The 72,089-nt window shown below is 41.3% G+C and overlaps 1 long non-coding RNA gene across 1 annotated transcript; it reads right to left on the bottom strand.

Moving 5' to 3' along the window:
* Nucleotides 1-12,325: 12,325 nt before the first annotated feature.
* On the bottom strand, nucleotides 12,326-41,255 carry LOC110291989 (uncharacterized). Its single transcript, XR_002377629.1, has 4 exons — nucleotides 41,082-41,255; nucleotides 38,064-38,095; nucleotides 36,970-37,168; nucleotides 12,326-12,489 (listed from the first exon to the last, which is right to left on the bottom strand). It is a non-coding gene; the product is annotated as an uncharacterized LOC110291989 (long non-coding RNA).
* Between the last annotated feature and the right edge of the window lie 30,834 nt (nucleotides 41,256-72,089).

Raw genomic sequence — 72,089 nt, forward strand, 5'->3', positions numbered from 1 at the left:
GTCTAGTCCCTGATTTTAGAGGGATTGCTTCAAGCTTCTCACCATTTACTTTGATGTTGGCTACTGGTTTGCTGTAGATTGCTTTTATCATGTTTAGGTATGGGCCTTGAATTCCTGATCTTTCCAAGACTTTTATCATGAATGGGTGTTGGATCTTGTCAAATGCTTTTTCCGCATCTAACGAGATGACCATGTGGTTTTTGTCTTTGAGTTTGTTTATATACTGGATTACGATGATGTATTTCCGTATATTGAACCATCCCTGCATCCCTGGGATGAAACCTACTTGGTCAGGATGGATGATTGTTTTGATGTGTTCTTGGATTCGGTTAGCAAGAACTTTATTGAGGATTTTTGCGTCAATATTCATAAGGGATATTGGTCTGAAGTTTTCTATCTTTGTTGGGTCTTTTTGTGGTTTAGGTATCAGAGTAATTGTGGCTTCATAGAATGAGTTGGGTAGAGTACCTTCTGTTTCTATTTTGTGGAATAGTTTGTGAAGAACTGGGATTAGATCTTCTTTGAAGGTCTGATAGAACTCTGCACTAAACCCATCTGGTCGTGGGCTTTTTTTAGTTGGGAGACTATTAATGACTGCTTCTATTTCTTTGGGGGATATAGGGGTGTTTAGATCATTAACCTGATCTTGATTCACCTTTGGTACCTGGTATCTGTCTAGGAACTTCTCCATTTCATCCAGGTTCTCCAGTTTTGTTGATTATAGCCTTTGGTAGAAGGATCTGATGGTGTTTTGGATGTCTTCAGGATCTGTTGTTATGTCTCCTTTTTCATTTCTGATTTTGTTAATTAGGATGCTTTCCCTGTGCCCTCTAGTGAGTCTGGCTAAGGGTTTATCTATCTTGTTGATTTTCTTAAAGAACCAGCTCCTTGATTGGTTGATTCTTTGAATAGTTCTTCTTGTTTCCACTTGGTTGATTTCGGCCCTGAGTTTGATTATTTCCTGCTGTCTACTCCTCTTGGGTGAATTTGTTTCCTTTTGTTCTAGTGCTTTTAGGTGTGTTGTCAAGCTGCTAATGTATGCTCTCTCTAGTTTCCTTTTGGAGGCACTCAGAGCTATGAGTTTTCCTCTTAGAAATGCTTTCATTGCGTCCCATAAGTTTGGGTATGTTGTGGCTTCATTTTCATTGAACTCTAAAAAGTCCTTAATTTCTTTCTTTATTCCTTCCTTGACCAAGGTATCATTGAGAAGAGTGTTGTTCAGTTTCCACGTGAAGGTTGGCTTTCTATTATTTATTTTGTTATTGAAGATCAGCCTTAGTCCATGGTGATCTGATAGGATGCATGGGACAATTTCAATATTTTTGTATCTGTTGAGGCCTGTTTTGTGACCAATTATGTGGTCAATTTTGGAGAAGGTACCATGAGGTGCTGAGAAGAAGGTATATCCTTTTGTTTTAGGATAGAATGTTCTGTAGATATCTGCCAGATCCATTTGATTCATAACTTCTGTTAGTTTCACTGTGTCCCTGTTTAGTTTCTGTTTCCATGATCTGTCCATTGGTGAAAGTGGTGTGTTGAAGTCTCCCACTATTATTGTATGAGGTGCAATGTGTGCTTTGAGATTTACTAAAGTTTCTTTAATGAATGTGGCTGCCTTTGCATTTGGAGCATAGATATTCAGGATTGATAGTTCCTCTTGGACGATTTTACCTTTGATGAGTATGAAGTGTCCCTCCCTGTCTTTTTTAATAACTTTGGGTTGGAAGTCAATCTTATCAGATATTAGAATGGCTACTCCAGCTTGTTTCTTCCTACCATTTGCTTGGAAAATTGTTTTCCTGCCTTTTATTCTGAGGTAGTGTCTATCTTTTTCTCTGAGATGAGTTTCCTGTAAGCAGCAAAATGTTGGGTCTTGTTTGTGTAGCCAGTTTGTTAGTCTATGTCTTTTTATTGAGGAGTTGAGTCCATTGATATTAAGAGATATTAAGGAAAAGTAATTGTTGTTTCCTGTTATTTTTGTTGTTAAAGTTGGCATTCTGTTCTTGTGGCTGTCTTCTTTTAGGTTTGTTGAGGGATTACCTTCTTGTTGTTTCTAGGGCGTGGTTCCTGTCCTTGTATTGGTTTTTTTCTCTTATTATCCTTTGAAGGGCTGGATTCATGGAGAGATAATGTGTGAATTTGGTTTTGTCGTGGAATACTTTGGTTTCTCCATCTATGTTAATTGAGAATTTGGCTGGGTATAGTAGCCTGGGCTGGAATTTGTGTTCTTTTAGTGTCTGTGTAACATCTGTCCAGGATCTTCTGGCTTTCATAGTCTCTGGTGAAAAATCTGGTGTAATTCTGATAGGCTTGCCTTTATATGTTACTTGGCCTTTTTCTCTTACTGCTTTTAGTATTCTATCTTTATTTAGAGCATTTGTTGTTCTGATTATTATGTGTCGGGAGGTATTTCTTTTCTGGTCCAGTCTATTTGGAGTTCTGTAGGCTTCTTGTATGTTCATGGGCATCTCTTTCTTTAGATTTGGGAAGTTTTCTTCTATAATTTTGTTGAAGATGTTTGCTGGTCCTTTGAGTTGAAAATCTTCATTCTCATCCACTCCTATTATCCGTAGGTTTGGTCTTCTCATTGTGTCCTGTATTTCTTGGATGTTTTGAGTTAGGATCTTTTTGCATTTTATATTTTCCTTGATTGTTGTGCCGATGTTCTCTATGGAATCTTCTGCACCTGAGATTCTCTCTTCCATCTCTTGTATTCTGTTGCTGATGCTCGTATCTATGGTTCCAGATTTCTTTCCTAGGGTTTCTATCTCCAGTGTTGCCTCATTTTGGGTTTTCTTTATTGTGTCTACTTCCCTTTTTAGGTCTAGTATGGTTTTGTTCATTTCCATCATCTGTTTGGATGTGTTTTCCTGTTTTTCTTTAAGGACTTCTACCTGTTTGATTGTGTTATCCTGTTTTCTTTAAGGATTTGTAACTCTTTAGCAGTGTTCTCCTGCAATTCTTTAAGGGATTTTTATGCTTCCTCTTTAATGTCTTCTACCTGTTTACCAGTGTTCCTTTGTATTTCTTTAAGTGTGTTATTAAAGTCTTTCTTGATGTCCTCTACCATCATCATCAGATATTCTTTTAGATCCGTGTCTAGCTTTTCTGGTGTTTTGGGGTGCCCTGGACTGGGCGAAGTGGGAGTGCTGGGTTCTGATGATGGTGAGTGGTCTTGGTTTCTGTTAGTAAGATTATTATGTTTACCTTTCGCCATCTGGTAATCTCTCGGGTTAGTTGTTGTCCTTGTCACTGTTTAAAGATTGGAGCAGAAGCTGTGTTCCACTCACCAGAGGTCTTAAGATCCTGTGGCAGGTGTTGTGGGTAGCGGGTGAGTGTCAGCCGACCCTGCGGCGCCCTAGCTACCCTGGTGCTGTTCTGACCGGAACAGGCTTGTGGCCCTACTCAGGCCGGATTTCTGCCTCCCCAACCAAAGCAGTCTCAGGTCCCGCGTGATTGGACTGGAGCAGAAGCTGTGTTCTACTCACCAGAAGTCTCAAAATCCTGTGGCGGGGGTCGTGGGTAGCTGGAGGGTGTCAGCCGACCCTGAGCTCTAGCTACCCCGCTGCTGTTCAGGCCGGAAGAGGCCTGTTGCCCTACTCAGGCCGGTTTTCTGTTTCCCTAACTAATGCAGTCTCAGGTCCCGCGCACAATTCCTCAGGGTTGTTTTGATTTGCATTTCCCTGATGATTAAGGATGCTGAACATTTTTTCAGGTGCTTCTCAGCCATTCGGTATTCTTCAGGTGAGAATTCTTTGTTTAGCTCTAAGCCCCATTTTTTTAATGGGGTTATTTGATTTTTTGGAGACCACCTTCTTAAGTTATTTATATATATTGGATGTTAGTCCCCTGTCTGATTTAGGATAGGTAAAGATCCTTTCCCAATCTGTTGGTGGCCTTTTTGTCTTATTGACGGTGTCTTTTGCCTTACAGAAGCTTTGCAATTTTATGAGGTCCCATTTGTTGATTCTCAATCTTACAGCACAAGCCATTGCTGTTCTATTCAGGAATTTTTCCCCTGTGCCCATATCTTCGAGGCTTTTCCACACTTTTTCCTCTATAAGTTTTACTGTCTCTGGTTTTATGTGGAGTTCCTTGATCCACTTAGATTTGACCTTAGTACAAGGAGATAGGAATGGATCAATTCGCATTCTTGTACATGATAACCGCCAGTTGTGCCAGCACCATATTTTGAAGATGCTGTCTTTTTTCCACTGGATGGTTTTTGCTCCCTTGTCAAAGATCAAGTGACCATATGTGTGTGGGTTCATTTCTGGGTCTTCAATTCTAATCCATTGGTCTACTTAGTCTGTCGCTATACCAGTACCATGCAGTTTTTATCACAATTGCTCTGTAGTACAGGTTTAGATCAGGCATGGTGACTCCACCACAGTTTCTTTTATCCTTGAGAAGAGTTTTTGCTATCCTAGGTTTTTGTTTTTCCAGATGAATTTGCAGATTGCCCTTTCTAATTCGTTGAAGAATTGAGTTGGAATTTTGATGGGGATTGCATTGAATCTGTAGATTGCTTTTGGCAAGATAGCCATTTTTACAATGTTGATCCTGCCAATCCATGAGCATGGGAGATCTTTCCATTTTCTGAGATCTTCTTTAATTTCTTTCTTCAGAGACTTGAAGTTCTTATCATACAGATCTTTCACTTCCTTAGTTATAGTCACACCAAGATATTTTATATTATTTGTGACTATTGAGAAGGGTGTTGTTTCCATAATTTCTTTCTCAGCCTGTTTATCCTTTGTGTAGAGAAGGGCCATTGACTTGTTTGAGTTAATTTTATATCCAGCTACTTCACCGAAGCTGTTTATCAGGTTTAGGAGTTCTCTGGTGGAATTTTTAGGGTCACTCATATATACTATCATATCATCTGCAAAAAGTGATATTTTGACTTCTGCCTTTCCAATTTGTAACCCCTTGATCTACTTTTGTTTTCAAATTGCTCTGGCTAGGACTTCAAGTACAATGTTGAATAGGTAGGGAGAAAGTGGGCAGCCTTGTCTAGTCCCTGATTTTAGTGGGATTCCTTCAAGCTTCTCACCATTTACTTTGATGTTGTTGAAGGAGCCCAAGTCTTAATAGCATACTAAAAAATACGTTAAAAAATGAGCAGTGGGCCTAATAGCTTTCTCAAAAGAAAATATGTAAATAACAAACAGATCTATAAAGAAGATACCCAACATCATTAATAGTCATGAAAATGCAAATCAAAACCAAAATGAGCAGCCACCTTATTTCAATAATCATGACTATGGGCCAAGAGACAAAAGATAACAATCATTGGTGGCTATGCAGAGAAAATACACTTTTGGAGGGAGTGTAAAGTAGTATGATCATTATGAGAAATGCTATACAGGATCCTCAAACAGTTAAAAATATAGGCACTGAATGATCTACAAACAACACTATTGGGCATTTACACAAAGGAATTGAACTCAGCATATTGAAGAGATGTCTGTCTCTCTTGTGCACTGGAACAATATGTAAGAGTTTGTCAGATGATTGACTAATGGCTAAAGTATATGGGGTGTGATACTAGATGGAATATTGAACCCTAAGAAAGAATGAAATCCTGTTATTTGTGATGACACGAATGGAGAGCATTGTGTAAATGGAATCAGACATGCACAAAGTGACATGAACTGTAGGTCTGGCATGGTCATGGAAGGGGTGGTGTGACATTGTTCCTACCCTAGGAGCAGAGCCAGCAGGGTATGGGTCTTCTTCAGTGCTGACAGTTGCTGTAGGTGTAAGGCTTGTTTGTATAATAATGTATATACTTTATGTTCTGTTCCTCCTTCTGGGAATGTTCTCCCTGCCAAGGTTAATGACTCCATGATAATTAGAAACAGCAGGATTCCAGGAAGCAAGAATGTGTCTGGTGTTCCTCAGCAAAATGTCCTGACCTTCAGGAAAGCCCTTAAGGCTGTGGGAAAGAATTCTGTAAATATGAGTTCAAGACTATATTAATCAATGTAAGATAAGGATTTAGTATGAATTGTGTGAGGGCCTTCATGAATCTGAAATGTCAGAGGCAGCTGCACTAATGACCTAACTTTGTTAGAAAGGTATTAAGGAAGGAGATAATGAGATTTAAGGAGTGGTGATCTCAGAGTAAGATCCCACCAGGCTAAGCTTATTATTTGTGTTTGCAGTTGAACAAGGAATAGTTTAGACTTTTAATCTAGAATGAACTAAAATCCAGAAATAGAGGGCACACTGTGATCCAGATCTTGAGACTGGAAGACATAGGCTTTTGATCCAGATCTTGAAGAATGGTGGCCATGAAAAGCTTAGGCTCAGGCATGGAGGTATACACCTTTAATACCAGGAGACAAAGGCATGCAGATCTCTGAGTTCAAGGCTAATCTGGGACAGAGCAAGTTATAGGTAAAAAAAAAAATCTTAGGTCTAGGCATGGTAGTACATGTCTTTGATTCCAGCATTTAGGAGACAGAACCATCTAGATGTCTGAGTATAAGGTATGTCTATAGAGCAAGTTCCAGAATATCCAAGTTTAGTCAGGGAAGGAGTTGGAAAACAGAAAGCTAGTGATAATGTATAGAATAACGAGGCCATGTTCCAGCTCCAGCAAGAAGCAGAACTCAGCAGCTTCAGCCATGTAGCTCTGTCTTTAGAGTCAAGGGTCTAAAGTCATAAAATTCTGATTCATGGGATAATCAAAAGGGAACATGGGGTAAATGATTGAGTTAAAATACAATTCCTAAGAAGGTAGCTTATCCTAAATAAAAGGCTGGGCTTTGGTCTGTAAGAGAGAGCCATCTTGAGCAGCTCACAGAGCTGTCAGCTTGCATCCATCTGACTCCCAAACACTCCTTCCTCAGGACCCTCTCCCAAGGGGGCTGAGGCTGGTCCTTGGCAATGAACCTCATAACTTCACCCAGATGTAGAGACTGAAATAGTTGTTGTCATAGACATTTATAGATGATAGGTAATGGTTGAGGGGAGGGGATCAGTGGCTACTTCATTGGATAAATATGAAGTTTGGTGTGCTATTTGTACAGTTGTGTGATTATAGATCACAATGGTCTAGAGCAAAGCATTTTGGCTTGTGTTTTGTAAACATTCTGGAACTATGACAGTCTGGAAGGTCCAGGGTCCCAGCTCAGGAGCTCCTGTGCATCTGCCTCTGAACTCTGTCTCAGCTTCTGCACAAATGGCATGGGAACTCCAAACTGGAAAGTCAGTAAAGAATAGATATGTTTCATTTTACTGCATCTGAAGGCATAAATATGAAAATACTACTGTCTAGTTAGTGTATGTGACCTGTAGCTAGCTCTGAAAAAGAAAGAAAGAAAGAAAGAGAGAGAGAGAGAGAGAGAGAGAGAGAGAGAGAGAAAGAAAGAAAGAAAGAAAGAAAGAAAGAAAGAAAGAAAGAAAGAAAGAGAGGTGCTTTTATTGTTTTCCTGGATGACAAAAAAAATTAAAAAAAAATAAATAAAATAAATCAAACAGAAGCCTTTGGGTGTAGAAAGATGGCTTAGTCAGCAAAGCAGTTGCCACACAAGCATGAAGCCTTGAGTTTAGATCACCAAGAGACATATAAACAACAAAAAACAACCAAACAAAAAAACACACAACAAAACAGGCATTTGGTACATGTTTGTAAGTCCACCTCTGGAAAGGCAGAGCCAGGACTGTGTGTGATTCCGGCCAGCCTAGCCTAGATGATGAGGATTAAACTCAGGTCTGCAAGCTTGGGCAGCAAGCTCTTTAGCATCTGAGCTGTCTCCCCAGGCTCCAAGTTCCCCTATGGTGATAGAAGAGAATGTATTAGCCAAATTCACAGAAATGTACACTAAAATATTTTAGAATATATACCTAAATATCTACTACCTTTCAATGTTTAAACATTAAAAATAAACCACTAAATCAATCTTGGTCCTAAAAACCCACCCAGTATATCATGGACTTACACTTGGGTTTTCTGCTAAACACAAAAGTCTTGATGGAAGTTATTCATATGGCTTTAACCAGCGCTGCACAGAAGGATTTGGAAGCTCAGTCCACTGATGATCGATTCCATAGAATCAGTAATAGAGGGGAGGAGTATTATTAAGACAGTTAGAAAACGCACACAGTACAAGAAAGAGACAGAAACTAGACTAGAGAGTCCAAAGTGAAGGGTCCATAACTTCCAGGGAGAATCCGTTCAAAGAGCAACTGTCAATCCATCACTCAGCACCGACATGATTCACCAGAAGAAACTTGAAATGTCTGCAGCTCAAGTTGGGACGCGACAGCGAAGCGAAACTGCGTACACTTAACATCAATTATCACCTCCCTGTGTATCTACCTTGTCACTGGAAGGGAAAAGATTATACGCAAAGGAGGGAGGCGGTTCTCCTGTGAAGATACTAAGAAGGAGTCGCGGAAAAGCTCCGGCTGACCTACACCTCCCAGGAGTGCCAGCCATCGGGAGCTTTTGTTTTGAGCAGCTTTGGCACAGTGGGATCCTCAGGGAGAGTTCCACACACCAGCTGGCCTCTTTCTTCACGGAGTGTTTGATGTGCAAAGGTTGCGCCTGGAGACAGCATATTATGTTGCCCCCTCAGGAACATTTTCCAGCCTCATTTGCCGACAGGTGTAAGCTTGCCGGGAAGAATCTATTCAGCGCCCAGCGCTTGGTGCTAGTCTCCCACACCGCAGATAAAACACGAAAAGGGATTCTTCTTGGAAACCAGTCAATAAATTATTTGTTGAGAGGATAAGTGGATGGAGGAAGGAATCAATGGGAGCAGAGCATGAATAAATGAACTAAGCTTAGTTTGTGCGCTGGGGCCTGGGGAGGAATGATGATTAACCTGTGTAGAACAGCATCTCGGAAGGGCGCTAACCCCTCAATCAAGAGTGTGGGTTTGCTGCTGACATGGCTCATTAAAGTCTGTTACCAGTTCCCAAGGCTGTAGCTAGTGTTGGAAACTCTTCTGGTCCTTCCCTCTCTGCTTTTCTCTTCATCTTTCTCTGTGACGAGTGAGATTCCTCATTCAGTTTCCAGCGAGAAGATTTATTCCTTGAGGAGCCTGTGTAGCCTTTTCTTTCTGGGTTTCGTCTTATTTTGTGTATGTGTATGTGTATGTGTATGTGTATGTGTATGTGTATGTGTATGTGTATGTGTATGTGTATGTGTATGTGTATGTGTATGTGTATGGGGGAGGGGTACATGCGGCCGTCTTCCCGAGGGTCTGTATATGTATGCGCTTGCTTGTGGAAGCCTGGGGTTGATGTTAAGTGTCTCCCTCAGTTGCTTTCCACCTTACTGTTTGAGAGACGGTAGGTATCTCAAGGAACCCGGAGAGGTGAGGAAAGGAGGGGAGGGGAGGAGAGGGGAGGGGAGGGAGAGAGAGTGAGAGAGAGAGAGAGAGAGAGAGAAGAGAAAGAGAAAAAAGAGGAAGAGAAGAGAAGAGGAGGAGAAGAGAAGAGGAAGAGAAGAAGAGAGGAAGAGGAGAGGAAGAGGAGAGGAAGAGGAGAGGGAGAGGAAGAGGAGAGGAAGAGGAGAGGAAGAGGAGAGGAAGAGGAGAGGAAGAGGAGAGGAAGAAGAAGAGGAAGAGGAAGAGGAAGAGGAAAGGAGAGAAGAGGAGAGGAGAGGAGAGGAGAGGAGAGGAGAGGAGAGGAGAGGAGAGGAGAGGAGAGGAGAGGAGAGGAGAGGAGAGGAGAGGAGAGGAGAGGAGAGGAGAGGAGAGGAGAGGAGAGGAGAGAAGAGAAGAGAAGAGAAGAGAAGAGAAGAGAAGAGAAGAGAAGAGAAGAGAAGAGAAGAGAAGAGAAGAGAAGAGAAGAGAAGAGAAGAAAAGAAGGAAAGGGAAAGGGAAAGGACAAAGAACAAATGGGGAAGTAGAGAGAAGGAGAAAGGAAAGATGAGAGAAAGGGTGGACAGAGAAGGTTCTTATAAGAAACAAAGCCATATCCTAGGTGACAGTCACCAAGTTCTTATTTTGATATATGACCATAGAATTTTAATCCTTTAGGCAAAATTATGACCATTTCTCCACATATTCTGACATCATCTATGACTGTAAGAAAGTGTGAGGGAAGGATTTCACTGGCAAACACACATCTCTCAAATGGATCAAGAGAGGAGTGTCCCTTTCCTGTTAAGTGAAGCAGAAATTCCTGGGGAAAAAAGTTGGGGGTAGGCAGACACTTGGCAACCCAGAGAAAGGAAAGCTCCCAAGAGTGGAGCTGGTCTTCTATGAAATGAAAGAGCTTAAACTGTTCAAAAAAGTGGGGAAAAATAGACCCCATGCCTCCAATTTAAACAGAACCCAGTGCAGCTTAAAAAACTCAAGTCCATTGCCCAGTACTTCTGGAATCAAAGGTTGAATGATGAAGGCTATCCCAGAACCCTGGCAATTCCTTAGCTGATGGCAGCTGAACACTAATCTTCTACTGCAGACTTGTGTGGATGTGTGCCCTTTTTTTTTTGTAAGTATCAGTCATATTGGGTTAGGGCTCACTTTATTCAGGTCTGGCTCATGTCTAATCAGCTTCATAGCCAAGGACCCTAATCTCAAATCAACCCACAAATCAATTACTTCTGCAAGTGAATCTAGGAATACAATGTAGGCTACTATATTCACAGGCCAATAAATCAAACAATGTAGCTGAGACTGAAAACGTAAAAGACAAAGCTGTCCAAGATGCCTTGATAAGTCACTATGAAGGAAATTTGAGTAGATTATTTTGTTTCTCTGATGGTTTAATAAAACATTCTGACCAAAAGCAACTTGGGGAGGAAGTGGTTTATTTGGCTTGAAAGTTACTGCCTATCATTGGCAGAGGCAAAAGAGAAACCCAAGAATAGAAACTGCACCCACAGAGAAATTCTGTTGATGAGTTTCCACCCCCAGCTTGCTCTACAATCTTTCTTATACATCACAGGCCCACCTAACTCGAGCTGGCACTGTCCATAGTGGTCTGGGCCCTCCTATATCAATTAGCTATCATGGAAATGTCTTCAAAGGTGTCTACTAGCCAATGTGATGGAAGCAATTGAGAAACTGTCTTGAGTTTTTTGATGTTATGACAATACATATACTAAACTTTTAGTTAAAGGAGTTATCATGGAAATTTCCACATCCAAACAGCTAAATGAATACATTGACCAAGGTTACAGACTTTTAAGGAAGAGATCATCTCAGTCTCATGAGGAAGAGTGGCCAAAGTGATAAAGAAGGGTGAGGGAGAAGGAAGGAGAGATCACAACACATTTTTCTACTGGATAGAGTACTCTGAGGCCAAGACAAACACATTTGTAAGAAAGGAAATATGCAGAACAGCAGCCCTCATGAGCACAGGGCAAAGTTTAAAAAACATGCTAGCAAACAAAATCAATACTACATAAAAGGATAGAATATTCTGTCCAAATCATGATAGATAATTCACTACACAGATACTGTCTGATTCTACTGCTGTGATAAACACTATAAGGGAAGCAACTTGGGAAGAAGAGAGTTTACTTGGCTTAAAGTTTACCATCCATCATTGTGGGTAGTTAGGGCAGGAACTCAAGAAGGAACAGAGGCAGGAACTAAAGCAGAGACCATGGAAGAACACTACTAACTAGCTTGTTTCCCTTAACTTGACTAGTTTTCTTTCTTGTACAGTCTTGGCTCACCTTCCTGGGATGGTGTATTAGTCAAAGCTTATAGAATGACTCTCTATATGTGGAGAGAAGTCCAGCTAATTCAACAATGGCTGGCTATGAACAAAAAGTTCAAGAGCCCCGTTTCTGCTCAGTCCATGAGACTAAGGCTAGATGTCTCAGCTGGTCTTCAGTAGACACTGGAATCCTAAAGAAATAGGATATAGTGCCAATGAAAGAAAGGACTTGCTAGCAAGGCAAGGGCAAGCAGGCAAAGTTCAAAGGCTTATGTTACATCTTCCATGTCCTTACATAGGCTTCTGAAGGTGTGGCCCAGATTAAAGGTACATCTCCCCACCTCACGAAGTACCTCTTCCTATGTCAGAATTAAGTAAAACCTTTTACTGGTATGGCCTCAATTTTTTTTTATCTAATTAATTCCAAATAGTCATGTTGACAACCAAAAATAGCCATCACAGATGATGCCACTCACAGTGATCTGTGTCATCCTATATCAATTATTAATAAAAAAAAAGTCCCACCAACATGTCCATAAGCCAAAATAATGGATGCAGTTCTTCAACTGAGGTTTCCTCCTCCCAGATAACTCCAGCTTGCGTCAAATAGACAAAACTATCCATCACAGACAGTAATTTGGAAACATATAATTCTCATCTCAGAAGTGATCTGTTGCAATTTAAAATTTATTTATGTTAAGCCTGTACATAAGAAATAACATCTGTGGGGCTAAACAGATGGCTCAGTGGTTAAGTGATCTTACTGCTCCTCTAGATGACCTGAGTTCGGTTCCAATACCCACCTGAGGTAGGTAGCTCATAACGCCTGTGACTCCAGCTGGCCTTTGAGGGCACCTGCAGACACATGGAATACATTTATACAGACATATACACATAAATACAAATAAAATAAATCTATAAAAGTACATTATTGATTAAATACAATTCTATAATTTTAACAAGAAAACAAGACATTAAAGAAAAACATAATAGAATAAGTAGAAAAAAAAAACCCAAAGAAACACATGCCGTTGTTATGAAGTTAAAAAGGAGGTAAGGAGAGAGAAGTGGGGGTGGTGGATAAAGGTCTCAGTTCCAAGCACTCACAAATTATAGAATTGAAACTAGATTATACTGCAGACAGCATTATAAAAATACAACTACATACACTGCAGACAGCATCACAAATACACAGTTTCATACACTGCAGACGTCACAAATACACAGCCACATGCACTGCAAACAGAATCACAAATGATGTAGCTACATGCACTGTAGGCAGCAGCATAAATGCACAGCTACATACACTGTATCATATATACTGTTAGATAGCATTACAAATGATGCAGTTGCATCCACTCTAGAGAACATCACATGGCTAGTAGAAGAGCCAATTTGAGAATTTCTTATCAGTTTAAATACTAAAACTGTAACTATTTCTTGGATAAGTAATAAATAAAACCACAGAAGAGAGGCGAGCTCTCTAGGGTCTGTGTGCTAGTCAGCCAAAGATGAACAGATAGCATCAGGGTCAAGGACAGTCGATATTGTTCTACTTTCATTCATTATTGGTTAAGAAATCATTGTTGGTACAGTTGGTGGCTTTTCTCTATGTGTATGTTTTTCCTGAATGTACATCTGTGCACTATGTGCATGTTTGATGCCACAGAGGCATCAAATTCCCTGGAACTGGAGTTAAGGATGATTGGAAACTACCACGTGGGTGCTGGGAATTGAACCCTTGTCTTCTGCAAGAGCAGAAAGTGCTCTTAACTGTTGAGTCACATCTCTAGTCCCAGGTGCTTTTATTTGATTTGTATTGTAACAGGGATCCAGACCTTAGCACAACTCCATGGTGGAAGTATCATTCAGGCCATAAAGCTTAGCACACAGACAGCATCACTTGCCAACATGAGCAAATAGACCTATACCACCAAAGGCCTTAGCTCTGGGAAAGTACTAACCTTGCTTTTTGGCTTTTGTAGTTCTGCTCCTGGCTAACAATTCTTGTTAACTGAAGTATGTCATTTAGAACATAGTTTTTGTGCTTAAAGGTTCACCCCAAGAAATGTTTGGTGCTACACTGGAATCCCAAAGACCCAGTATAGTCTCTGTCTGGCTAATAAAGACTTTCTACTGGCTTAAATCTGTGTCAGAGCAGTTTTTCTCTGGTGGCTATGCCACAACAATATGAATACAGACTCTCATAAGAGGTACAATAGCCATTTCATAGCTGACAGATGAATGGGCTCCAAGGACAAAATAAAAATGTTAATTCAACATTCTACAGCCATTTCTGGTTCTTAAGCTTAAAGCATCCTTCTCTCAAGTGACCAATGGCATATCCAGGACTGTGACTCACACAGTTGGCCCAGGGCTTGAACACCCTTGATATGTGTAACACGCTTGCCAACAATGGCCAAAGTTCTCAGAGGCTGAGAAGACTTCATTTAGGTCAAAATATTATCCCAGTTTTTGAGTCCCAGACAGAAAAACATCTCTTCATTTTGTGTGGGGTAGAGCATCCTGCAATTTCACCCTTTCTTCTGCAGCTTCAGGGGCTGCAATAATGGGCCTTACAGGGCTTCAGTGGGGGCTGACTTTCTAACAAGGGATTTTTTTTTACATTTTATTTATATTTTTCTACACCATACTGTGAAGTCTCCAGGATGCTTGGTTTCTCAAAGGCAGGATTAGACCATAGACAGCAAGGCTGCAATTCTATGCTTTAAAACATTTAGTCAAGATTAATGTCAACTCTCTAGTTACCTGGCATCTCTATGGACACCTCCACTGCGAGGCTCTCAAAGAACATGAAGCCCTGCAGTGGCATAAATAAGTCAACTTTTAAAGCTATTATCTGCTTTAGATCAATCACGATGCATGGAAGGCAACATTATAATAAACACAACGAAGGGGCCTTTTGTGTTTGTTTGTTTTGACAATAAGATCTCAAGTCAGATAGAACTAATCTGGTTTAGAAAGCATCAAAGCTAAACTCTGCTGCTTTCTTGGCTCTCACCCAGTTAGCTATTGACAATGAAAAGAAAGCACCTCCCCTCCACACCCCCTGTCTGTCTTCACCCCATTACCCAAGTCCTGCAGAAGCATCCATGCTGCCTGGAGATCTTCCCACAGCCACATTAGACACTTTTACTTTTAGGGATAATTCTTATACTCAACTTCTGTAACTTATAATCTGACTTTTGCATAAATTTCTTCTAAAAATATGTGCTGGTGGCTGCCCTCTCAGAAACAACCTTACCAAACAGCTCATTTTCCCTAAGATGTGGTAGACAGCAGAAAACAGTTGTTTCTCCGAGTGCAAAATGATTGCCCTTTTAACAGTAAAGACCAAAGGTGGTTTTCTGGTTGGTTGTTAGTTTCTCCCTGTGTATTCTTGGCTGCCCTCAAACGTATAGATAGAATAGGCTATCTTTGAATTTAGAAGCCCTCATGTCTCTGCCTCCTGAGTGCTGGGGTTACAGGTGTGCATATGTGCATCATCACCATGACCAGCTTCTTGGTTTAATTTGGTTTCTCTTCTTCTCTTCTCTTCTCTTCTCTTCTCTTCTCTTCTCTTCTCTTCTCTTCTCTTCTATTCTCTTCTCTTCTCTTCTCTTCTCCCCCCTAACCCCTCCCCTCTCCTCCCCCTTTTCTTTTCTTTTCTTTTCTTTTCTTTTCTTTTCTTTTCTTTTCTTTTCTTTTTTCTCCTCTTCCTTCTCCTTCTTCCTCTCTGTCTTTCTGCCTTTTTGTCACTCTGTCTGTCTCTGCATCTCTGTCTCTCTCTCTCTCTGTCTCTGTCTGTCTGTCTCTCTCTCTCTCTCTCCCTCTCTCTCTCACTATGTGGCCCTGGCTAGCTTAGAACTTGCTATGTGAACCAGGTTGGCCTTGAATTTACAAGCAATCTACCTGCCTCTGGCTCTCAAATGCTGGGATTGAAGGTGTATACCACCACACCTCAAGAGGATGTATATGAACTCTTATATTGAAAAACTATCTGTGTGAAAGGATTAAAATGTATCATAAACCATGTGGATATTTAATTTCTATGTGGTATTTACATTACTAAACTACATAGATTTTATACTATGTACACATGAAAAAGAATTTCTCAATTATATACCTCCTTCCAACCAGTTTGGTTAGTATCGGGGAGGGGGTCTCTCTTCCTGGGGGAGATCTGAAAAATGCATTTACTCACCCTAGATAAGAAACCCACACCAACCCAAAATAAGGATACCACCAAAGTCCAACTTAGTGAACCAATGAATTTTATTGTGGTTAGTTACAGAAGAGTGGGTAATGGAAGTACTTAAAGAAACAGATATTACTCAAAGACAGCTGCATCATCAAAAGCCCACCCCAGCATGAGTGATGGCTTATGAGAAATGGATCCCTGAAGCTGACTGTAAGATTTTAGGCAGATTGGATGGAGAGTGTCTCTTTTAAACAGCTTGGCTCTTCTGAGTCTTTTCCAAGCAGTACAACTAATTTAAGATTGTCTCTCAGCAATCCTTATTGCTTTGATCAGCTTCAGGAGGAAGGGTCCCAGTGCATCTGCTTAGTTTCAGAGACTTCCTGAAGCTAGTGAGTTGTTTACTTCTTGAGTTTTAAGGAAATTCCAGTTTGAATATCCAGAATCTGAGTGGGTTGCCTGAATATGAAGTATTTTACCTCCCTTTGGAATCCTCTGAGTCATTACCAGCCATCCTGAAGGATGGGAATGATCAACTCAGAGGAAACTGTGTGGTAGTTTAGAAGACAGAACCTACTATCTGCAGATCAGAATAATAAAGTTTAATACAGAATTGAGTTATTATAATCCTGTTGCAGTTACGCATAAGGGGTATCAGGGTAGCAGCTATCAAAGGTCAGAGGTTGACTGTGAATGCTTCAGAACTATGGTACTCAAGTGGGGGTGATTTTTTTTTTCCTGTGTGGAACTTTCCAGAATGTTTGTAAATTTTGATTTTGTCTATTGCTTTGAGTGAGGTTGCTGACACTAGAGACAGATAAAGCCAGGGGTGCTGGTCAAGATTTTGAGCAGTTATAATCACTAGGTCCTGAAGAGAACAGGGATATCCCAGAAAACCACTTGGAGAAAGCTCTGTGGGAAGAAAGACAAATATGGTCTTCTGGGAAGGAATAGGAGAAGCAGGATATGCAGGCTTGAGGACTGGCTTGCAGTGTTTACATGTGATACTCTGGTTGGAGTCACATTTACTTTGACTGGTACAGACTGTGCATAGGCTTTCTAAAGGCTGTAGTTGGTTTTTGGTGGGCCAAATTGTGACCTTCCTAAGGGACATCTTATGGGAAAAAAAACACATGATCTATGGGATTTAAAGGTAATGGAGACAGGAGGGCTGTGGAGGATGGAGTTGGGTTGGAGGAAACAGGTTGCTGGGAGAATGGTCTTGGATGCTATATATCTTTCTTTCTTTTTTCTTTGCTTCATGTCTGCAATAGACTCCCAATGATGCTACCCATGATACTCTGCTGCATGTACCTATTGATGCCACTGTGACTCTCTGCTCCAGGCTTTTATTGACACCACCATGATTGGTGCAGGTCCATGGGACTCAGTAACTGCAGGCTAAATGCTCTGAAACCATGAGCTAAAATAAATCTCTCCTCCTTTAAGTTACTTTTCTCTAGTTTTTTATCACAAAATCTCAACCAATTCATCCAGAAAATACCTGTGTCTGTCTATGAAGTGTTTCTGGAGGCAACTGGAATGTGTGAAGGCCACCCTGAAAGTGGGCAGCACCCTCTACATTAGGCAGCCTTGCCTCAGGACATCAGACTCCAAGCCTTTCAGCCTTCAAAAAATAGACTTTTAATTACCATACTCCAGGGCTTTTCATGATTCCAGGCTTGAATTGTTTTTGTTTTGTTTTGTTTTTCCTATTGAGGTTCCATTCCCCTGGAGACCCTAGTACAAAATGAGTATGGTAAGAATAACGGAATAAGAGAGAGCAATGGTTTCACTGGTGAGCTTTCAAGTCACATAGTCCCCCGATTTTCATTTTTGCTATTTAATAATCCATGGAGCTTAGATGTAAAAAGCCGTGTGACGTGGGAATTCTGGTTTCTTCGGAAACTCAGTTGTGTCACATGATATTTTCCTGGAAGCTGTCTCGAGAGAGGATGTTCTGTTGAAGCAGGCATGTGAGAGGGCATATGATGTTTTGCCGAGTGGATGCTTGAGAGGTTGTGTGATGTTGACAAAGAATATAAATAGAACCCCACAGACAGGGAGAAGACACTCTAGCATTGCTACACCTTGCAATGCTTTGCTGGTCTTCCCTTCATAGCAAAAAAAGGTGCCAAAAATCTTCTCTTGGTATTCCAGCTGATTCTAGTCTTGCTACTTCTGCTGGCTCCATGCTGATTCAGTGGGACATTGTGGTTTCTGCTAGATTGAACCACTACTAATGGTTCATATTTTTGGTTTGCTGTTTGACTGGATTACTGCTACTGACTAATGGTTGGTATTTTGCTAGTGGACTGGACGGCTGATATCCTGACAACAAAGATTGGAATCACCCTCCCCCCCAATTACTTCTAAACAGGTCCACAACTCCATCATCCTATTAACCATCTTTCTTCCTTACCTTTGGTCAGTGGGCTAGAAGGGAGGTTGAAGCATTTAAGAACCCGAAATAAAATAGGCTTTTTAAAAATCTAAGCCGCCGGGTGTGGTGGCACACGCCTTTAATCCCAGCACTCGGAAGGCAGAGGCAGGCAGATTTCTGAATTCAAGGCCAGCCTGGTCTACAGAGTGAGTTCCAGGACAGCCAAGGCTATACAGAGAAACCCTGTCTCAAAATAAATAATAAATAAATAAATAAATAAATCTAAACCTACACAGTGCTTGAAATGACATAGAAAACATCTGGCAGATCTGGTGCCAGGTCAATAAATAAATCTATATTTCTGTCTCCAAATCTTTCCTTTACCCTTCAATAATTATCCAATTAAATTCTTCTAGTGGAAGGGAAAGGTGACTGTCTGTTCAATTTAAGCCTAAAGAAGATGTCTCAGATGGTCCTCAGCAGATATCAGAATCCTGAAGAAGTAGGCACTCATGCCAGTGAAGGAATGGACTTGCCAGCAAGAGCGAGAGCAAACAGGCTGCCTTCCTCCATGTTCTTCATATAGGCTGCCACTAGAAGGTGTGGCCCAGATTTAGGGTGGGTCTTCCTACCTCAAAAGATCCAATTAAGGAAAAAACCTTCATGGGTGTGTCCAACTGCCTGAGCTTTAGTTAATTCCGCATATGATCAAGTTGACAACCAAGAGTAGCCATCATACCACATAACATAAAGTCTGTTTACCTCTAAAACCTACCATATTGGAAAACTGTTCGTCATTAACCTATGGTGAAATTTGGACTTTTTTTTTTTTTTTTTTGTCTCAAGCAATGGATTCAACAGAAATGCAGTCTTCTGCTAAAAAGCTTGGAAGGCAGATATCCTAGGTATCGGGACAACCTCCCCATCCCCCAGCTTTCCCCAGGGCAGCAGCCCGTCCCTGCTCTGTGCCCTGGCATTTCTGCTGACCGGAACTCATTTCGTACAGGCTTTTCAGTCTCTAGCTAGAATCTCAGCTCTCATTAGAATCCTGGTTATATCTCTCCCTTCCCTCTTCTTTTTCATCCCTTTGAGACAGAGCTATGTTGTCCTGGCTAACCAGAAACTCACCATTTAGACAAGGATGAGACCAAATTCCCAGAGGTCCACCTGCCTCTACCTCTGAATTTCTGAGATTCAAAGCCTGAGTTAGCCTGCTGGGTTTCTCCAGCCTTCTTTTTAGCATTCTGTACTCCCCCTAATTTTCTCCCTTCTAAATAGTTATCTTTTACATTGTCTCATGTGTGTGTGTGTGTGTGTGTGTGTGTGTGTGTGTTTTCTTGTCTCCATGTAACTTCTCACCTTCAGACTGCACTTTAATAAATAGCAGTCATTAAACAATGGGCAGATTTTACCTTTGGCTGGAAATGCCTCCTTGATGTGTCCTGCTGTCTTTGTGAGTTCGATCCTGTAAGCATGAATCTGGGTGTTCTTAGTTGGTTTTCTAGCATATAATTTCTTTCTAATACTTAGTGGTAGGGAAAAAGGTTTATTTTCTGATGCTGAAAAAAAAAGGAAGCCAAGTATAGTAGTGCACATCCTTGAACTCAGCACATAGGAGGCAGAGGCAGGATGGTATCCATGAGTTCAAGGCCAGCCTGGTCTTCAGAGTGAGTTACATAAGAGCTAGAAGTATTTAGAGACACACTAACTCAATGATGATGATGATGCCGACTATTATAGCCCAAGAGCCTGGGGTGCTCTTAAAACTGGGGCTTTACAGTCTTGGGAGGTCCAGGAACATGGTAACAGGTTTAGCTATTGGTGAGGGCCTCTGGATGGACAATACTTCGGAGTAGGAAACATACATGGAGGTGGAGGAGGGGAGTGGCAAGGAGAGAGAGAGAGAGAGAGGTGAGAGAGGTGAGAGACCACATCACCAGAGAAAATCAAGAGAGCAGGATAAAAGGGAAAAGCAGGTTGGTTCTTGTAGAACTATTCAGCTTCAGCTTCCTGGGAAATAAATGAATTCACTCCTGTGACACCTAACCCACTGGGCAAGATCAGCATTAATCCTTTCACAGAAGGACTCAGCCATCTCCCACCAGGGCCCACCTCTTAAAGGTCCCACCACCTGGCAGCACTATTGTAATGGGAGCCAAGCCTCCCCCAAGTGAATGTTTGGAGAACAAACCATATCTGACTCACAGCTAGCTTCCCATCCTGTATTTGCCCCTAACTGCCTCCAACATTCAAAGACCGAGTCTCACTTAGTTCTCAGATGTGTCCCTTCTTGTCTCGAGTAGTTATTAATGCCTGAAGCGTTCCCTCACTCAGCTGACCATGTAACTTTTCCCTCAGCCTCTGTATGAGAATTTCCTCATGGTCTTTTTGAAGTTCCCAGATCTTGACTGTGCTGTGACTCAGCCCATGAGACACTCATTTCTTCTCAGCCTTACAGTTCAGGAAACCTTCACTCGTTCTGTGACTGAAGATGGGCTTTGAACCATGGCCAAGGCTGGCTCATGTTTTATTTATGTTAATATAGAAATACCCATGATCATTCCAAAAAACCCCAGTAATTACTGAAACTGAAGAGAGGTAGAAGATTCCTCTCCACACGGCTCTTGATTGAGGAAAATATATTTTCTTATCCTCAGCTGATTCTCAAAATTGGCTTGCAGATTGGCTCAATGTTTGTTTAGTTCAGACCTCATGGTTTTTCTCTGGCTTGTAGCCTCTCTTCTGAACTAGGAATGCTATGGGGAATGAACTCACTCTCTTAGGTCACTTTCCATGGAAACCAGGAACAGTGATGTCTTACATTTCTTGAGAGAGAGAGAGAGAGCTCACTGATGACAACAAGTTGTTAATTGACTTTTTGATGAGCATATTAACCATACAATTATCCTAGAACAGCATACTGAAACAAGAAAGGAAGTATATTTATCTGAGATGAATGAAAATTGAGAAAACATTGGCTGATTGTACCAGCATTCTCATCATCGAATAGCCTACATTTATTCAGTTTTTTTAAATTAATTTTTAAAGCTATGGCTGTTTATTCCCACGTATGTGGTTTGCACGTGGAGGTCACAGGAGAAATTGAGAGAGCCTGTTCTCTCCTTCTGCCATGTAGGTTTCCGGGAATTGAACCTGCTTTATCATATTGGAGTGGCAGCAATGGCTGCCAGCCCTATTCAGTTCTTCAGTGTGTGAGTTTGTGTGAGGGTGAGAACTAAGGCAGATGTACTACAGAACATTTGCTGACATGTTGAATATCCTCACAAGACAGGAATTATTTCCGCTTATTATTTTTTTAATTGCTGTTTTAGTTGTTAATTAAAGGGAGAGGAATCTAGGTAGCCCTTCCCTTTATGTCAACAACCTCAAGAGCCATCCATAAGCCCAACCACTGCAGCTCCAGGAAAAGGAGCAAGAATCCAGGCAGCTGCTCTACGCTGACAGCCTTTGAACTGTAGCTTGCAATCCTTCAGGGTTTTCAGACCTGGCCCAGTGCCTGGGCCACTGTGAAAACACATTCGATTTGAAGAGAACAAATGAGTAAGAGCTTAGTGGATAAGAAAGCCTAAGCCACTAGGGACCTGAAGTTTGAGGTAAGGGTAGATAGAAAGTAGACCTAAGGAGCCCATTCTGGGAGAGTTAAGGGAGCATTGAGTGAATGTGTGTGTGTGTGTGTGTGTGTGTGTGTGTGTCTGTGTGTCTGTGTTATTGATAACAACCCGTGCCACTGACCCATGGGAACTGGCTAACCTTTCTTCTGGGTGGGGTTCAGAGATATGACAAGCCTTCCTCTGGTCCAAGTATAAGAGTTTATGGATGACAGATTAGTATGACCCAAACCTATCAATCATGACTTCCTCCTAGAGAAAGTCATGGAAGCAAACCAGTAAACAACATTTCTCTAGGGCATCTGTTTCAGTTCCTGCCTTCAGGTTCCTGCTAGAGCTCCTGACCAGGATTCTCTTGATGACAGACTACAAACTATAAGCCAAATAAACCCTCCATCCTCAAGTTGCTTTTGGTCCTGGTGTTTATCAGAGCAACATGAAGCAAACTAGAACATTCTATATAACCCAAAGATAGTTAATTCCAGTAACAAATAAAAACATGTAAGAATATGAACAATACTAGAAAGTTTAACATGAAAATAATAAAGTGTCTCCCTTTCTTCAGTTCTGCCAATTTTTATTTCTACCCAATAAAACAATTAATAATAAAATTATGTGATTGCTCTTGAAAACAAATGCTTTTTACAGGATCCATCCATCTCCCTGTCAGAAATGTGTATGTTTAATTGTTTGAATGTTTAGTTTTCCCTAAAATGCCAATGGCTTCATTATAGTTTCATCTGTATACTTTAGTTCTCCTAATATTAATTCTTATCCTGTATTAATGAATTCATGTTAATGTAGTATGCATATGGCATGGCAGTCTATCCAAGCTACCCATGAGAACCTCTTTCAGTAAGTGATTTATGCACAATTTTGACATTTGAATTTTACACAATTACTTTGTCCTTGTCTGTGTTTTAGTCTGAGCAAGTGCCAGCTTCCTCACATCTATTATGTACATGACAGTCAAAGAGATTGCTTCCAAATACCATGATTAGATGTTTATATATTTATAAACTGAGATAATGCTTAGTGCCTTGTGGTGACTCCTTACAAGTCTACTAGACAAGGGTAAGCGGGGCACAGAGCAAGCACTCCAGGGCATAGCTGATGGCATTAATGAGAAGCAAGACAGAGCTTTCCACTCAAGGGAGCATCATCTTCTTCAGAAGGGCAGGAGAAGCTCTAACTATGAAGGAAGATATGCAGGGAAGTAACGTGTTGACAGCTGCACAAATGGTTGGCATCTCCTTTCACTTTGAACCTGCATATTTTCTTAACAGCTATCCATGTGGTTTTGTTTTTAACAGATGCATAGTACTTAAAGAGTGCTCCTGGTTCAATCATGTTGGTGGAAATCAGTGTGCTTAATTCTAATCTGCTTTAATTACTTGGCCCTGGCTTGGCTTCCTGGAGGTTGACAGCATAGACTTGATAATACTGGGGAGGGTCTTTGATGGAGAGCCCGCAGCCACTGCCAGTCACTCTGCTGCAGGTGAGGGTTGGTGTGCTTATCAAGATGGATGAATAAACACTGGCAGGAGATCCACCTCACATGAGAACAAAGCTGGTTTTATGGATATGTAGACTAACTGCTGGGTTCCTACCCATTTCAGGCACATTATGATAGATGGCCTGAAAGTTCAGTCTCTCCTGCAGCTTTCACTGCCTTGCTGTATTTTCATGTGTGCACATCTTAGTTCACAGCATGCTAATCCTTGTCATTTCTTAAAACATGACTTTGACAGTGAGCACCATATAGTTATTCATGTTCTTTTTTTTTTTTCTGATTTCAGAGTGAATTTTCCTTTTATTCGTTCAAATGGTGCAACGTGTAGTGTCTTTTTTTTAAATTTTTTAATATTTTTATTACATATTTTCCTCAATTACATTTCCAATGTTATCCCAAAAGTCCCCCATAGCGCCCCCCACTTCCCTACCCACCCATTCCCATTCTTTTGGCCCTGGCATTCCCCTATATTGGGGCATATAAAGTTTGCAAGTCCAATGGGCCTCTCTTTCCATTGATGGCCGACTAGACCATCTTTCGATACATATGCAGCTAGAGACAAGAGCTCCGGGGTTCTGGTTAGTACATCATGTTGTTCCAACAATAGGGTTGCAGATCCCTTTAGCTCCTTGGGTACTTTCTCTACCTTCTCCATTGGGAGCCCTGTGATACATCCAATAGCTGACTGTGAACATCCACTCCTGTGTTTGCTAGGCCCCGGCATCATCTCACAAGAGACAGCTATATTTGGGTCCTTTCAGCAAAATCTTGCTAGTGTTTGCAATGGTGTCAGCGTTTAGAAGCTGATTATGGGATGGATCCCTGGATACGGCAGTCTCTAAATGGTCCATCCTTTCATCACAGCTACGAACATTGTCTCTGTAACTCCTTCCCTGGGTGTTTTGTTCCCAATTCTAAGAAGGGGCACAGTGTCCACACTTTAGTCTTCATTCTTCTTGAGTTTCATGCGTTTAGCAAATTGTATCTCATATCTTGGGTATCCTAAGTTTTGGGCTAATATCCACTTATCAGTGAATACATATTGTGTGAGTTCTTTTGTGATTGTGTTACTTCACTCAAGATGACGCCCTCCAGGTCCATCCATTTGGCTAGGAATTTCATAAATTCATTCTTTTTAATAGCTGAGTAGTACTCCATTGTGTAAATGTACCATAATTTCTGTATCCATTCCTCTGTTGAGGGACATCTGGATTCTTTCCAGCTTCTGGCTATTATAAATAGGGCTGCTATGAACATAGTGGAGCATGTGTCCTTTTTACCGGTTGGGACATCTTCTGGATATATGCCCAGGAGAGGTATTGCTGGATCCTCCGGTAGTACTATGTCCAATTTTCTGAGGAACCGCCAAACTGATTTCCAGAGTGGTTGTACAAGCTTGCAATCCCACCAACAATGGAGGAGTGCTCCTCTTTCTCCACATCCTCGCCAGCATCTGCTGTCACCTGAATTTTTGATCTTAGCCATTCTGACTGGTGTGAGGTGGAATCTCAGGGTTGTTTTGATTTGCATTTCCCTGATGATTAAGGATGTTGAACATTTTTTCAGGTGCTTCTCTGCCATTCGGTATTCCTCAGGTGAGAATTCTTTGTTCAGTTCTGAGCCCCATTTTTTTAATGGGGTTATTTGACTTTCTGGAGTCCACCTTCTTGAGTTCTTTATAAATATTGGATATTAGTCCCTTATCTGATTTAGGATAGGTGAAGATCCTTTCCCAATCTGTTGGTGGTTTTTTGTCTTATTGATGGTGTCTTTAGCCTTGCAGAAGCTTTGCAGTTTCATGAGGTCCCACTTGTCAATTCTCGATCTTACAGCACAAACCATTGCTGTTCTATTCAAGAATTTTTCCCCTGTGCCCATATCTCTTCAAGGCTTTTCCCCACTTTCTCCTCTATAAGTTTCAGTGTCTCTGGTTTTATGTGAAGTTCCTTGATCCACTTAGACTTAACCTTAGTACAAGGAGATAGGAATGGATCGATTCGCATTCTTCTACATGTTAACAACCAGTTGTGCCAGCACCATTTGTTGAAAATGCTGTCTTTCTTCCACTGGATGTTTTTAGCTCCCTTGTCGAAGATCAAGTGACCATAGGTGTGTGGGTTCATTGCTGGGTCTTCAATTCTATTCCATTGGTCTATTTGTCTGTCACTATACCAGTACCATGCAGTTTTTATCACAATTGCTCTGTAGTAAAGCTTTAGGTCCGGCATGGTGATTCCACCAGAGGTTCTTTTATCCTTGAGAAGAGTTTTTGCTATCCTAGGTTTTTTGTTATTCCAGATGAATTTGCAGATTGCACTTTCTAATTCATTGAAGAATTGAGTTGGAATTTTGATGGGGATTGCATTGAGTCTGTAGATTGCTTTTGGCAAGATAGCCATTTTTACAATGTTGATCCTGCCAATCCATGAGCATGGGAGATCTTTCCATCTTCTGAGATCTTCTATAATTTCTTTCTTCAGAGACTTGAAGTTTTTATTATACAGATCTTTCACTTCCTTAGTTAGAGTCACGCCAAGATATTTTATATTATTTGTGACTATTGAGAAGGGTGTTGTTTCCCTAATTTCTTTCTCAGCCTGTTTATTCTTTGTGTAGAGAAAGGCCATTGATTTGTTTGAGTTAATTTTATATCCAGCTACTTCACCGAAGCTGTTTATCAGGCTTAGGAGTTCTCTGGTGGAATTTTTAGGGTCACTTATATATACTATCATATCATCTGCAAAAAGTGATATTTTGACTTCATCTTTTCCAATTTGTATCCCTTTGATCTCCTTTTGTTGTCAAATTGCTCTGGCTAGGACTTCAAGTACAATGTTGAATAGGTATGGAGAAAGTGGACAGCCTTGTCTAGTCCCTGATTTTAGAGGGATTGCTTCAAGCTTCTCACCATTTACTTTGATGTTGGCTACTGGTTTGCTGTAGATTGCTTTTATCATGTTTAGGTATGGGCCTTGAATTCCTGATCTTTCCAAGACTTTTATCATGAATGGGTGTTGGATCTTGTCAAATGCTTTTTCCGCATCTAACGAGATGACCATGTGGTTTTTGTCTTTGAGTTTGTTTATATACTGGATTACGTTGATGGATTTCCGTATATTGAACCATCCCTGCATCCCTGGGATGAAACCTACTTGGTCAGGATGGATGATTGTTTTGATGTGTTCTTGGATTCGGTTAGCAAGAACTTTATTGAGGATTTTTGCATCAATATTCATAAGGGATATTGGTCTGAAGTTTTCTATCTTTGTTGGGTCTTTTTGTGGTTTAGGTATCAGAGTAACTGTGGCTTCATAGAATGAGTTGGGTAGAGTACCTTCTGTTTCTATTTTGTGGAATAGTTTGTGAAGAACTGGGATTAGATCTTCTTTGAAGGTCTGATAGAACTCTGCACTAAACCCATCTGGTCCTGGGCTTTTTTTAGTTGGGAGACTATTAATGACTGCTTCTATTTCTTTGGGGGATATAGGGCTGTTTAGATCATTAACCTGATCTTGATTCAACTTTGGTACCTGGTATCTGTCTAGGAACTTCTCCATTTCATCCAGGTTCTCCAGTTTTGTTGAGTATAGCCTTTGGTAGAAGGATCTGATGGTGTTTTGGATGTCTTCAGGATCTGTTGTTATGTCTCCTTTTTCATTTCTGATTTTGTTAATTAGGATGCTTTCCCTGTGCCCTCTAGTGAGTCTGGCTAAGGGTTTATCTATCTTGTTGATTTTCTCAAAGAACCAGCTCCTTGATTGGTTGATTCTTTGAATAGTTTTTCTTGTTTCCAGTTGGTTGATTTCACCCCTGAGTTTGATTATTTCCTGCCGTCTACTCCTCTTGGGTGAATTTGCTTCCTTTTGTTCTAGTGCTTTTAGGTGTGTTGTCAAGCTGCTAATGTGTGCTCTCTCTAGTTTCCTTTTGGAGGCACTCAGAGCTATGAGTTTTCCTCTTAGAAATGCTTTCATTGCGTCCCATAAGTTTGGGTATGTTGTGGCTTCATTTTCATTGAACTCTAAAAAGTCCTTAATTTCTTTCTTTATTCCTTCCTTGACCAAGGTATCATTGAGAAGAGTGTTGTTCAGTTTCCACGTGAAGGTTGGCTTTCTATTATTTATTTTGTTATTGAAGATCAGCCTTAGTCCATGGTGATCTGATAGGATGCATGGGACAATTTCAATATTTTTGTATCTGTTGAGGCCTGCTTTGTGACCAATTATGTGGTCAATTTTGGAGAAGGTACCATGAGGTGCTGAGAAGAAGGTATATCCTTTTGTTTTAGGATAGAATGTTCTGTAGATATCTGCCAGCTCCATTTGATTCATAATTTCTCTTAGTTTCACTGTGTCCCTGTTTAGTTTCTGTTTCCATGATCTGTCCATTGGTGAAAGTGGTGTGTTGAAGTCTCCCACTATTATTGTATGAGGTGCAATGTGTGCTTTGAGATTTACTAAAGTTTCTTTAATGAATGTGGCTGCCTTTGCATTTGGAGCATAGATATTCAGGATTGATACTTCCTCTTGGAGGATTTTACCTTTGATGAGTATGAAGTGTCCCTCCCTGTCTTTTTTAATGACTTTGGGTTGGAAGTCAATCTTATCAGATATTAGAATGGCTACTCCAGCTTGTTTCTTCATACCATTTGCTTGGAAAATTGTTTTCCAGCCTTTCATTCTGAGGTAGTGTCTATCTTTTTCTCTGAGATGAGTTTCCTGTAAGAAGCAAAATGTTGGGTCTTGTTTGTGTAGCCAGTTTGTTAGTCTATGTCTTTTTATCGGGGAGTTGAGTCCATTGATATTAAGAGATATTAAGGAAAAGTAATTGTTGTTTCCTGTTATTTTTGTTTTAAAGTTGGCATTCTGTTCTTGTGGCTGTCTTCTTTTAGGTTTGTTGAGGGATTACCTTCTTGTATTTTCTAGGGCGTGGTTCCTGTCCTTGTATTGGTTTTTTTCTGTTATTATCCTTTGAAGGGCTGGGTTCGTGGATAGATAATGTGTGAATTTGGTTTTGTCATGGAATACTTTGGTTTCTCCATCTATGTTAATTGAGAGTTTGGCTGGGTATAGTCGCCTGCGCTGGAATTTGTGTTCTTTTAATGTCTGTATAACATCTGTCCAGGATCTTCTGGCTTTCATAGTCTCTGGTGAAAAATCTGGTGTAATTCTGATAGGCTTGCCTTTATATGTTACTTGGCCTTTTTCTCTTACTGCTTTTAGTATTCTATCTTTATTTAGAGCATTTGTTGTTTTGATTATTATGTGTCGGGAGGTATTTCTTTTCTGGTCCAGTCTATTTGGAGTTCTGTAGGCTTCTTGTATGTTCATGGGCATCTCTTTCTTTAGATTTGGGAAGTTTTCTTCTATAATTTTGTTGAAGATGTTTGCTGGTCCTTTGAGTTGAAAATCTTCATTCTCATCCACTCCTATTATCCGTAGGTTTGGTCTTCTCATTGTGTCCTGTATTTCTTGGATGTTTTGAGTTAGGATCTTTTTGCATTTTACATTTTCCTTGATTGTTGTGCCGATGTTCTCTATGGAATCTTCTGCACCTGAGATTCTCTCTTCCATCTCTTGTATTCTGTTGCTGATGCTCGTATCTATGGTTCCAGATTTCTTTCCTAGGGTTTCTATCTCCAGTGTTGCCTCATTTTGGGTTTTCTTTATTGTGTCTACTTCCCTTTTTAGGTCTAGTATGGTTTTGTTCATTTCCATCATCTGTTTGGATGTGTTTTCCTGTTTTTCTGTAAGGACTTCTACCTGTTTGATTAGGTTATCCTGTTTTTCTTTAAGGATTTGTAACTCTTTAGCAGTGTTCTCCTGCAATTCTTTAAGGGATTTTTGTGCTTCCTCTTTATTGTCTTCTACCTGTTTACCAGTGTTCCTTTGTATTTCTTTAAGTGTGTTATTAAAGTCCTTCTTGAAGTCCTCTACCATTATCAGGAGATATGCTTTTAGATCCGTGTCTAGCTTTTCCGGTGTGTTGGGGTGCCCTGGACTGGGCAAAGTGGGAGTGCTGGGTTCTGATGATGGTGAGTGGTCTTGGTTTCTGTTAGTAAGATTATTACGTTTACCTTTCGCCATCTGGTAATCTCTGGGGTTAGTTGTTGTCGTTGTCACTGTTTAAAGATTGGAGCAGAAGCTGTGTTCCACTCACTGGCAGTATCAAAATCCTGTGGCGGGGGTCGTGGGTAGCTGGCGGGTGTCAGCCGACCCTGCGCTCTAGCTACACCGGTGCTGTTCCGGCCGGATGAGGCCTGTGGCCCTACTCAGGCCGGTTTCTGCTTCCTTAACTAATGCAGTCTCAGGTCCCGCGCCAATTGGATTGGAGCAGGAGCTGTGTTCCACTCACCAGAAGTCTTAAGATCCTGTGGCAGGTGTTGTGGGTAGCTGGCGAGTGTCAGCCGACCCTGCGCCCTAGCTACCCTGGTGCTCTTCTGACTGGAAGAGGCTTGTGGCCCTACGTAGGCCGGATTTCTGCCTCCTCAACCAGAGCAGTCTCAGGTCCCGCGTGATTGGACTGGAGCAGAAGCTGTGTTCCACTCACCAGCAGTCTCAAAATCCTGTGGCGGGGGTCGTGGGTAGCTGGCGGGTGTCAGCAGACCTTGCGCTCTAGCTACACCGGTGCTGTTCTGGCCGGATGAGGCCTGTGGCCCTACTCAAGCCGGTTTCTGCTTCCCTAACTAATGCAGTCTCAGGTCCCGCGCGCAATTGGATTGGAGCAGAAGCTGTGTTCCACTCACCAGAAGTCTTAAGATCCTGTGGCGGGTGTTGTGGGTAGCTGGCGAGTGTCAGCCGACCCTGCGCCCTAGCTACCCGGGTGCTTTTCTGACCAGAAGAGCAGTTATTCATGTTCACACCTGGGTTTTATATTTATAAAATCTGAATGCTTAGGCATTAGATATAATAGCTATCAAAGCCAGATATCTTAGGATACTTTTATAATGTTTAATGGAACTATGGACATTACTTTCTATGTAGAACTTAAAAATATCATCTTAATGAACAAGAAATATTGATAAGGTATTTTTTCCACTTCTAGCAGCTCTTTCATATGCTCTGATATTTGCTGGTCAGTCATAAAGAAAAGAGCCGTTAATCTGAGTAGCACGTAAGAGCTGAGGGTTAATGATAACATGTGTTAATAAGAAAAAATGAAATAACAGAATCTTTATTTTATATTTTATAAATGCAGATTAAAATTTTTACACACAATAAATGTTGTCTTCACTAGTCACTTTAAAATACAAAGTGCAAACGTACCCTGTGTGTAACCCCAGCACTTGGGGCAGAGATATCAGGTCCCCCTAGCCAAAATATTGAGCTCCAGGCTCAGGAAGAGGTCCAGCTCAAAAAAATGTGGAGGATAATAAAGGAAGACATTCAACATTAGCCTTTGGCCTACATACATGCATACACACATACACACATGCACATACACACATACACACACACATACACACATGCACATACACACATGCACATACACACATACACACATGTACATGTACATATACGAGAGCACACAATACATAAATCCTATAAGTTGCAGCCTAAGTCTGTATAAATTATTTTTAATACTGTAGTGATGCAGCCTAAGTCTGTATAAATTATTTTTATACTGTAGTTTTATACTAATATTTTTACGGCTGACTATAAATGGTTCATTTGTAAAACCAGCTGCTATTCTGATCTTGGTATTCAGAGTCCAAGTCAGAGCTGGGTCTATATGGTAGCTTATACCTTTAGTGCTGTCTTTCAGGTAAAAGAGGCAGGTTAGAGCTCTGTGAATTTAAGGCTAGCCTGGTCAACATTGTGAATTCCAGGCCAGCCACAGTTATATAGTAAGACCTTATCTCAAAGGAAAAAAAAAAGAGACTAATTTTTAATTTAATGACAAGTCATTCTTTCCTAGAGTAAGCTGATGTAATAGCATGGCTGCTGGTGTGGAGTCCCTGTTAAAGAGACTCTCCTTGTCATACATGAATTTACAAGCAAGTTTCTTCACTCTGTGGCCTTTGATTTAATGGTTTCTTATGACCGTGCTCCTCTTACCTTACTCTGAAGTTAAAGTTGTTCAGTGTTCTGTTGAGATTACACTATAGTTTCTCATATTCACACAACTGTACTTTGGAAATAGGGTACCTTCTAAAGAATTTTATATCTATAAATGTGCTAAGATGTTAATCTTCATAAAAGTGTTTTTTTCATTTCAAAATATCATAGTTTCAAAGATATACCAAAGAAAAATTTATAGCACTTCCTTATAGAAAACCAGGGCAAAGCTTACATTTAGCAAAAATCATAACGTATTATAATGTTCCCACTATGTGGAAAGTAAACAAATGAGCAATTTTCAGGTGAACAGAACCATCTCTTTAGCTGATATTAAATTTATGATAAAAAGAATCACAAGTGAGGATCGTAGGGTCAAGGGTGAGGAGGACACAACATCTGTTCCAACATCACTGGGAATAACTGGGACCAGCAGGATCCAGGGACACAGGAGCCCTGCCCGACCTGTGGCTCGGGTTCCTTCCAGTCTGTCCCTGTTAACCTTGGGTACAAACTTCACAGCCAGTCCCACAACACCCAGAGGAGGCTCATCTCCCAGGTGCTTTAATATGCCCAGGATCATGAGATCAGAGGTAAGGAGGACACAACATTTCTTCTAAAACCACCAGGACTAATGGGGACCGGTAGGATCCGGGGACACAGGAACCCCGTCTGACCAGTGGCTCGGGTTCCATCTGGTCTGCACCAGGTTTACCTTGGGCACTAACTTTACAGCCAGTCTCACAACACCCAGAGGAGGCTCCACTCCCACGTGCTCTAACACACCCAGAATCCCAGGATCCCAGGATCCCAGGAGCTTGGTCACACCAGGATCTCAGGGTCCCAGAGGCAGCTTGACTCCCCCAGAAACTCTGACACACACAGTACCTCAGGATCATAGGATCACAGAATCACAGGATCACAGAGATAGCTGGACTCTGAAGGGTTCTGACACAACCAGGATTACAGGAAGGACAGATATAACGAGGGCAGGTAGCACTAGAGATAATCAGATGGCTGGAGGTAAGAGTAAGAACATAAACAACAGAAACCAAGGTTACTTGGCATCGTCAGAACCCAATTCTTCCAACAAAGCAAGTCCTAGATACACCATCACACTGGAAAAGCAAGATTCAGATCTAAAATCACTTCTCATGACAATGATAGAGGACTTTAAGAAGGACATAAATAACTCCCTTAAAGAAATACAGGAGAACATAGGTAAACAGCTAAACGCACTTAAAGAGGAAACACAAAAAAATCCCTTAAAGAATTACAGGAAAACACAATCAAACAGGTGAAGGAAATAAACAAAACCATCCAATGTGGGAAGCCATTCCGGGCTCCCTGGCCAGCCGGACGAAAATCTGCTCCAGGCTGTAAACAAGCCCATGTTTGATGGATGGCACACCCTTAATCTCTGATTGGCTGAGCAAGCCTGCCTGGTGAGGTGATGTGACCTGTGGTGATTGGTGGGGGCGTGGTTGTGGCTGGAGTGGAGAAAAACACTTGTAACCAGAGAGGCTGGGGGATTTGAAGAAAGAAGCTGCCTGAGTAAAACTGCTTTAAGAAGAACTGGTGGTTGCATTTTGCTTGCTGGTCGAGTTGGACGCAATAATCCAAGATCTAAAAATGGGAATAGAAACAATAAAGAAATCACAAAGGGAGACAACCCTGGAGTTAGAAAACCTAGGAAAGAGATGAGGAGCCATTGATGCAAGCATCACCAACAGAATACAAGAGATAGAAGAGAGAATCTCAGGAGCAGAAGATACCTTAGAAAATATTAACACAACAATCAAAGAAAATGCAAAATGCAGAAAGCTCGTAACCCAAAACATCCAGGAAATCCAGGACACAATGAGAAGATCAAACCTAAGAATAATAAGTATAGAAGAGAGCAAAGATTCCCAAATTAAAGGGCCAATAAATATCTTCAACAAAATTATAGGAAAAAAACTTCCTGACCCAAAGAAAGAGAAGCCCATGAACATACAAGAAGCCTACAGAACTTCAAATAGACTGGACCAGAAAAGAAATTCCTCCCATCACATAATAATCAAAATACCAAATGCACTAAACAAAGAATATTAAAAACAGTAAGGGAAAAAGGTCAAGTAACATATAAAGGCAGAATTACACCAGACTTTTCACCAGAGATTATGAAAGCCAGAAGGTCCTGGGCAGATGTCATACAAACCCAAAGAGAACACAAATGACAGCCCAGGTTACTATATCCAGCAAAACTCTCAATTACCATAGAGGAAGAAACCAAGATATTCCATGACAAAGCCAAATTTACATATCTTTCCACAAATCCAGCCCTACAACGGGTAGCAGATGGAAAACACAAACACAAGGAGGGAAACTATACCCTAGAAAAAGCAAGAAAGTAATCTTTCAACAAACCCAAAGAAGATAGCCACACAGGCAGAATTACACCTCTAACAACAAAAATCACAGGAAGCAAGAGTAACTTTTCCTTAATATCTCTTAACATCAATGGACTCAATTCCCAAATAAAAAGACATACACTAACATACTGGATACCTAAACAGGACCCAGCATTTTGCTGCATACAGAAACTGTGCCTCAGTGACAAAGACAGACACTACCTCAGAGTAGTGTCTTAGGCAAATGGATGTATCTGGAGGCTATCATCTTGAGTGAGGTAACCAAATCACAAAAGAACACACATGATATGCACTCACTGATAAGTGGATATTAGCTCAAAAACTCCAAATAGCCAAGATACAATTCACAGACCACATGAAGCTTAAGAAGAAGGAAGATCAAGGTGTGGGTGCTTCATTCCTTCTTAGAAGGAGAACCAAATATTCACAGGAGTAAGTATGGAGATAAAGTGTAGAGCAGAGACTGAAGGAAATGCCACCCAGAGACTGTCCCACCTTGGGACTCATCCCATATACAATTACCATATTGTGGATGCCAACAAGTGCATGCTGAATGGAGCCTGATATGGCTGTCTCCTGAGAGGCCCTGCCAGATCCTTACAAATAGAGATGGATGCTCTCAGCCAACCATTGGACTGAGCATGGGGGTCCCCAATAGAGGAGTTAGAGAAGGGACTGAAGGAGTTGAAGGGGTTTGCAACCCCATAGGAATAACAACAATATCAATGAATTAGGCCCCCCAGAGCTCCCAGGGACTAAGCCATCAATCAAGGAGTACACATGGCTCCAGCTGCATATGTAGCAGAGGATGGCCATGTCAGGCATCAATGGAAGGAAAGGTCCTTGGTCCTATAAAGGGTCAATAGATGCCCCAGTGTAGGGAAATTGAAGGCGGGGAGGTGGGAGTGGGGGGATGGGTGGAGGAACACTCTCATAGAAGCAGGATGAGGGAGGATGGGATAGGGGTTTCCAGGAGGGAGGAAACCAGGAAAGGGGATAACATTGCAAATGTAAATAAATAAAATATCCAATAAAAAATTTTTTTGGTACATTAAAAAAAAAAAAAAGGACCACAAGTAACACTTGCATGTACTTCTGAAAGTGTGGTTTTACATTTGGAGTTGTAAAAATCTGATAAAACAGATTTTTCATTTTCTTGAGACAAGAATATAACAATGTGTTGAAGGTGTTGCTCTGCATAGTTGGATTTTTATCACACCAGGGAATGACTGCTTTCTCACTGGCAATGGGCTGGACAGCCGTGATTTTCTGCAGATTTCTTGTTCCACTGTTATCTTCTTGGCTCGTCTTCAAAGGTGGTCCCAAGTAGAGTTCAAAACTCAAATCATGACATCTCTCCCCAACCCAGAAAAGAGATGCAATCTCTGTGGTGAATCCAGGTAGGAGGTAATCAGAGTGGGTGAAGGAGAAGACAGGTGGCAGTTGCTTTTGGTCACCTCCAGGAAGCCACTGTCCACTGGAAGAATGCAAAATGTACCTTCCACTGACTCTATCTGACAAATTGCAGAAGCTATTCAATTGTTGATTCAACGGTTTCCCTTAAGAGTTACAGCTTTGGTAAAGTCAGGTTTCCCTACCTCTGAGCCAAGAACCTACCAATTTCTGTACTGGATTCAATGTTGAAACTACATATAAATCACAAATCAAATTGGCTTCAGTGGGAAGAAGACACTTTCCACCCTGTGTTATGGTGCCCAGATTCAAACTGGTTAGGGTTAGTTGTGTCTTCAGCTCATACAAGAATTTCACCCCATTTTCAAAATTGGAATAAGGAGATGTGTATGTTTCAAAACAAATCAATGATGTGGGGGAGGGGTGAGAGGCTATAAATTGTCCTAAGACAAACCAAGTTCATTTTTTTTTCAAGGTGACATTAATTCTTCAAACATTGTCTTAACCCGTCAGTGGGTGATCCTCAGAAGGCAGTGGGGTACTTATGCTGGTGTCAGTGTATCATGTCCCTTTCATCTTGCTGACATACATAACACCTCTAACATAAATTTAGAAAATGTTCATGATGGTAAGTGTGGTTGCACAGGCAGGAAAAAAAAAGCATTCTAATGCCCTAGGTCCCTTTAAAGGGTCACTTCTGAGGACATTTAACCCCCTATTGTTCTGGCAAATCAAGTCATGTGACAATATAGATTAGAGGTGTTAAAGAAATGCTGACCTGTATTTAATGGTTTTAGTTTAATCCTTAAATTATACACTAAGCATTATTTTTTACATTTTTTTTGGTCATGTTCTTTTTCTTCTTTTAAAAAACAAATTAGCCATGTGTTATAATAATGTCTCAGTGTAATTAATGTAAATATGGTGTGTGGAAGCATTCAAGAGGAAGGCAAGAAAACACCATCCAAATTAAAATGTGGCAAAACAAAAAGCCCAATGATAAGACTCTATAGTGATTTCTACAACACCCCTTCCTCCCCTTCACCCCAAAAGCCAATCTATGTTTAGATTATTAAAATGATTTAAGTCCCCATTTCAGAAAAACCATTTTCAAGTTTAAGATCACATACTTATTTTTTCCTTTTCTTATTTAGATCTAGATAAATGTGGCTGGAAGCCTTAAGCAGTGTATTTCCTACTTCCTAAAGTGTAGACTATGAATCTGTCCAACATACAAAAATCATTGGAGTTACTAATGAATCTGTCATTGTATCATCCCAGTTATTTCAAATGTCTTAAATGGGGGAACAATTGATGATGAAGATGGTCCCCACATCTTCACAACCTGGACAGTATCAAAGCAGCCCTCTCTATGCATGGATAAGGGGAACAGTATCAAAGCAGCCCTCTCTATGCATGCTCAGCATGCAAAGCTGGTTTGTGAATGTGTCAGGTGTCCACTTTCATTCTCTCTCTAGCTACATATTTTCTGAACAATCTGAACATGTCAGGTCCTGTTTTGGGTTCTGGGAATAAGTGGTAATCACAACATATGAGAAAGTTCTATCATCTCATGGAGTCTACAGTCTTGTGAGGGAGTGACACACCTAAAAGTGCTGATTAGGGTTAGAGGAAAAGGGAGTTGTATGTCCTTGTGTGCCTGAATTTTTTGTGTATGAGACACAGTCGATTTTACAGGAAGAGTTCACTGAGAATGAATTTGAGGAGTACCTGCATTGCTGAAGAGTAAGGCACGTTGGCACCTGTTTTCAGAGTCTTTCTGGAGTCTTGAGCAAGGAGCTGGATGCCTAAGATGCTGGGGAAGACTTCTGAGAGGTCATGGTAGTAGATGAAAGCAATAATGGCTTATTTCAGCTTAGGAGATACTTGGCTATTAAGCTATGTAGTCAGTGATGGGACGTGGAAGAGGCTGGTAGGAAGAAAGAAGTATTTCTAAGACTATTTTGAAAACAGAATTGAACCAAATATGAAACAATGAAAATGCATTATAGTTTCTTTTGGGTGAAATGCTGTTACTACTATAACTGAAGAAGAATGAAAAATGAAGAATTAAATATTTTGGGACAGAAAAAGAATGCTGGACTGTGCCTTACCAAGCATTGTCCTAGCAGTTGTGGCAACTTCAGCTGAGTGACCCTGAGCGATATCCTTTTACAACTCGAGCTTTATTGACAAGTGGTGTTGGCTAGAGCAGTGCCAAGCACAGTCACTGATTTTTAAATAAAGTTTTATTTGAACCAAAGATGATCCAGTTGTTTGGCTATTGTCTCTGGCTAATTTTGTATCACAGTAGCCAACGTCACTCAGAGACTTGGTAGAAGAGTATATGCTTGCTGAGTCTTGAACTAGGAGATCAAGGAAGAGTGAAATTAGGTGGAGTTTAAGGGAATCTGGAATTTGTTTAGTAAGCCTATCAGAGCAGGCAGCTAGTCTGAGGTGGGGAGAAATGGCTGTGGTCCTGCATCCTGAAGATTCCTAAAAGAACACACTCCTCCCATTACCTTTATTAACCAAGAGGGAAAAGCACGTAACTTAAACATACACATTTCCTCATTTTGCCATACTAATCATTCATTTATCGATAGGTTTGTGTGTTCATTTACTCTTTTGGTTTTAACTCATTTGTGTATAAGCGTGGGCTTAAAAACAAGTTTGAATGATGTAATAGAATGTAAAGAATACAAGATTGTATATTTTATTACTTTAGTTCATTTTCATTTCTCCCTTTGATTAAAATGAAGTAAAATACATGTAAAGTTACAAAATTAAAAATAAATTAATAAAAGGCTTAAGTAAACACATACCCGTTACTCTTGGATCTCACTCTGATTTGGAGCTGTGAAAGGCACAAAGTCAAGATGAAAGTGTCAGGAAAGGCAAAGATATAGATCATCCAGAGATTAGTGTTCACTGTTTGGTTGCTTTGGTCTGGGTTTGATTGCTTCGGTCTATTTGATGGAGTGTGCACACACTTCATGAAGAAAAGTGAAGAAACAATACAAAGAAGGTAGGAATGGCAAACGACCTTTACAGCTCTGCCTTCCACACTTCTAAATAGCCATGGGCTCAGTAGAAGGTCTAGGGTCTAAATGTCCCCAGGGCTCCTGAGGGACCACTAGAGCCATCTGTCATCTTGTTCAAGTTTTCCCTTCTAATCTCTCAAATCTCCACTTAAAGTTTAAGTTCTGGAAATTTTCTTAAACTTTTATTCATTAAACCGTGAATTTGTCTTCCCATTTTGTAAACTATCTAAGTTAGTGAATGTCCTTTACTGCATATAAGAAAACAAACAGACCTTGCACAAAACTGTAATAAAACAAACAAAATGTGAATATATATATTGGCCTCCTAGAGTATGCAATGAGCAACTGAGAATAAATAGTCTCTTCCTTCTGACTCAAGTATTTTTGTTCTGGACCAGCAGGAAGCAAGCTACCGAGTTCCTGTTTCTACACAATTAGGAAATGAAAGGAAGGCAGATAAAATCAGGGCAAGGGGGGATGTGAGCAGCATGGCAAGAAAGAAAATGACTTATACAAGTCCACAAAAGAAACACCATTTAAAACCAACTCTGAAAGGTGGACAAGTGGGGCTTTGGTTTCTGTCAGCTTAAAACAAATGGCAGCCACCAACTGACTGCTGTCACCTCCAAGGCTCTGGTTTTACTAATACAGTGGTTTATAATAGTGCTGGGTTCTTTCATTTCTTCCTTCAGTAATTCCATATTTAAGGGAGTCAGGTTGTACTTTTGGAATCAAGGGCTAAAATCCTAGAGAAGGCTGCAATCATTTTCATCATCATAATCTACTATCATCAAAAGTGTTTATCAGTGTAGCAGTGAATCACTGCAAGGTGCAGGGGTTCTAAATCCAAAGTATAAATCATAAAACAGTATTCCATATTGGCTGTACTCTTTATGTTACATCGTCCTTGGTACAACTACCTTTTGGTTTAGACAAGAGGCTTGCTTTTTCTATACAAAAAGGATGTTCTAAATTGCAGATTGTGTGAAGATGATTTCTACCCAGGGTCCCCAGGAAGTTCTAAATTAAGCAGAACTAACAGATGGTCTAGTTAATATTTTCTCTGAAAAGACCCTGAAGAAACAAACCTCAAATCGAAATGTGCTTGTGTCAAAAATAACACTGAGATTTTGGGTTTCAGGATATTGGGTCTTGCAGGCAGACGTGCAGGTGATGCAGGGGGGCCAAGAGATATTTGACTTTTTTTTCAAGCAGTTATTTGCTTATGGTTTTCTGAACCTCTGCTCACATTAAAAATGTTTCTCTCATAATTCATGATGTTGCTAATTTAGATGATTGAAATCTACTTCTTGTTTCTCTTGCTGACATCTCTAAACATTACTTTCTAAATTGAAGGCAGCAATGGCACACACTGCTTCTTGAATGGCTTATGTGTGTTTGTTCTCCTTAGGTTTTCTCTCATTCCTATTTTATCACCAGAAATGACTCCAAACAGCCCATGGGGACTCCACACTGACTGCAGTAGTTATTGTCTCATAACCCTTTATTTACTCATTTGATAATGAGGATGCCATGTTTCCTTCTGTCTTCATTCCAAGAATCCTGATGATCTTCACCCTCAGTCACTTGGTTTTCTAACCTATATACCTTTTTCTTGATAATCAGCTGGCAGCCATGTACCCTCACCTTGCCTTGCTTCCACACCGTCAGAAAATGACTCCACTGGTGCCTCATTTTTAATCTCCTGATGATAAATTTTCTACCAGTTGGGGAGCCCTTGGGCTTTTTTTTTTTTTTTTTTTTTTTCACTCTGAGTGGAGACCTTTCTTCAATGGATTTTCCTGTCAATGGTTCTGGAATTCAAGAAAACTCAAAGCCTCCCTCCCTGCTCAGTTATCTCCTCTCCACATTGTTTCATCCAGAATCCTGGTCCTTGGCACTCCCACGAGCATCCTTGTGTTCCCATGCTGTACCTCATACCATTTCAATCAACCAGCATCTGGTCTCGTAGGATGCATCTCACCTGATTTCTCAAGTGGCTGCTGTAGCTCTCAGTGGGAACTGCCCTTCAAGGTTCTTATGACTTTATTTGAAATCAAAGTAAGGTTTTACTCTAAGCAAAAATTCTTTCAGCCAGCACCTGACTCACTTCATGCTCCCCAGTGTCACCTCTCTCTCCCAGTTTTTGTCTGCTTTCTGCTTTCCCCTGTCACTCACTGTGGTCCAGATTTGAGTACCACCCTATCACATTTGAGCATGTCTGCTGAGACAAGAGCTCAACCAATGTTATTTTGCTCTATCAGTAGTTTCTCATAAGTGTTGCCAGTGGGTGGTGGGATAAGTGTGGCTTGTGGGGTGGGAGAGAAGAAAGAGGGAGAGAACAAAAGAAACCTCCCACTTCTGTTTCCTTATGCCTTTCTTCTTCATAACAGGGTCACCTTCCTGAGTCAACCCAGTGGTGCTTCCTCACCTGGTGGCAAGTGTGTTAACCCCAACAGCAATTGAGTTCTGGCGGCCAACATAGGCCAGCTTTATCTCAGGGATTCAGACCTCATCCCCAGCCTCTGACTCTACCTTCTAAACAGTTAGTTCATTAGTCTCTCCTTCAGATCAGAGAAGACATCTGATCCAGGTGGGCCTCCATCTCAATGGACAGCAGTGCTGTGGGGGCCACCTCAGAATTCTTTTCTGGCTTTTTCAGATCATTACTGAGATAGATTCATTCAACATTAGCCATTCTTCAGTTACATTCTCTCTGATTAAATAGCAGGCATGATTTTTGCCTCCTAATTGGATCTGAGGGGACACACAGTTTCCAGGGGATTCCCCTTTACTCACCGAGTATAGAAGCTGGTGGTTGGTTAGAAGAGAGTTGACATCCCTCTTACTGGCAGATGCTGTGTACACAGGAGTCGACCACCCCATACTCCACTCCTGCATAAGAGAAGCCCAGCTCCCAGTGCTCTAGACCCCATCTCAGGATCAGTCAAGATACTGCCCTCCACCCCCACATAGGAGAGTCTCAGCCCCCAGTACCCCAGACCCTATCTCAGGCATCACTCCGCACACCCATTGTGATGGTTTGAATGAATAGGTTTGGCCCCCATAGACTCATACTTTGAATGCATGGCCCATGGGGAGTGGCACTATTAGGAGGAGTCTCCTTGTCAGAGTATGTGTGAAAGTTGAAGGAAGTATGTCACTGTGCCAGGGAGCTTTAAGTTCTACCCAGTGTGGAATCAGAGTCTCCTCCTGGTAGAACTCCTGGCTCCTCTAGCACCATGTTGGTCTGCATGCTGCCTTTCTTCCTGTCATGATAATAATAGACTAAATCTATGAAACTATAAACCAGCTCCAATGAAATGTTTGCCTTTGCAACAGACACCTTGGTCTTGCTGTTTCTTTACAGCAACAAAACCATATAGAGAACCTCAGATCCTAGTACCCTAGACCCTGTCTTAGTGTCTGACAAATGTTGTGCTTCCAAGGCTTATCCAGGAGCCCCATGGAGCTTGTGAGCTCCATTAGCTGCAGAGGAGGAGCTACTCAACATGGGGAATGCAAATAATCTTGAACCCTGGGGAAAAGGATCCGCAACATGGTGGCCTCAAGCTTCTTCCTTTCTTCGTGATGAAGTCTAAATGAGGTAGGACTTTTGGAGGTGACTGGGTCATGAAAACAGTGAAGTCAGTGCTCTCAAAAAGACTCCAGATAGACCCCAGTGGTGTCTTCTGCCCTGTCTCCTCTGTGTATGTTCAGTGGCATGCAAGCATGTTAGGAAAAGAGTCCTGGCTGTGAGTCTAATGTCTCCTTGATCTTAGAAAGGTATGAAACTGCGAGGAGTTGTGTACATTTCTTTTGTTTGGACATTGCCTTGTCCAGAGTATTTGGGTACAGTAGTCCAAATGAACTTGGATGAGATACTGTTATTTGTTTGTTTGTTTGTTCATTTGGGTTTTTTTTCCATATAGGGTCTCACTCTGTGGTCCAGGCTGTTTCAGAACTCAGTATGGAGCTGAAGCCAACCTTAAACTCATAGCATTCCTTCTGCCTCCGTGTCCTTCCTGATTGTTGGGATTACACGTGTGAGTGATCCTACACAGACTGGCTGGCTTTTAGGCAACAGGAAATCATAAATCTATTTCTTTAGGGTGTCATAATACCTCTACATGGTATCTCTGATACCAAGGTTATGCTTGAGAAACTGAGGCTTACGACGGCTGTGTTCATTCTGACCAGCATCATCTGGCTAGTGAGCAAGATGCCAAGCCTGAGCCTTCCCCACCAGCCAGGCTGTCCAAATGCGAAGTCACCCCTTTCCTCCTCCCAGTCACATTGTCAAATAGGTTAGGATTTTATGAAGATTTAGGACTTCTCATTCATCAGAGTAGTTGTTCAGCTGTTACTGGGATTCAAGTAGTTGTATCCTTAGAAACTAAAGGTGACACTTTTCAGTAGGCAGGATTTTACATTTGCTAACAGTCATATTTAATATGTATATACTTATATTTTAAAGACCATTTTATCTTCTTATGACCCTTTGGACATTGGAGTTGATATTGGAAATAAGCAATCATTTATTCATAGATTTTAAAAAAATACAACTTTTGTTGACTCTGAGTTTTGTATGATACACCCCAGTCCTGCTCATCTCCCTGTCCCCTCATATCTGCTCATTGCCCTGGCAACCTCCCCTGTGGTCTCCCTTCCCCCACCTGCTTGAACCTGCTTGCTCAAGGGTGGAGTTTCCTGCTCATTCGTTCTGCCGCGCCCACTGCTGGACCCTGTCGGCTTTGCTGCTTGGAGACACACGTGTTCGTCCTGCTACTGGACCCCGAGTTACTTGGCGGGAAATTGGGATCCCTCCCCCTTCCTTTATAACTGAATGTTGAAATTAGTAAAGGTGGGCCTTGAACATGGAATCGTCTTGGCCCCATTCTTTCTTCCGCCCCGTCTAGCTTCCTCTCTTTTCAGCTCGAACTGCCATTCTCAGTTGAACCGTTTGTGTTGTGGACTGCAGGCGGGCCACAACAGTTTGGCGCCAGAACTGGGACCTGAAGAATGGCAGAGGGATGCTAAGCGAAACCGCTGCTGTGTGGAGCTCCACAAGAAAGGAAAGGATCTTCTTATCGGGCATCGGAGCAACGGACAGGTACACATGCTAGCGCTAGCTTAAAATTTCAGTTTTGTAAAGTGTTGCTGAGGATGCGGTAGGATACGAATTAAGTTTGAATCAGTGCTAACCCAACACTGGTTCTGCTTGGTTCAGCAGCGTGTTAATCGGAACTAGATACGGAAACAGGTGGTGTGCCGCAGCTTTTTAGAAAGCTGCTTAGGTGGAAGAAGGAAGAGTTTAAAGTCATGGATCAGGCGGTTGTTTTTAGTTTTCAGTTGTTTCAGGCCAGAGGAGTAAGGCTTGAAGTACAATTAGTAAGAAATTTTTTAGATAAGATAGATAGCTGTTGCCCATGGTTCAATGAAGAAGAAATGATAGATTGTGGAACCTGGGAGAAAGTTGGTGAGGCCTTGAAAATCGCTCAGACAGATAATTTTACCCTAGGCCTCTGGGCGCTCGTAAATGATGCTATAAAAGATGCAACTTCTCCAGGGCTAAATTGCCCTCAGGCGGAGCTTGTGGTATCTCAGGAGGAGTGCCTATCAGAGAAGGCCTCCTCAGAAAAAGATCTTCTTAACTCAAAAATTGATAAATGTGGAAACTCTGATGATGGACTGAATTTTAACAAAAATCACTCAGATAGAGGAATTGCCCATTACCTTAATGAGAATTGGTCCTCTTGTGAATCTCCTGCTTCACCTATAGTCACCACTTCGGGAGGTGCTACTCATAGGGACACACGGCCAAGCGAGTTAGAGTTTGAGATTAAGCTTCAGAGGCTGACTAATGAGCTTCGGGAACTAAAAAAGATCTCAGAAGCGGAGAAGAGTAACTCTTTTGTAGTTCACCAGGTGCCGCTAGAAAGAGTTGTGAGTCAGGCTCGTGGGAAAGGACAAAATTCATCTAATACGCTAGCCTTTCCTGTGGTCGAGGTAGTTGATCAGCAAGATACTAGGGCCAGACATTACCAGACCTTGGATTTCAAGTTGATAAAAGAGTTAAAGGCGGCTATTGTGCAATACGGTCCTTCAGCCCCATTCACTCAAGCATTACTGGACACAGTTGTGGAGTCACACTTAACCCCCTCAGATTGGAAGACTCTTTCCAAGGCTACCCTGTCAGGAGGAGATTTTTTGCTTTGGGATTCTGAATGGCGAGACGCCAGTAAGAAAACTGCTGCTTCTAATGCTCAGGCTGGTAACTCAGACTGGGATAGCAACATGCTTTTAGGAGAGGGTCCATATGAGGGACAGACAAATCAGATTGATTTTCCCATTGCAGTGTACGCGCAAATTGCGACAGCCGCACGCTGCGCTTAGGGAAGGTTGCCAGTTAAAGGAGATATTGGTGGAAGTTTAGCTAGCATTCGACAGGGTTCTGATGAACCATATCAGGACTTTGTGGACAGGCTATTGATTTCAGCTAGTAGAGTCCTTGGAAGCCCAGACACGGGTAGTCCCTTCGTTATGCAACTGGCTTATGAGAATGCTAACACAATTTGCCGAGCTGCAATTCAACCGCATAAGGGACAGACAGATTTGGCGGGATATGTCCGTCTTTGCGCAGACATCAGGCCTTCCTGCGAGTTCTCGCAGGGAACCCACGCGCAAGCAATGTTCTCGAGGAAACGAGGGAATAATGCATGCTTTAATTGTGGAAGTTTGGATCATTTTAGAAGTAATTGTCCTAAGAACAAGGGCGCCAAGGGTAGACAAACAGGCCGTACCCCAGGAATATGTCCCCAGTGTGGGAAGGGCCGCCACTGGGCAAAAGATTGTAAGCATAAACCAAGGGTTTTGAGCCGCCCAGTGCTGGGAAACGAGGAAAGGGGTCAACCCCAGGCCCCGAGTTATTCAAAGAAGACAGCTTATGGGGCTATAAATCTGCTGCCCAGCCAACAAGATCAGTTCTTGAGCTTGTCAGGTCAAACCCAGGAAATGCAAGACTGGACCTCTGTTCCACTGTCCACACAGTATTAACCCCAGAAGTGGGAGTCCAAACTCTGCCTACCGGAGTCTTTGGACCACTGCCCGTAGAAACCTGTGGCTTTCTCTTAGGACGAAGCAGTTCTATTGTAGAAGGCCTGCAGATTTACCCAGGTGTTATAAATAATGATTATGAGGGAGAACTTAAAATCATAGCCGCTTGCCCTCATGGTGTTATACCTGCTAATCAGAAAATTGCTCAACTTACTTTGATCCCTTTATGCCAGTCACTGTATAGATTCCTTGAAAATGAGGAAGGACAAAATAATTTTGACTCCTCGGGTGTAAATTGGGTGAAATCTATCACTAATCAGAGACCTAACCTTAAATTGACTCTTGATGGAAAAGGCTTTGAAGGATTAATAGATAACGGGGCCGATGTAACGATTATAAGAGGGCAGGACTGGCCCTCAAACTGGCCCTTGACTGTTTCCTTGACTCACCTTCAAGGAATTGGGTACGCCAGTAACCCAAAACGTAGTTCCAAATTGCTAACCTGGAGAGATGAGGAAGGGAAATCAGGAAAGATTCAGCCATAGGTTATGTCAAATTTGCTTGTGACCCTGTGGGGAAGAGATCTGTTGTCACAGATGGGTGTTATTCTGTGCAGTTCTAAGGAGATGGTGACTGAGCAGACATTCAGGCAGGGACCCCTGCCTGGTCGTGAACTAGTAAAGAAAGGACAGGGAATTAAGACCTTTGAGGATCTTAAACCCCACTCTAACATGAGAGGTTTAAAGTATTTTCAATAGCGGCCACTATCTTGCCTGCATCCCACGCCGAAAAAATTCAATGGCATAATGATATTCTGGTGTGGGTGGATCAGTGGTCTTTACCTAAAGAGAAAATAGAGGCCGCTTCTTTGCTAGTGCAGGAGCAGTTAGAAGCAGGACATTTGGTGGAGTCTCATTCTCCCTGGAATACACCCATTTTCATTATCAGGAAGAAATCTGGAAAATGGAGACTATTACAAGATTTAAGAAAGGTTAATGAAACCATGGTACTTATGGGAACCTTACAACCGGGGCTCCCCTCCCCAGTAGCCATTCCTAAGGGATATTATAAGATTGTTATAGATTTGAAAGATTGTTTCTTTACCATCCCTTTGCATCCAAAGGATTGTGAGAGATTTGCTTTTAGTGTTTCTTCTGTAAATTTCAAGGAACCCATGAAAAGATATCAATGGACAGTTCTCCCGCAGGGGATGGCTAATAGTCCCACATTATGTCAAAGGTTTGTGGCGAAAGCAATTCAGCCTGTTAGACAACAATGGCCAAATATTTACATCGTTCATTTCACAGATGATGTCTTGATGGCGGGAAAGGACCCCCAAGAATTGCTTTTGTGTTATAAAGGTTTACAAAAAGCCCTAGCTGATAAGGGATTGCAAATTGCTTCTGAAAAGGTACAAACTCAGGATCCTTATAATTATTTGGGTTTTAGACTCACTGATCAAGCTGTTTTTCCCCAGAAGATCATTATTCGTAGAGATAACTTAAGGACCTTAAATGATTTTCAAAAATTGTTAGGTGATATTAACTGGCTTCGCCCTTATTTAAAGCTTACTACAGGGGAGTTGAAACCTTTATTTGATATTCTTAAAGGGAGTTCTGATCCCACTTCCCCTAGATCCCTAACCTCAGAAGGATTGCTGGCCTTACAGCTAGTGGAAAAGTCTATTGAAGAGCAATTCGTTACCTATATAGATTACTCCTTGCCGCTGCACCTGTTAATTTTTAATACGACTCATGTGCCTACAGGACTGCTATGGCAAAAATTTCCTATAATGTGGATACATTCGAGGATTTCTCCCAAACGTAATATCTTGCCATATCACGAAGCAGTGGCTCAAATGATTATCACTGGAAGAAGGCAGGCATTGACTTATTTCGGAAAAGAGCCAGATATCATTGTTCAGCCTTACAGCGTAAGTCAGGACACTTGGCTGAAACAGCATAGTACAGATTGGTTGCTTGCACAAATAGGGTTTAATGGAACTATAGACAGCCACTACCCCCAAGACAGGTTGATAAAATTTTTAAATGTACATGATATGATATTTCCTAAGATGACTTCTTTACAGCCTTTAAATAATGCTCTATTGATTTTTACTGATGGCTCTTCTAAAGGGCGAGCTGGATATCTTATTAATAATCAACAGGTTATCGTAGAAACTCCTGGTCTCTCGACTCAGCTAGCCGAATTAACAGCAGTACTAAAGGTCTTTCAGTCTGTACATGAGGCTTTTAATATCTTTACTGACAGTTTATATGTTGCTCAGTCAGTACCCTTATTGGAAACCTGTGGTACGTTTAACTTCAATACGCCGTCAGGATCCTTATTTTCAGAATTGCAAAAACATCATTCTTGCCCGGAAAAATCCATTTTATATTGGCCATATACGGTCTCACTCTGGTCTTCCTGGGCCTCTGGCCGAGGGTAATGATTGCATTGACAGAGCTCTAATAGGAGAAGCTTTAGTTTCGGATCCTATTGCTCTGGCCCAACGTGATCATGAAAGGTTTCATCTCTCTAGCCATACCCTAAGGCTCCAACATAAGATCACTAAGGAGCAAGCAAGAATGATTGTAAAACAATGTCCTAAATGTATTACATTATCTCCAGTGCCACATCTAGGAGTCAATCCTAGAGGCCTTATGCCTAATCATATTTGGCAAATGGATATAACCCATTATGCAGAATTTGGAAAACTAAAATATATACATGTTTGCATTGATACCTGTTCAGGATTTCTCTTTGCTTCTCTGCATACAGGGGAGGCTTCAAAAAACGTAATTGATCATTGCCTACAAGCCTTTAATGCCATGAGGTTGCCTAAACTTATTAAGACAGATAACGGGCCATCTTATTCTAGTAAAAACTTTATTGCATTCTGTAAAGAATTCGGTATCAAACATAAAACTGGAATTCCTTACAACCCCATGGGGCAAGGAATAGTTGAACGTGCTCATAGCACCTTAAAGAATTGGCTTTTTAAAACAAAAGAGGGGCAGCTATATCCCCCAAGGTCACCAAAGGCTCATCTTGCCTTCACCTTATTTGTCCTAAACTTTTTGCAAACTGACATTAAAGGACAGTCTGCAGCGGACCGCCATTGGCATCCAGTTACTTCTAATTCTTATGCATTGGTAAAATGAAAGGACCCCCTGACTAATGAATGGAAGGGTCCGGATCTGGTTCTAATCTGGGGAAGAGGCTTGGTTTGTGTTTTTTCATGAGATGAAGATGGAGCACGGTGGCTGCCAGAGAGATTAATTCGTCAGGTAAACACAGACCCTGTCTCTTCTCGTAAGTATCATTCTAAAGACTAAAATCCCTCTTGTGCTTAGAATTCAGCTGGGAATGGAAGCTCCCAGAAACGCTGTTTTCCTCTGAGCCAAATCCCCTACAGGAGGCCGGAGACTAGCTTTAGCTTTACAATTTGCATCTGAATAAGTACCTGGATTTCTCCAAAAAGAAAATTTGCATTGCTACTCTCTCATTGTCTAGATTTCTTTCTTTTTTTCAAGTAGGTCAATCTACGGTTCTCCAGCCGGATCTGCAGGCGTGCCTTCCCCTCCCCCAAGAGCACACAGGTGACTACTGCTATCTCCCTTCCAAGGACATTCCAGCACGTGGCTTTCAGTCTGAGATAGAACTTAGATTTACCAAGAGAGCTAGGGAAGTAGAAATTTCATATATTTACAGAGATTAGTTCTTATTTTGATAGACGGGCTTAGTCCCTTAGCTGGCCTCTGGCTTTTCACCCTTGCTGTTACTGCAAGGTGTCCTTAGTTCCTCAGGCTAGGGAATAACAGGGATGAGGAGGAAAGACTTCCAGCTCCTATTTTAGCCACAATTCGTGGTGTTACTAATGACATAATTCTTGTCTAGGCCTTGCTAAATCTGAGGTTGACAAGTCTCCACTAGAGACCATGCAGGACTCAGACCTGCGCATACTGATTCGTGATCATACGAATACAGTATGGTTACCGCTTGGTGCAGGAGATTACTGCGGGGGAAGGTCCAGTTTGACCGTTTCTGAGTTCCCTGTGCGACACACCTGATTTGAAGGAGGTTGGTATCTGATTCCAGCTAAAAACCAAAAATACCTAAGGCTCTGCCTCCCCTCCCCAAAAGATACCAAGAGCCACAGATGTGGGTCCTGACAACACCCACGGGAGGAATCGGGTCAATGTCCACCCAAGCCAAGGTTAAAGGCCCACTCATCTACGGATGAGAAAATCATTTGATCACCTCAGTTAAGCGTTGCCTATTTAAACTTAATTAATAGTGGGGAGAGAGGTTGGAGACCATACTGTCGAAAGGGCAAGCCCTTCACTGCCTCCCACCCAAATAAAAAAGCCAATTGGCCTTGTACTAAGGAGCCAGCCGGTCTTGCCCCTTCTCCATGTTTCCCCGCCTGTCATCCAAAATTGCGGAGGAATATCAACTCAGTGTTATTCTAAATTTGTTCGGTCAAACTTAGCCAGGGTTCCAACGCCCTACTTAAAATGCAACCAGGTAGTTACCTATTCAGCACTAATTAGCATTATAAAGTCAGAGCCTACAGCTCAGCACTATTCTGTTAGTGGTTTACTAGGATAATAAGGACAGTCTTAGCCAGATACAGTTTACCATTAGAAAAGATAGGGAATCCCACGGAAACAGGTTTTTTCTTTAGCCCTAAGAACTCAGGCAGAACTATTTAGCATAGATAATTTTTCTGCCTCAGGCCAGCCTTTTCTTTTTTTATTTTTTTGTTAACTAATGGTAGGAGATGTGGTCTCCCTTCCCCCACCTGCTTGAACCTGCTTGCTCAAGGGTGGAGTTTCTTGCTCATTCGTTCTGCCGTGCCCACTGCTGGACCCTGCCAGCTTTGCTGCTTGGAGACACACACGTGTTCGTCCTGCTACTGGACCCCGAGTTACTTGGTGGGAAATTGGGATCCCTCCCCCTTCCTTTATAACTGAATGTTGAAATTAGTAAAGGTGGGCCTTGAACATGGAATTGTCTTGGCCCCATTCTTTCTTCCGCCCCATCTAGCTTCCTCTCTTTTCAGCTCGAACTGCCATTCTCAGTTGAACCGTTCGTGTTGTGGACTGTGGGCAGGCCACAACACTCCCCCTCAAAAAAAAAAAAAAAAAAAAAACCACACACACACACACACACACACACTAAACAAACAAAGCATAGAAAACATCTCACTGTGGAAGCTGTAGTGTGTCACTGTGTATCCCACAGTACCTCTCTTTGTCCACACATCTTCACCTGCAAATGTTCTTTGCAATGAGTCATTGGTTTGGTTTGAAATCTCTGGCTTTGTGACACCATTAGTATAGGATTCTCACTGGGCTTCCTCCCAGATATCCTATTGTTACCTTGTGCCATGGAGATCTTGTAGCTTTGGATCAGCAGAACTGGCCCTTTTATGAGTCCCAGCCATTTGCACATTGTATAGATTTGGAGTGGACTAACTCAAAGTCCTGGATCTGGGCCTGGGTGGTAACTGAGTTCATCAGTGCAATGGTACTCCCTTATCTGCATCACCAGGTTGAGCTTTCCAGCCCTGCCTTGGCTAGCTCACCCAATGCTGCCATCAGCAGGAGGCAGGGTCAGCTCTCCTATTCCCTTGGGTCCTGCTCAACCACAGCCATGCTTCCAGAACCAGCCCCACTGTGCTGCCCAGTCAAGGCATGGGGCCCATTTTCCCAAGTGCTGCAGCCATCCAGTGGCTGGGCCACCTGTTCCTCTCTTACACCCTCAGGACCTGCTCTTCTGTATTCCCTTTACCGGGCCAGCAATACTGTGCTGCCACAGGGAATGAAAGGAGAGCACACACCCATGCTACCTCATGCGCAGGGCCAGCCCAGCCCAATATGTATGCATTTTGAGATGGGGTCTTACTTTACAGCTGCCCTGTTTCTTACTTGTAGCCTTAGACTCACAGAAACCATCCTGACTCTGTGACTGTGATGTGATTGAGTGTCTAGGTGACCGGCATGAGCCAACCTCCTGACTCTAATATTTACACTGTGTACACAGTTGAGGGTGTCTAACCTTTGAACAGTCCATCACAACAACCTTGTGACCCACAAAGTTCATGTTCAAGAACCACTTTCTTAAGTTACAAGAAAAGTCATTGGAAAAAAAATCCGATAACGTTTTAAATAGTTTTAACAGTTGGTGTTGGGTGCACTCAGTCTGTAGGCTGATGCTTGGTCATGTCTATTCCAGGCTCCTTTCCAAGCAATAATTTGTTAGGCATTACAGAAGCCACAGGAGGTGACTGTTGTCACATTTCCATCTTCATAAGGAAACAACTTAGGGCTCTGAGATTGGGGAGAATTGTTGATAGAAATGTCAGCGTTAAACACATGAGGTCTGGATTCTGTCCACAGCCTCTTAATGTCTACATTATGCAGCAACACTACCTTATTTCTTTAATATTACACTTAGGTCATTTAAGTCCTTGTTTTGCATGTGTGTACGTGTATTCCTGTGTATATAAACACGTATGTGTATGTTGGGTGGAGCTGTGGGTTGATGTTGAGTGTCTTCCTAGGCTGCCTTCCACTTCATTTTGTTTGCCACTGTTTTTGACTAACAGGTTGTGCAGCAAGTCCAGGAGATTATCATGTCTCCAGTTCTCCTCAATGGGATATCTGATGTGTATCACTAAGCCAGCTTTTTACATGGCTGCTGGGATCAAACTCAGGTCCTGTGCTTGTGCAACAAGCACCATACCCACTGAGCCATCTTCTCTGCCTATTTTCCACAGGTTAGATATATTTTCATTTCAAACTTAGTTGGTGCTGACTGCATAGTCAGTTGTTTTGAATGTAATAAAAGGCACACCTACCCTAGCTATTTTCATCCCAAAGCTAACAACTTTGCTCATAGATGAAAGATAAAATTGACATTAGCTAGATTAGACAGATTTTGTCATAGTCTTTCAAATCTACAAACACATTCTGGCCTTGACGATTGTGTAGTGTTGCATTCCGAACAGTGTTTCTCAACTATCCTAATGCTGTGACCCTTTAATACAGTTCTTCATGCTGTGGTGACCCGCAACCATAAAATTATCTTTATTGTTCTTTAGAACTGGAATTTTAACTGAATAGTAATGTAAACATCTGTGTTTTCCAATAGTCTTAGGCAACCCTGTGAAGGGGTCATTTGACCCACAAGGAGGTTATGACTCAAAGGTTGAGAACCACTGACTGAGAATAAAATATTACAGATGGAGTTAATTATAAAAATCCTTTGAAGGGTTGGTGGAATAGGTCAGTAGTTTAGTGTTTCTTAGAAAGCACAATAGGCTGGGTTTGAGCTCAGTCCCACCCCCATACACAATTTATCTTGAAGATTTTTATACGGTATTCTGTATTGCATTTTAATCTTATTGAAGATGGTTGGTTCTGGTTTTTTTTGACATAAAATATTCATCCTTCAATGTTTCTGTGATTCTTGTTTTCATTTATCACGGTCTAAAAATGTATGCAGTTGTGTATATACCTCTGTATCACTTCTATATCATATGTATATCACCTCTGTATCATAAAAGGTAGGCAATGTGAAAGTGTGAAGATGGTTTACTACCAATATTTAATTCAATTGGGTAGACAATTCTAGAAACAAAACCTTAAAATTGTTGTCTTAGAGGTGCAGAGCAATGGTATAAACTTTGAGTTCAAGAGCAGCACCCTGGTTCAGGATACACTGGGCTAAAGCCCTCTTCCTCCTCCTCCTCCTTCTCCTCCTTTTTCTTCTTTCCCCCTCTTTCTCCTCTTCTCCTTCTTTTGCTTCACCTTCTTCTTTTAACATTTTTAAAATTTTTATGTATATGTTTGTGTACTTGAGTGTAGGTATGGCTGCCATGTTTGTTCATTGCCCACAAGGGCCAGAAGAGAGCATTATAGTCCCTAGAATTGGAGTCACAGACAGTTGTAAGCTGCATGTGGGTGCTGGGAATGTAATCCAGGTCCTTTGCAAGAGCAATGAGTGCTCTTAGCCATCTCCTTTCTTCTAAAATAAATTTGGATTGTTATTTTTTCAGCCCCCTTCATTCTAAAAGCTTTGAATTGTCATTTTTCCAAAAGAGCTATTTTGGATAATTTAATTAAAGTTTATCTCATCATTGGCAAGGTCATAGCACATTCAATTAGCTCTTGGCAAGAACATTCAATAAAACATGTCCCTGAGAGAGTGACTTTGTGGCTTAAAATGGAACAAGAAGTAGGTGATGCTAACTCCATGGTCAACACTGAAAGTCAATGACAAGGAGTCAGCCTGGGAACATGGAATTAAGAGGATCTGTCCCCCCCTCCAATGACTTCACCTGTTCTATGAGTCGTGTGATCTACTACTAGTAATTCTATTAACTTCAGTTTTATTTCTTAGGTGCCCTGAGAAGTACTAAAATTTATTGCAACCAGCCAGCCAGCCTTTATTTTCTATCCTCTGAGATGTTGGGAATGTAGACTCAGAGGGACCCTTGTCTTCCACAGAGTTAAGTGTACTAGTATCATGACCATGAAGTGTTCAGAAGTTTCCTGACAGACACTAAGTAAACTAACACCTAGTTTTGTTTTTATATCATCTCTGTGATGAGGGTGAGATTAATTCTGTTTTGTGGATAGAACATCGGAGGCTAGATATATCTAACCCAAATTCACATGGCAAGATTGTCAAGCTGTCATGCCAACACTTTGTGGCCGTATGCCCAGGAAATGTGCTCTGATATACAAGGCCAGGTCCTTTACCGTCATAGTGGACCCATATCAAGAGACTGAGAATGATAGATTTGCATTTGAAATTGGCACTGCACAAAATAAAGTTAAATGGTGAACTTAACGAGAGTAATTTGAGAGTGTAAATTTTTATGATATTAAGTATCCAGTAAAGAGGCCAGTATATGCTGAAGGAGAAATTAAAGAAGAAAATATAAGAGCTTTATAGTTTAGTCATGAATTTTTAAGGGTTCTCTAGAGGAATGGAACTTTTAGAATGTTTATGTGTGTTAAAAAGAGATATATTATCCCAGAAGGGGAAGGTGTGGGCACCAGAGTGACTGCATCATGCTAATGGTGTGGTTGTTCCATCAGGGTCTCCGTACAGTAAAGCCTATGGCATTATTTATTCTGTAGACACCAATGAAGATACTGCTGTCTGATAACTTATGTGGTTTTTTTGTTTTGTTTTGTTAAATAAGAGATATGGGCTGGAGAGATAGTTCAGAGCATTTGCTTCTCTTGAGAAGGACCTGGTTTGCATTCACAGCACCCATGTTGGACAGCTCACAACTATCTGTAAGTCCAATTCTAGGAGAGATAATGCCTTCTTCTGGCCACCATGGACACCTACACTCAGATGTGCACATGCCTACACACACACACACACACACACAATTTAAAAACTAGGGGCTGGAGAGATGGTTCAGTCATTACAAGTGCTTGCTGTTCTTTCAGAGGACCTGTATTTTGGTAATTTATTATAAGTGAGGGATAGTCCTGTGAAGCAGATATCAAACACTTTTTTTCTTTTTATGAGGAAAGTAGGGAACAGGGGTGAGGTTCTGTCATTGTTGAGCTGCCTTTGTGAGAGAGTGCCCTTGATCTCACAGGAAGTGGGATCACATTAACCTCTGCTTTTCAACTTTTAGCTAAACAGCCTTTACATCTGGGTTTTGTTTGTTTGATTAATGTTACATTATAGACTGTCTGCAATGGGAGGGGCGTGGTAAGGAGGGAAAACGGGAAAGCTGTTGGTTAGAAGAGCTATTTGTACCACACACACAGACACACACACACACAGACACACAGACACACAGACACACACACACACACAGACAGAGAGAGAGACAGAGAATGTTTAGTTAAGATTTAATCTGAAGCCACACAAGTCTGTCTGTCTATGCTCTTATTTTAATAAAGAAGTTCCAGTATTATCTAGAGACCTTTCCTTTACCCATATCATAAATGCAGTTTTTATTACTATGAGCAAACATTTTTATTACTCATTGGACATCAGGATGAAGAACCATTGCGTAGGATCATTCTGGAAAAGATGTAGAGGAAATCCAAAAAGCTTTTGTATAGCAGTATGTGCAACAGGCCCTGAAAATGGCCCCAATAGAGAGTCACTGGATATTGGTCCATGCAGTCAGGAGACATGATAAGTGTTGGAGAACAGTTTGTATCCTGCAAAAGTTATGTTTAATGAGAAATTTATTAGCATCTTCTGTTGTTTTATAATCACTAATGAGACTTAAGGCTAGTAAACATCCTCACCTTTTCCTTAGAAAGGAACAAAAATTAAAGATTTTATTTATATATTTTAATTTTATGTGTATGTGCCTGTATGAGTTTGTACATACCCCAGGTGTGCAGATGTCTGTAAGGGTCAGAAGAGGATGACCAATCTCATGGTACCGGAGTCACAGGCAATTGTGAGCTACTGGATTTGGGTGCTGGTAACTGAAACTAGGTCCTCTGCAAGAGCAACAAGCATTCTTCACCACAGGGTGATTTATCCAACCCTGAATTTTCTGGTATTACTTAATAGGAGGCTATGAATTGATTAGATTTTAACAATACAAAATTACTGCAGTATATAGTTATCTGGATAATTTCATGTATTAGAAAACTTGGCAATTATGATTCAGGCTTCTTGTCTTTAAAATTAAGGTATAATTTACAAATAGCAAAATTCACCATTTTTGATGAATATTCTATTGATTTTTTTTGGTAAATGTACACAGTCATGTATCCATCACTAAAGCAAGAACATTGAAGAATTTTATTCATATTCTGCAAACCTGTCTTTATCTTCATGTCTTCAGGTCCTGACATCCACAGCTTGGCTTTAGCTGCTGTAGTGTTTGACTTTTCCAGAACATCCTGTCAATGTCAGTTTATGGTAAGCATATGCATGAGCCTGCACATGGAACATACCCACAGCATTTTGTGTGCTAGTAGTCTATTTCCTTTCAGCTGCTCAGAGTTGGGTTATAGGGATCTACCACTGTGGATCTGTGCATTGAATGGTAGGGTGTGTCAGGTAGAGATGCCTGGAATGCTCACGTCTAGAACTTTACATGGACTCAGTGCCTTTTTTCTTGCTTGCCCCCACACAGCCATGATAACACAGATAGCAGTGTAGACAACACAAAGCCATGGGAAAAAGTGTTAAGGAAATCGTGACCACACAGACCTCATGTAAACGCCTTGGAAGAGCCTGGAAATCCTTAGATTATGCCATCAGACTGGTGATGTAGAACATCAACAGATTTCAGCCTCAGACTTTACTATCTCATGCTCCTTGTACATGACTTACAAATGTCTGTACCTGTGGATGTATCAACCCCACGTGAATACTAGCTGACGACGTTGTGCAGCTATTAATATTTTATTATTATTATTGTATAGAGATTTACTAATTTTTAGTTTAAGAGACTTATAAAGGATTCTTTTCAGGGTAGCATGAGGATGTGAGCACCGCACAGAGATCTGGAGAACTGTAGCTAAGTGCCAATCTCAGTCTTGATCTCCATATATAAATAATTCAGTCTGAAGAAGGCTACACGCCAAATTCTGTGTCCTTCAACCTACGGAACAGAGCTGTGTGTGGTGACCCACGCCTGTAATCCTGTCACTGAGAAGCCATGGGAATTTAAGAGCATTTGTGAATTTAAGAGCAGTCTGACCTACATGGGAAGTTCCAGGGTGTCAGGGTCTACACGATGAGACTGCAGAGTTAAATGACTCAGGACACCAAGACCCATCCTTCTGCTCCGCTGATGACATGATGGGCACTCTGTCGGAGCGAACACTGGAGAAAGCTGTGGCTGGTGACGGGCTTGAGTACAGGCAAGACCAAGCAGTGCTTTTAATCAGAAAAAGAAACTATTAGCTTGACAAATTTATACTATGGACTGACCCTTCTGGGTGCAATTAGGAGGGAATCTCAGGAATTTTCAGTGTCAGGGAAGCTGGGTGGGGAGCACACAGAACCCTCTGGGGCCTCCCTCTGCTTCCTGCCTTCTGTTCTTTGTAAGGAAAAGACTGAAGTCTGCAGATGCTTCTTTCATCGATGTCAAAGGACGCTTCCCTGGATTCCTTTGATAGAGAAAGGCCTGGGACTCTCATCAGTTGATACTTAGTGTGGTCACAGAGCCCAGCTATTGATTCCTTTTCAGAGAGAGCTGCTCTCTACTCTCAGAAAATGCATTTTCTGTAAACGCAGACAGTAGCAGCCAGCCCACCCTTCTTCAAGGCTCTGGCTGTCGTGCCAGAGGAAGGCAGAGGCTCAATGGAGAATCTGACCTTTACATTCCTGGATAATGTAAGGGCAGATTGCCAGTTAAAGATTTTTTTCCCTTTCCTGCAATGGAGCTGATATTTAGAACTGAAAATTCCAAGAAATTACATCACACTCGATCATGCGGTTATCAAAATTATCTAACGATTGCTCTTGATGGCACGGGGCAATGAGCTTGACACCTGCTATGAGGCTAGCACACAAAATCTGCTTGCCAGTCTCTAAATACAAAGAGCAATTGAAGCTCTGAAGTGAGTGTGCTAGTCTTGGCATATATACCAAGTTGTTGAAAACATTCTGAACTCTTCGGGGTTGAGAAGGTGATGGTACTTGGCCATATGTGCATGAGAAGACCCATGATCCACCGTCTGGCATTTCTCCTTGCATAAAATAAGACAGGATTTTTAGCCAGATTCCTGGAGTTTTCTGGACATGACTTAGACCCCTGCCTTGGTCCCAGGAATAAGAAATCCATCCCTACTGTCTCTATACTTATCTATGCGGCAACAGAGCTTCAGATGCAGCAGAGTTAAATGGAAATCCTAAACTACACTCTACACATCTGTGCTTAATCTGTTCACTCAAGCCATTCCAAACACAGAAGCAGTTTTGCAAGCTTGTTATTGATGAATAAATGAACTTTGAAATGCCATCTTTCCTATCAGTTTTCCCTTCCTGGTGCTTTTTCTAAACACAGGCGCAAAGGCAGCATGAGCTGATTTTCATAGAGAGGTTTGAATTTCTCAAAATGCTCCTAACACAGATGTCTAGTGTGTGTGCATGTGTGTGAGTACGAACATGTATATGCATATGTGTGCATGTGTCTGCACACACACACAAACAACTGGCCTTGAAGAAGAAAGCACCATCTACATCTAGGCAAGAACCAGGACATTAGGAAAGTGCCACAGTATCACACAGCTCCAACTTGGAAAGCATCAGAGTTGAGAAGGGTCACTCAAGCAGGAATCACAGATGCATAATTTATTCATCAATAACCTTCTACAGATCCAGTGTTCCCTCCAAGTCATTCAGCACTGGGGATGTTGGATGATGAAGTTGCCTCCAGGTGGGCTGGCAAACCCAATCAATCATTCATCTGTGTCTGAAATCAAGTAGCCAATTTCACTTTCAAACCTGCACTGACCTCAGGAGAAAACAGGATCCACCATGGCAGGATGACACTGCAGTGAGCTCCATTCTCACCTCAGACATTTATTGCCTGTTTCCCACACTCCTTCCGGCAATGCTGGAATATTCCCTGGCTACTCTAGGGAGAGGGGAACTTCAAACCCCTCTGCACTCATTGTCAGAATTAAAATGGAAAATCAATGTGAAAGCACTTTGTATACATCTGAACACACTACAGAGGCAGAAGAACAGACAGTAGAATGTGTTACAGGAATATGACTTAGTTGGGTATTACCACACAGATGCATTTTAGAGAGCCTTATAAAGATTAGTATTTTAGTTTGTTTTGATAAACTTATAGTATATCAATTTTGCTTGTCAAATGTACACCCAACTAATGATGATAAAAAATTAAAAATAATATTGCGTGACACCAAGTAGTTGTGTCAGTTGCGGTATAGCAGCTTAGAGCACTCAAAATCACCTGCAATTAGGGAAGAATAGGCAGGCTGTTATAATTTTGTTACTTTGTTAACATTTAAAACCAAAGTAGAAAAGAATAAATTATGTTTATTATTTGTTGTTGTTTTGCTTCTACCTACCTTTTACTTATTTATTTGTTTGTTTATTTATTTATTCATTGAGACAGGAGTCTATAAATCCTAGGCTATCCCTGAATTCACTACATAGCCAAGGATGACGGTGAACTCCTATTTCTCTGGCCTATCCATCCTGAGTACTGGGATTAGAGCTAGTGCCACGATGCCCAGTTTTATGTAGTGCAGCGGATAAATCAAAGCCAGGGCTTCTTGTATTCTAGACAAGCACTGTACCAACACAACTCCATCTCCAGGTGAAGGCATGTTGTTTCTAAAACTGCAAACCTTTGACAGGATGTCAGGGATGAGCTCTGCATCCAAGTATGCAAATAAGGTCATTAGAAGATGCGCTGTAAAAAATGACTTGTATGGTTGCTCACCAGCGGGGCTTAGGAGAGCAGTTACTGTGTGGTTCCCCAAGATAAGCACATCTGCTGTTGATGGGAGCTGACCAGAGAGAGTCAGGGGCAAAGGTTGGCCCTCTGCTGCTGACTGACTTGATGAAGGAGCAGAGCATTTTCAGGGAGGGCGAAAGAAGAGTGGCTCAGATGGGGAATGTCTGATGAGTTTGTTTAGAACTCGATTTTTATTTTGCAACCACAGCAAGTGAGATGAAAACCTTGCCCGATCTGCCGGTGTGAGGGGAAAGATAAGCGCTCTCCTGTCAAGGGCTGCTGCTGACCTCTCTGCAGTTAGTAACCAGGACAAGCAGAACTTGGCAGCCTGCTGTGCACTGTGGAGCCGAGAAATGAGAAGGACAGAAAAATTTTAAAGAGAAATGACATACATTCTGTTTGTGTAAGCTTGTATACTTTCAGAACACTCAGTGCTGTGGGAGATTTAACTGTAGACAGTTTTACTAAACAAGATTATTGGACTACCAGGTTCACACTACATCTTATATACACAGATACGTTCGTTCTTCTGGTTTAGTTGGGGATTGGAATTTTATTCTGATAGCAGGTTTTCCAAATGTATTAGTGACAGAATTAATGAGGCCCTTTCTGCCTTATCTTCCTTTCCTACTGAAGGGCCGTTAAGGAGAAGACCTTTCTCTTTGGTACAGGATTATTTTAAGCTTGCCTATATTACTTAGGAAAAGGAAAACAAACTGATCAGAGCTCGAGAGAAAGATAAATAAATGTTTTTTTTTCTTCCTCAAACTCTTGTCTCTTCATTTTCTAAATCGGTAATGTTAATATGTTTCCTCATACAAAGAGGAAATATTAGCAATTGTCAAGCTCCGCTCTTAGTTGTTTAAGCCAGAGTTGTCTTGGTTAAAGAAAAGAAATCGTCTAAGAAAGTGATGGTATGGAATCTTCTAGATATGGTACACCCGTGATGCTCTTGTTACTGCCAACACCATCTATAAATGAAGGGGCTGAAGAACACAGCTACCCCCTCCACCGCTCTGTCACTGTGAGGCAAGTGGTTCTACCTCAGCATCTATATAGATCGGACGCCTCTGATACCATGAGTGGAATCAGCATTTCTTCCTCTAAAATTGTTTGTGCCGGGCATCCTGTCACACTGCTGAGTAAGTCACCTGGCATAAGGTGGCCTAAAGCTGTCTGCTTCCTCAGATCAAAGAGTGGACCCAGTGGCCACTAGGAAACAGGAGACAAGAATTACATGTCGGCTGAGCAGAATAAGTGAGCTCCCGACCTTGGCTGTGATGCCACACACACAGTCACAGTGATGTACTATACACTCTGAGGCATTCGAGTGTATGGATTATGTATGGATTATTATGAATGCCACAGGTGTTTGGGTTATGAGTGAATATAAAGAATTACTCTGCTTGTGTTTTGTATAGTTGACAGAGTTTCTCATTTATACATGGGATTTACACACAGGGTTTTCAAGTATTTGAAATATTCACACCAAAAAGTCTATTTTTTCTAAGCCAGCATTTCAGAACTGAAAAGTGAATTTCTTATTCTATCTAGACTAGTAACTTCTTACGACACCTTGTCTTCATTATGTTACATCTTCACTGTCAACCTGACTGGACTAAGAGCATAGTGGGCATCAGTGAGTCTCTGGATGTCTCTGTAAGGGTGTTTCCAGAAAGTTTTACCTGAGGGAAGGAGACCCACCTTGCAAAAGGGTGGCAACCTCTCATTGGCTGAAAAGGGAAAAAGGGGAAAGGCGGCCAGCACCAGATGTACTAGTCTCAGGCTCCTACCTGCTCCTTCCTCACTGTGGTGGATTGTCCCCCAAACCTTGAACGGAAATGAACCCTTCCTTAAGTAATTTCTCATCAGGTATGTGGTCACAGCATCGAGAAAGGTAAATCACACAAGTACTAGAGCCCAATACACATCTTTTTTTCTGTTTAAAACAGAATAAAATCACCATCTAGAGGAAAGCTTATTGAGTTACTACCTTACACCAGGATGTCCTCGCATGTGTCTGAGGAAATGTGGATGGAATAGCACTTCTTTCCTGCAGGGGCTTTTGGAAGGTTGCTGGGGAGCACTGCCTTTGGCCTTGGTGTTCACATCACGCATTAGATGGATACATACTGAAACCCTTCCCAAGTACAGGTCAGATCCAATGCTGGGAGGAAGACAGAAGGCAGACGTTCATCATCAAAGATGAAGTGTAACAGGAACAAATAGCCTGCGCTAAAGGCAAAGCTTCCAGTCATACAAGTATGTGGGCAAGCACGGTAGAGGAATGGGCAGAGCAGAATAGTCCATGTACTGGAAGATAACTCAGTCACCATAGTGACACCACAGCTGAGGCAGAAACAAGTATGAGCTCCACACAACTGAAACTCGAAGACACCCAGCTGTTGAGCCGCAGACCTATCTCCGAAGACTTGGGAAGTGGAGGCAGGGGGATCGAAGTCATCCTTGGCTACACTGAGAATTCTGAGTCAATCATGGTATACAAACAAACAAACAGGAAAAGGGAAGACAAGATGAAAAACTACAGCTCTCTGCAGCAGAAATGATGAAAAACATGAGCTTGGGGAGCAAAGAGGTGTCCCAGAGTTTCCCCCATTTTAGCTCTGTTATTATTTGAGTATTTCACTAAAAAGAAAATGAAATAAATCCTTTTATTCTTTGTGAGTTCAAACCATTTTCTTTAACACTTATACATGCATATAATGTATTTACATAAAATAATCTACCCCATATTCCTTCCCCTCTTATCACCCTACCACCCCACCCCCATTTTTCCACCAGTGTCCCCCTCACCTCAGTCCTGAGTGCTGCCTCTATGTGCATGGATGTGACACAGTCCTTTAAAGCAAGGGAAACCTCTCAATGGCCACTCTCTGACCCTCTTCTTCCAGTAGCTACTAACTTGCTCCTCATGACCTTTGTGGGTCAAAAGCTTCATGAGGCTGAACAAACCTAAGCTTTTATTTACTTTTCAAAGCATTCCGTGTCCTGAGTGGTTTATTTATTTATTTTTAATTTTTTATTTTACTTTTTTATTAGATATTTGTCTTAGTTAGGGTTTTACTGCTGTGAACAGACACCATGATCAAGGCAAGTCTTATAAAAACAACATTTAATTGGGGCTGGCTTACAGGTTCAGAGGTTCAGTTCATTATCATCAAGGTGGGAGCATGGCAGCAGGCAGCATCCAGGCAGGCATGGCACAGGAGGAGCTGAGAGTTCTACGACTTCATCCAAAGGCTGCTAGTGGAAGACTGACTTCCAGGCAACTAGGGTGAAGATCTTATGCCCACACCCACAATGACACACCTACTCCAATCAGGTCACACCTATTCCAACAAGGCCACACCTCCAAATGGTGCCACTCCCTGGTCCAAGAATATTCAAACCATCACAATATTTTTATTAGATCTTTTCTTTATTTACATTTCAAATGCTATCCCCTTTCCTAGTTTCCTCTTCAAAAATACCCTGCCCCCCCCCCCCGCCCAACACACCCACTCCCTTTTCTGGTCCTGGCATTCCCCTACACTGGGCCATCAAGCCTTCACAGGACCAAGGGCCTCTCCTCCCATTGATGACCGACTAGGTCATCCTCTGATACATATATAGATAGCTAGAGCCACAAGTTTCACCACGTGTTTTCTTTGATTGGTGGTATAGTTCCAAGGAGCTCTGGGGGTACTGGTTAGTTTATATTGATGTTCCTCTTATGGGGCTTCAGTCCCCTTCAGCTCTCTGGGTATTTCTCTGGCTCCTTCATTGGGGACCTTGTGCTCTGTCCAATGGATGACTGTGAGCATCCACTTCTGTATTTGCCAGGCTGGGTGTTTTAAGTATAATCTTGATATTCATAATTTAATGCTTAGCTCCATGATCTGAGAGAAATTATTTTTGCATATTTCATCACATGAGTCTTAGTTCACTCCTAATAGGGAGGAAATAAATGGGATTGATTACTAAATGTTATTCTTGAAAAAAAAAAACCATTGTGTAGCCATAATCTTACATTGATAAAAATCTTTGTAATTAATGCAAAATTAAAGTTATAATTTCTTACATCAGTATGAAAATTCTATATTGATATAGAATTAAGGGTTTCATTGGTATAAATCTGTATATTGATACAAACTTTGAAACTCATATTGTTACTCTTAGATAGGCATTGTGCCTATGCAACTTCTTAACAAATACAAGTCTTTGACTCAGACCTTCTAATAGCTGCTTTACAAACTGTTTAAGGTGCTTAAGTAACACAAGTTAATGACCAGATAGGAAACTCATGGTTATGTTAGATTCTGATTTAATTATAACAAAGTGTTTTCAGTTAACTCAAATAAAAATGGCTAAGAGTAGTTAAGGTTTAACGATTCAGGGATACTTTATTTATATAGTCTTCTAAAACACCAGAAATCCACGGACTGTGACATTTAATGTTATTTCATTATTAAGGATCTTTTGACCATGACAGATGTCTGCTCCTGACAGCTTCTCCATTCAAACATCTTTACCTCCAGGCGAGGTTGTTTATTGTGGTAAGATAGCCACAGCCTCTAGACAGAGGTTGCTTATATCATCTGCAGACAATATACTGTCCCCAGAGGACAAACAGAGGTGAGATAGTTGACTACCAGCTCTGCCAAAACAGAGTAAGCAAGCTAGTCTTTCATATTTCATGAAAGTTCTACCAGGTGGTACTGGTCCAGAAGGCTAAAGACAGATATTCCAGCATTATAAGAAATTAGGGGCTGTCCAGGTAGTAAGCTGTCTCTATAATTGTTTAGGTTCTGGAATCTATGTTTGGTGCTTCCTATATACTCAAGTGATATTTAATTTGTTCTCAGATTTCTATTGAGGTTGAAGACTAGTCATAGTCTCATAATCAAATTCAGGTTGTTTAACTTTGCGAAAGAGGCTGTAGAGTGGAAGATATAGTTTTCATATGGCATTACATGCTAAAATCTAAACATAATTCAGGGATAGAATCATAACTCTTAAGTTAGGAACAATGGTAAAGAACTTTATCTAATTGACAAATATGATGGACTGGATATTAGTTGTATATCATACTGTGTAATTTACATGATTGGTATGGTTTTGTTCAACTTATGTCTGAGAATGCAGTTTTTTGTTTTTTTGTTTATTTGTTTTTGGTTTTGTTTTTAAATTGGACAGAAAAGGTGAGCTGTAGGGAGTGGTTCTGATGCTTTGATCAAGAATCTGTGTGTGAACACTGAAGGTCCTGTTCCCCAAATGGTTCTTGATCAGTAATGCTGCCAGTGGTCAATGTCTGGGCAGGACAGGTGGGACTCTCAGGTTCCTGCAGGCAGTCTAGGAGACACAGGAGGAGGAAAGGGACTCATCATTCTTTGGAGGCAGACAGAGCCACCAGCCATGTGAAATCTCAGGTAGGGTGGTCATTGGCTGCTTCCCCACAGAGAATTGAAATGCAACTAAGCTGAGGGCAGAGTTAGAGGTGTTGAGCGAGGAATGAAGGAAACTGCATGCTAGCTGTGGGAGGCTTAGAAGAGCTCAGCCACTGAGCCATAAGGCAGGTTAAAAATGACCTAATGTGTCTGTGTCTTTCATCTGTGGACCCAAGGGAACCAGGGTGGTGGCTGGTAGTGTGGTCTGCCCATAACTTAAAGAGGGAAAACAGAAACTAATGCTACAGTGAGATCCTGTGTCTACTCCTTGGTGAGATCCTGTGTCTACTCCTTGGTGAGGTACTGTGTCTTAGTGCTCTGTTTTAGATCACACTGGCTTTAACCCAACAGGGAAAACAGCATCACTCCCCTCATGATACTAATGGATGAAGATAAGCGAAAGCCATGTCCAACAAGACTTGGATGAATGGGCCCGCTTTCTCTTCTCCTCACTGCTCAGATAAGATCAAAGCAACAAGGACCCTCCAAGTTCAGTGAGAGAGAATTCTGTGTTTGTTCTGAATTACCGATTCCTTCCATCATTCTAGCTCCTGGCTTTAAAATGTTAGAGTGGGATGGCTGGCTCTGTCTTTCTGAAACAAGTCTCTCACCCTCAGAGACGCACACTGTTTAACAGGAAATATGTCCTTTGGCCTTGGAATAAATAGGGCTAGTGATGAACCACTGCTGGCAGCTTCTAAAGAGCCTCAGATGTGGTTTTCTTGCCACACGAGTCAAGGAGAAGCTGGCTACTGGAGCCGCCCCCATGTTTAGTTTGCAGAATTTTGCTGCCTGCCACAGTCCCATGGTCACCTGTAGGGCCTTGTAACACACAGTTTCTTACCAATCACAGTAGTTATTTCCCTTTCTTTTGGGAAAGTTCCTGCCCTCATTTTTGCAAATACCTTATTTATTAAAATCCTGTGGAAGGAATGGAGCCTCGTTTCATATCTCAGACATTTCTGGCCTTCAAGGATGGGGAAAGAACTGAGCAGGGCAAAGGCTGCCTTCCAGCAAAAATTCAGCTTTAATAAATGCATGAGATATTTATAGAACACAAAGGACAAAGGAAGCAGCCATCTTCCCCTGCATAGGGCTTGATGAGTTGTTCCTGCTACTCTCTTCTGCTACTATGTTTTATTCTGTTCTGTTTTCCCCGAGACTTCTGAAAGTCACCATGGGAAGCTGTACCACAGGACTTTCAACAGGATCGTGCATCTTCACCTAAATTTAAAAAAGACTCTTGCTGTTAAGGAGGAGGGCAGTAACATACTAATTTTGAACACATTAGCTTGAGGAACAAATACATTGAAAAGTTAAGGTTTTAAATTATTACTATTTAGAGAAATCATGTAATTTTAACCCATGCTTTTTCCTAGCAACAAGAGGTATTGCAATATTTCAATTACTTCACAGAACTCACATAAACCTTGAAAGTAAAAGGATTATTTTCTCCAAGTTATAAGAAAAACCTGTGGCCTCATATCTGTAGTTTATTCCTGGGGAGTGCTTCCTTCCCCTAAATTTAGTTTCAAAAATCTTTGCAAACTAAGTTATTTATGTAGTTATCAAAAAATCCATATTATATTTGTGATGCAAAAAGAATATTTGAGCATGACAGAAATTTGTTTCTGATTGCAATGGATATTCTGATGGAAATCACCAAACAGGGTCACGTTGGCTGGTCTGCTCTGTGCATCATACTGAAATTAACTTTCTTAGTTAATTTTAACTACCATATCGTAGTCTTTTTCAACACACAGTTTATACCATTATGCACAGTCATTAAAATGATGTTTCATCTGATAACTAAATTTTACAGTGGTGTCTTGCCTTTACCATACCAGGGCTGTAATGATTCATGCATGCAATTTCATGTACACAACTGACATCTGCTACTGAGCCAAACAATATTCCCATAGAAAAAAAAAAACAGTGTGCTTAAAAAGCGCAAGTAATTCAAAGGGGCAGGAGAGGAACCTTTCTCCTGAGCATTCTGACTCTACATGTGTTGCCAGCCCAGATGAGACTGTGATGTCATTTTAGAGTCCTACGATCCTTGTTTCCTCTCTTTTCTTAATAAGTGTTCCTCAATTTTGGATGACATTTAAGGTGTCAAGTTTCTGTATTGAGGTGTGTATGCATATATATATATATATACACATATATATATACACACATACATATACATATGTATACGTATATCTGTGTATGATGTATATGTATATTTACACATGCATGCACACATACAACCTCAGCAAGTCATTACCAACATTTTGTGGCATAGTACAGCCCATGTTCATGGCAGGATGCAGCTCTAGGTACCGCACCTTAGCTCTCTGGGTCTTGCTGTCTTCTCCTTTTCCTCTGAAGATCTTTCCCCATGCTCAGTTTGTTTAGAGCAGATCACTGTTTTCCCTTTAAAAACATCATTTTCTCCACATGTGGTTGTCAGTTACACAATCTCAACACTCCTTTGAGAAGAGTCACCATAAAACTGGGGCCAGCACTCCAGGTGACTAAGACCAGGGCTGCTGCTTAGGGTAATAACTTGGTGAAATATTGAAAATGGAAGGAGAAAACTTAACTGTAGAAACACTGCAACTGAAAAGTCAGCTCAAATGAAGTAATTGTGAACAAATTACTTTTGTTGGGTGTAAGTAAATAATACAATTAACTATAGTATAAGTTACATTTCTGCTCAAAATCAGGATAGAAAAATATCTAATTTAACTGTATTAAACTCTTAAAACTGTGCAACCCTTCGACAGTGAGATGTCTAGACACAGTGAATGTTCACTTCTTTGTTAACCATTTTTCCAGTGAGCCTGGTCTCCGATCTGTCCTCAAAATTGCCCGGAACATGAGCTGTCAGCCTGCCATGTGAATCACCTTCCCATTCTACTCGTTCTTCAGTTTTCAGGTTTCAAGAATTTTCTCAGAATCCTAAGAATTAACAGCTCTAAGTCTCCACTCACACAGCATCCTGTGCCACTCCTTAGGAGCCTTTGGACCATTCTCTTGCATTTATTTGAGAGGTGTTCAATGCTCTGTTGCTCCAGCCAGTATGAATCCAGTATGGATACAGAAAGGTCCAGCTGTAGCAACTCTGCTTGCCAGCAAGCTTGGCACCAGACTTTCTGCAAGTTACTGCCCACACAATACTTGATCATTTTTACATTTGATTTTTACGGGTGCTTGATGGAAGTCATTTTGTCTAACTTCTGAGATTGTTGACTTCCTTTAAAAGTAGAATAAACTGAGGCTTAAAAGTATGAAGCACTTTGTAGAAGGAGGCAAGGGTGTGATGTGCCCTCCCCTGCCTCTCATGGAAGGATTTTTCTTGTTATTTTTCATCGAGTCTGACGATGCAGTTATTACCGGTCTAGAACTCACTATGACACCCAAGCTGGCCAGATCAGAGATCCTTTGGCCTCTGATTCCTGAGTGTTGGGATTAAAGGTATGTGCACTGTGCTCAAGCCCTGAAGATGTTTTGATCTTGCAGAGAAGTTGTATCACTCATAACCAGCATACCATTCCTTATTTGGAATCCAGAAAGCTCTAAAATAATAATTCATATATTTAGAACTTGTGACAGTATACATCAATTTTCATAGTATATACCTCTATGACATGATTTTAAAAGCCCTAAACTTCCATATTTCCAAGAGTTCTCCTTTTAAGGACTGAATATATAAAAGTTATGAACCTTTATTACTATTATCTTAAAAAGCTATTAAAATATTAAATATTCCAAAAATTAGAAATATTGGAATTTTTATTTCCAGAAGGCCCCAGCTAAAATACATTAAACTCTGACTCAACAGAAACCTCAAAATCTCACTAAAGTAAGTGGGAATGAGGGCACTGTGGGTTCTACTCTGCATGCTACAAAGAGAGTCGCAGTCCAGTACATTTGTCAGAACCTGGGATCCATGGGACAGGCTCTAAGAGAATTGAAGCTCTCCTTTCTTCCAGAGTTTAGCTATGGAGGCATGGAGAGGACCCCATTCCACTGTTTTGGGCTAAGTTAGCAGACTATATGTTGTGGGTGGTCTTAGTGGAGAAACATTGCAATATTAATTACTCTTAGGAACAAGGGAAATAAAAATAAACACTGTAATGAATGAATTAGGGGTGTGAACTATGTCTTACTAGACCCCTCTGACTTCTGACAAACTGAACTGACTTGCTACACAAAGATGCATAGTTCTGGAAGACTGCTCACTTCAGGATTGCCACAGAGAAGAGTTGATCTGGCCCTGTACATTATTTGCTGATTGTATGCCATCAAGAGTAGAAGTGACAAACAAAACAGAGGGAGCCATTAGCTGCTTTTTCTGGACCACCTGCCTACCTGTCCTGGGACCTACCTTGAATGTTCTTCAGTTCTGATGACCTAGATTCTGGAGCTGAGCCCACATGCCCAGGTACATGAGATTTGTTCAGGGGGCATTACAATAAAGAGCAAAAGACAGAAACCAAGAAAACCTGAGAAATCCGAACACAGCTCAGGTGGACGACTTATGTGAAACTCTGGAGAGTGAAATCCTAGGTGTGGAGTCTGCCTGTTGAACAAGCTCACTTTCCTGTGTAAGAGCCATAACCAGGAACCACTCTAAGGCAAAGCTACCGTAGCGGCTGGCAGAAAACTTTGAACAATAGTCAAGGCAGCAGATGAGCAAAACAGTACTGGGGTAAGCCTATGACAATAATAATGGGTATGGTTGTTTTTCCTGCTGTAAGGGTCACTAAACAGGCTACAGCTGCGATCTCTTCCCAGTCCCACACTGTCCATGGAATTCTGGGATAATAGAGTATGAAAAAAGAGAAACATGTAAGCCCCACAGAAATTGGGAGTTGAGTTTATACATTTTGTGAGCCATAACCAGTGCTGGGGTGATGTAGTTACCGTCCAGACACCCACACACTTTTAAGTTATTTGATGCATTTGTTTGCTCACCAAACTAGACTGAGAATAATCTCTTTGGTTTACGAGTATCCCATCTGATTGATGTATTTAAATGCCTGTCTCTTTAGGTCTCTCAAAGTAAACCAATACCAGCAAGGGTGTCCACTGACAAAAGAAAAGGTGGAACAATCTATCAGGTAGCTATTGTTAGAGAACTGCATTATGAAGTTTGCTGAGTACATTAAACTGAGTTTGGGCTTTTTTAAAAAGCAGGTAACTGATTTTTTACTACATCTGTGCATTGATATAACATTTAAAAATCAGTACTACAGCATCTCTCTTAAAATATTAACATTCACAATTGCAACAAAATAAAGATTAACAAAGATAAATGTCTTTAACATTTAATTTTCACGTTAACCTAAGTATTTTAATTAATTCTTTGTTTCACATCATGCACCCCAGTCCTGCTCATCTCCCTTTTATCCCTTCTTAAACACCTTTCACCTTTGCAAGTTCCTCAACAAAATAAAAGATGCACCAACACAATCCAACAAACAAAGCATAGAAAATATCTCATTGTAGAAGCTGTAATGTTTCCCACTGTGTCCCACAGTACATCTCACTGTGGAAGCTGTAGTGTATCCCACTGTGTTCCACAGTAGATCCCTCTGTCCACATATCTTCACCTGGAAATGTACATTGCAATGAGTCATTGGTCTGGTTCTAGGGCTCTGGCTTCTGTGATAGCATCAATATTGGATCCTCATCAGGACTCCCCTGGTTATCTCGTTGTTGCCCTGTGTTGTGGAAATCCTACAGTTTGGATCACTAGGAATGACCCTTTCATGAGTCCCAACTGTTCACAGATGATAAAGTTTTTGTCCTGGGCCAACTCAGAACCCTGGTTCTGGGCCTGAGTTTGTCATGTCTTCTGACACAAACACCTTTGTAAAGTTAAGTCTCCCTCTTTCTACACAGAATGTTTTTGTAAGGAAGTCAAATCCCATTTAGATAAAGTTTAATTATTCAAACAGAATATTAAGGTAAAAGTTAGTTGTTAGCATCATTTCTGCAAGACTGCATGGGTGGGTGGCATACTTCTAGACAGCGTCAACAGTAACTCTTTTTAGAGGGACCAGTTAAGATTTAATTTTGAGTAAATTAGATTTGAAAACTCAACGTTGAAACCAGCTTGGCAGTCTCTCGTCATGTTATTAGGTAAGAAACCTGAGAGAAAAAATTTCCCCGTGAATTTTTAAAATGCCCACAGTGACATTCAGTGATATTTAGTCATGTCAACACAATCTTAATCTCTTCAGCTGAAGTGTTATTTGAGGAGCAGTCATGCCAACTTGCTTGTATAGTGATTCCCCCCTCTCTGGCCCCCTACTTCTCCTTTCAAGACCATGAACCCAAGGATATCTCTATAAGATAGAGCTGTAACAGATATCTTTCAAATTATGTGACCTATACAGTGTGTGCTTAGTTCACTCCAGTTTCTTCTTTCCATGGTAGCTTGTCCCTAGTCTCCATCACTGTAGAGAGCTTTACACCATTTCAATCACTCAACATCATCTTCCTCTCTTAGCACAAGTTTTCTTTTCTCTCAACTGATGGTATGGAAGCACTTTTGTCTGTCAAGGTCCAGCAGGAAACTGTAGTCAGTGTAAAGGAATCAAGATGTGAAAACTGGAATATTTGGAATTGATCAATAATTTTTCCATGGTAGGTAAAATTATATGACATCACTTCAGTGATATATTGACCTAATAATGAAGCTTGCTACTACTTGATGCTATTGAAAAATAAAATAGGGCTGGAGAGATGGCTTGGTGGTTAAGAATACTGACTGCTCTTCCAGAGGTCCTGAGTTCAATTCCCAGCAACCATATGGTGGCTCACAACCATCTGTAATGGGATCTGATGCCCTAT

Source organism: Mus caroli, unplaced genomic scaffold, assembly GCF_978045245.1.
Source record: "Mus caroli unplaced genomic scaffold, Mus_caroli_1 scaffold_3, whole genome shotgun sequence".
Taxonomy (NCBI): domain Eukaryota; kingdom Metazoa; phylum Chordata; class Mammalia; order Rodentia; family Muridae; genus Mus; species Mus caroli.